The sequence below is a fragment of the Lactuca virosa genome, chromosome 2 (assembly GCF_052849685.1).
Source record: "Lactuca virosa cultivar CGN04683 chromosome 2, Lactuca_virosa_CGN04683_v6, whole genome shotgun sequence".
NCBI lineage: Eukaryota > Viridiplantae > Streptophyta > Magnoliopsida > Asterales > Asteraceae > Lactuca > Lactuca virosa.
The window spans coordinates 299,828,955-299,901,043 of record NC_136427.1 but is presented as its reverse complement, the minus strand read 5'-3'; the positions used below and the strand labels follow the sequence as shown (position 1 = coordinate 299,901,043).

Below are 72,089 nucleotides of genomic sequence, written 5' to 3'. Positions count from 1 at the left end.
ATGAACTAAGAACCACAAAACACGAAAAGGATGAAGTGGCCAAGGGTTTATGGCCGTAAACTCTAGGGATTACGACCGTAAACTCCCAAGGAGTGGTCCAAGGACCGTAAACTCCAAGGGAGTGCCATTTCGAACCCTAACCACTTCCTAAGCCTTTGATTCAACCCTAGGACACTTCTTTGTGAAACATGAGACCTTGAAACACCCAAATGCACCATTCCCATGAGTTTACGGCCGTAAACTCATGGGGGGAATGGTCCATCAACCGTAAACACATATAGGGTGATCATTTGAAGTGTAAACTCCATTGTGAGGTCATACACCCCTTAGAAGCAAACCTTAGCACTCCTAGCACTTGAAACAAAGTGTTTTCATGCATTAGAGTGTCTTTACTTACTTAATTAGTGATTAATTAACTAATTAGATACACTTATGTATCACTACATATTACATAGGATCCGTGTGTGTGTTCAAGTCCTCACTTGACACCTAGCATCCTACCCGGCACTTCCATCCAAACTACTCACTGCAGGTGAGTTCATGCCCCTTAATTAACCTTTTAAATGTTTTTAAATGCTTTTATGGGGGGGGGGGGGGAATACAAGTTGAATCAAACAAGTTATAGTATCAATCACATGTGATTTATAACTTGCAACCAAAAGGATTTTCTATACTTTCAACTGCTTTGCCAACAAAACTGCTTCAAATGTTTATCAAACTCATTTTCGTATTAAATTGTTATAAAACTATTTCCAAACTCTTTTAAACTTCTTTTATTCCCAAACCATATCTACAGCAATATATATATATATATATATATATATATATATATATATATATATATATATATATATATATATAAGTAAGACTTGAAGGACTTAGGACTAATAGCTCACCTTACTTCCTGTTCTTGTTTGATTGTGGGCTTAGGGTATTTTGTTATTTGTCCGACTGTCGTTGAATTCTTAGTTATATATCATCTATACTTGTGTTAGATATAAAAGTCTTCATTTCAATTCAGTGCCCTTGTGTATCAAAGGCATGCAACCAACATTACTATTTAACTATAATAGGTATAGTTAAGGATTACTACTCATTACTACTATGGCAATGACATCTACCCGAGTCAGTACAGCTATGAGTCAATACATGATAAATACTATACAAAGGGAATACTATATGCTATCCAAGAGAACACTCTATACATTATACCAGAAAAATACATTATACAATATACAAGAGAATATACTAAAACAGAATGTGACATACTACTTCTTGATACGACACTTCATTGTGCTATCACCGTGTAACCAGAGTCTCCTGGAGGGAGAGCGGGCATTATGTGTATAGATCTATACGGGACAGACACTCCCACATCCCGACTGCTAGCTACAGTCCGAGCCGACTAGGCCCAGGGGTGACAAAATGTCACCGTACTACGTGTGACCTGGAGGGTCATCAGTTATTCGATCGTCAAATAGCATGGTTACATACGAGTTCACATTCAGACCTTTAATTAACACTTTAAGAATTAAAGGCAAAACAGACTCCCCGAGGTGTATTGTACATTTAATACCACCTGGAGTCTGCATTTTCATTACATTCAGCCGGCAGTGACACTGCTGGGGTAAAACATTATTTTCCCATTTCTTTACATTAATGAGGTCAAAAACTATATTTTCATAATAATAGTTTCATTTGGAAAATCTCCACATTTATGAAAGAACAAATATACAAACAATTGAGTCTTGGTAGAAGGCTACTTTTTACTGGAAAACATAGGGTTTTCTAGGGAGTATACTATTTTCAAACATTGAAACCAGATATTATACCACCTTGTTGTAAACATTTTTATACAAGCAATGACACTAAATACTTATGAACTCACCAGCTTTATGCTGATACTCGCTTTCAAAATAACTTGTATTCTCAGGTTATCAGTAGACAGGCACAGATGCAGCTTTTGAGAAGATGGAGCATATACCAGACTCCTATTTATTTTGATTATACTTTTGGTGTCTAACAAACTGTACAGAACACGCTTGTATTACAATTATTATATTAATGCAATGGATGTTGTTGTTTGTCTTTACTATTATGCATTGTTATGATACTGTACATGACATCCTCCACCGCAGAACGTATTCCGCCGTTCTCGGTTTTGGGGTGTGACAAAATCGGCTGATTTTCACCCTGTGTGCGATGCCACGTGTCAGCACCAGGCGAAACCTTGGAGCCTATGCAACACCACGACGTGGTGAGAGGCACCACGACGTGGTGACGCCCCAGGCAGCGTATAAATAGAGGTGTCGGGTTCCCTTCGTTCTTCACACCATCCATCTTCACTTTCTCTCTCTACTTTCTCTCTCTAAGCCCCAACCCCCCCCCCCCCCAAAAAAAAGCCTAGGGTAACTCCCTAGCACGAGGCGGAAGCCCCGGAGCGCCCGACGGCTCCGAAAAGAAGAGCCTTCGGCTCAGAAACTCTGCTTCGGCGGAGCCCGATTTTGAAAAAAAAACTCGCTGTAAGTGAGCTATGCCTACCCTATCTTTAGTATAGCTTATGCTTTAATATAGTAACATTATTAGGACCTTAAAATAATTATTTGGGCTATTATTATGAGTTATATAAGAGTATTGCTTAACGCTTATATAATAGTAATAATAGCTAGACTATTAATTAGTCGCGGTTAACGTTAGACTAAACTCCAGTGGTAATGATATTAGGTTTTGTCCGAGGGAAATTGTTTTAAGATTAACGAAGCGCTGTCCGAGTACAGAGTCACCACCTTATGTGACAACCCGATATTCCAAGTCAATGTAACGTTCAAAAAGTCAAATAATATTAAACTATTTTCGATGTAATAAAATGGCGTCAAAAACGAAGTGTTCTAAAGTCTCATTTGGGTTGCGTAAAATGTTAGATATATTGTCAAGGTTTCCAAATATATAAAGAACACCCAAATCGGAGTCATAACGAATAAGTTATGACCAACCGAAAATCCGCGACACCACCGGTAAAACACCGTTAAGCGTAAAAAGTGAAACTTCAATAAAATACTTTTTAGCCTTAGGTATCTAAACGAAAGTCGTAGATTATGTTAAACCATGAGCATACATAAAAAGAACGCCTAAATCTGACTTCGTATGAGGAAGTTATGATTTTTCTAAGGTTTCAGTACAGTAGTAGACAGCTAAAAAACTCGAAATAAAAATTGAGCGATTTTTAGCCGACGCAACCTAAACGAGAATTGAAGGTCTCGATAATAGTAGTACAACGGTAAAAAGACAGACGAAAACGGACATCGGATGAAGAAGTTATGGATTTTTAACGGAATTATCCTGTCCCGACCTATTTAAAATATAATATTAAAAATTAAATTCAAAATTAGCCGACGGAGTCTAAATGAAAGTTGTAGAGTATATTCTCACCTACGCTTGGATATAAAGAACGTCGAAATCGGAGCTCGTATACGAGAGATATGAATTTCGGAAGATCGAGGCACGCACACCAACCTTACCCGAAACTCACTACGTGAGTAAGAGAGACTCACGACGTGAGTCTATGACTGATGTGTGCCAGAACTAGACCACCGGGCGTCGTGTCTACAGACCAGACTCACGACGTGAGCCATCCCATGTTCACGACGTGAATCCTGAGAATTCACCTTATAAATAGCATGCGAGGGTCCCGACTCTCATTGCTCATTTCCCTTTTCTCTCTCAGTTCTACTCCACATTTAGCACCCCCAAGACGAACCCGACACCCCGGTGACATATCCAAGCCCTGACGAAGGTCCGAAGCGCCGAGAATCTCGAGAATTACACCACTTTCCGGTCGAAGTGCCGCTCGAGAAAAACTCGTTTCCTTCAAATCACCACACTTTCCAGGTGAGTTCATACCCCTACATTTTCACGTCTTTTTCATGTTTTAGGGGGGGGGGGGAATACAAGTGAAACACGAGATAAACTCATACTCAAAATGCACGTCGTTAGAAATGTTTTCAAATACTTTATCTAGATTTTTGTTATGGATGATAAACAACATTAATACTAATGTTACAGTTCACATGCAAAGTTGATATTACACCAAGTTTATATCATCAAATGGAACACGCTTTCGAATAACTATAATGGGTATAGTTTGCGAATTATTCATTACATCTTTACATAAACACTGTAACAATGAAATACTTTCATCCACATGAAATATAGACTTTTCTTTTCGTAAATCTTTTGATACTATGTTTTGTGAGACACTCATCTTCAACGTACTTTCGAGTATGCATTTCAAGTCCTGTATTATAAACCATAATCTCTTGGAGAGAGAGCGTGATACTTGTGTATAGATCTATACGGGATTGACAATCCCGCATCTAAACTGTTAGCTACAGTTAGACCGGCAGGTCTGGGGTGACAAATGTCATAACACTACAACGCCTGAAGAACGTTGTTACAGGCAGTCTGGGTCAATAGCATGGTTATAAAACTCACACGGAAGTATTAAAATAAGGTTGATTTTCGAGACTCTTGAATGCATTCAGTAAATACATTATTTGAGTATAAATACAATTTCACCATTTTGAGCACGAAAGATACTATTGCACTCCAACCTTTGGAACTCTTTCAAACTATATGTAGAAAATATTGGATTTTCTGGAAAACACGTTCAGTTATTTTTACTAAAGGACATACAAATTTCAGTACAAAAACGCTTATGAACTTACCAACTTAATTGTTGACACTTTTTCAAAACTACTTGTATTTCTCAGGGAATCAGTAATACAGGTAACCATCAGCTTTTGGAGAAGGAACGCTAAGGCGTCTATTATCAAAACATTTTAAATCATCATATTTGTAATATTCTTTTGAAACTTGTATTACACGCAACAATGTAAGTTTTTATTATATTTATGGTGGTTGTGTTTACTGTCTTTACAATATTCAACTGTTATGATACTACGTGAAGTCATCCGCCCCCGAATGTTTCCGTCATTTTGGTTTGGGGGTGTGACAGATTGGTATCAGAGCATTGTTTATTGTGAACTAAGTATATCGAACCACATAAGATATACAAACTATTAATGCAAAGGGACCAAAAACCCTCTGACAAAACGTTTTCATAAACGATACTTTTAATAAATTTAATTGATATATTTTTTTTTATTTATTAAAAGTATAAATACACGCATGCATCAGTCTCGTATCATAGCAAAGATTTTATAAAAGTATTAAGGCAAGTTGCGACACTACGACTAGGCCTCGGGGTATGTAATCAAATCGAGAATAAATATAGCCTGATCAACTATATTTATCTTGGATGTGACCAACGTATGTCGAGGAATGGCCGTAGTGAGCAACAAGTCGAAAACTTACCAAAGAAAATACTTGAATCAAACTTACAAATTTGAAATACTATAGGAGTATTTTATAAAACCATAAGAGCTATAGTAATCGTGCAAACCTCGATATTTAGTTAAATTTAGGAAACCATCAAATAAATAAAAAAATTATTTATCAAAAATTTCCTTTTTTACTCCCGAGCTTTTATAAAAATTCTCTTGCCTCTATTTCTCGACTAGACAAAATGGCAGGATTTCACATTCCCGGGGATCCCTACTACCCTAACCAGGGTAATTCAAGCTGGATTGAAGAGGACCCAGAGGAAGATCCCGAAGACATTCCCGAGGAGGAGCCAGAAGAGGATTCCGAAGAGGATCCTAAGGAAGACCCAAACGAAGAGTCAGAAGAGGAAGGAGATGGTGGGAGCACTGACTCGGAACCCGAGATCTACAATCCTCCCCGAGGAGCAGCAAATCCCCAAAGGAACTTTCAGGGCCCGGCGCCCCGCTGGGCTGTGGATCTGAAGCGATGGAGCAGGGAACAAGGGCAACGCCCGCCCTACGGCATGGCACGAGGCTTTTATAACCTCAGCAACGGGGGTTCGGCTGACAGGGCACTCCCTGTCATGGTTCGACGCATTGCCAACCAAGGCGAGCAAGCAAGAGCAAATGCCAGCCAACTCTTGGACATTGGGGCCACCGCTGCTGTCACTGCAGTATGTCTTCGTCGTCTGGACGAAGAACATGAGCGGACAATAGAGCACACCTTTTCCCTACAAAAGGACATCACTGCTACAAGAGCCGAGGTAAGGGAGTTCTGTAGAAGCCAAGCCGCATTGGAAAGGTGCGTCATCGAGGCTGAACGTCAAGTAGCCCGAGCTAAGGCATCCACAACCACATACCATGGTCCGCAGCGTGCTACCCGCTCGGAGTAGAGCGCATACTACTGGCGCTATATTTATACCTATCGGCTAAGTGTTGGTGTTACCTTTTCTTGTATAAATGTAAACCCAACGGATTGTGAGTACACAATTCGGAGGCCGGAATGCTGTCAAAATTTCCCATCTTCATTGATGTACCCTAGACCTATAAAAAGGTCAAAATTTTCCTGATCGTTGTATCATATACTAATATCAATGAAATTGACACGCATTTATTATTTCCTCGAGTATTCCATTTAATTCTTAAAAGAATCATACACTTATTTTTTTTTGAAAGTTTCCATTAACATGCAAAAACCAGAAATGTTCAGAACCAAAACTTATAATACTAAAACCTTCCATAATCATTTCTAATGACTTATCAAGGATTCGTCTCTTAACTTGTGGTAGAATCATGCCACCAAGAAGAAATCCTCGACACTTCAATAATACAGGAACACCAACACCACCTCCACCACCCCCTCCGTCGATGGATGCTGCTACCTTTCAGGCTGCTGTAACAGCTGCCGTAACCGCAGCAATGGCGCAAATGAGTAACAACGGATCAGGAGGAGGAATAAACAACTCTACAAATGGCCAAAACCAGAGTCGTTTCGGGGAATGTACTTACAAAGACTTCTCCAACAGCAAACCCATCCCCTTTAATGGAACTGGGGGAGTGATGGCTCTATCCCAATGGATAGAGAAAACAGAAGCCGTGTTCGAGATATGCTCATGCCCCGAAGAGAGCAAAGTAAAATTTGTCGCCTGTACCTTCTCCGAACGAGCCCTAACGTGGTGGAATGGCCACGTCAAGTCACTAACCCTGGTGGTGGCAAACTTCATGGGTTGGGAGAACCTGAAGCAAATGCTATTACGAGAGTACTGCCCAAGGGGCGAGATCCAGAAACTTGAACAGGAACTTTGGGAATTGACTATGGTAGGCTCGGACATCACAACCTATACGAATAGGTTCAGTGATTTGACAATACTTTTCCCAGGGATGATGGCCCTAGAAAGCAAGAAGGTGGAAAGGTATATCTGGAGGCTGTCACCCCAGCTTCGAGGAAGTGTGCTAGCTTCCAAACCCACGACGTTCGACAGTGCCAAACAACTGGCACAGTCCCTCGTCGATCATGGGGTCTGCCAAGGTGTCACGACCATCGTCCCGGAACCAACCAAAGGAAGCAACAACAATAACAACAATACCAACAACAACAACAAGAAGAAGTTTTGGAACAAAAGGAAAGGTCAAACTTCGCAAGAACCTTCAAAGAAACAAATAGTGGCGGTCCATGCTGCTATTGCCCCCACTGCTGTCCCTGTTACCCCTACGCGGGTAAAACAATATGCTGGGAACCTACCAAAGTGCAACAAATGTAATTACCATCACAACGGGAATTGCCGGGAGATGCACTGTAAAAACTGCGATAGGAAAGGGCAGACTGCCCGTTTCTGTAGGGCACCAGCGCGACCAATCACCCAAGTTCCTGGTGCTGGAGTGAGCCAGACATGTTATGGGTGTGGGGAAACTGGGCACTACAAGAGGGATTGCCCTAAGGCAAAGAATGCTGGCGGTGTAGGAAGAGTGTTGGCAATAGGGCAGAACGAGGCGATAGCCAATCCCACAGTGGTTACGGGTACGTTTCTCCTCAACAACATTTATGCATGCATACTCTTTGACTGTGGTGCGGAGAGAAGTTTCGTGAGTCATAAATTCAAACACTTACTTAATCAAAAACCCCAAGCACTCAATAAAATATTCACAGTAGAAATGGCAAACGGTAAAACGGAAAGCGCAAACGATATGTACATAGGCTGTACGTTAAATTTAAATGAACACTCGTTCCAAATCGATCTTATGCCAATTACTATAAGAAGTTTTGATGTCATCATCGGTATGGACTGGTTAAGCGTTCACCATGCCGATATACTTTGTCACGAAAGGGCCGTTCGCCTCAATCTGCCAAGCGGCAAAACTCTTATCATTTATGGGGACAAACCCAGTACCAAGTTACAAATCATCTCTTGTGTCAAAGCCCGAAAATACCTTCGCAAGGAATATCATGCCTTTCTAGCCCACGTGGTAGACAAGAAACGAGAAGTAAAAGACATTAAAGACATTCCGGAAGTCTGCAATTTCCCATATGTGTTCCCAGAAGATCTTCCAGGAGTCCCACCAGAACGTCAAGTCGAGTTCAGGATCGACTTGATTCCCGAAGCTACCCCAGTAGCAAAATCGATGTACCGTCTAGCACCGGCTGAAATGCAGGAGTTATCCAGCCATCTGAACGAACTTCTAAGCAAGGGATTCATCAGACCGAGCTTCTCACCGTGGGGAGCGCCAGTCCTGTTCGTAAAGAAGAAGGACGGATCTTTTCTCATGTGCATCGATTACCGAGAGCTGAACAAACTCACGATCAAGAACCGATATCCCTTACCGCGCATAGACGATCTATTCGACCAACTACAAGGAGTGAGCTACTTCTCAAAGATCGATTTAAGATCTGGGTACCACCAGCTGCGAGTCCTGGAAGGAGATACTCCCAAAACGGCATTCCGGACTCGCTGTGGTCACTACGAGTTTGTAGTGATGCCCTTTGGGTTGACAAACGCACCGGCAGTGTTCATGGATTTGATGAACCGAGTATGTCGTCCTTTCCTGGACAAATGTGTGATTGTATTCATAGATGATATACTCATCTATTCAAGGAGCAAGGAGGAACATAGCCAACACCTCCGACAGGTCTTGGAAACATTAAGGACAGAGAAGCTTTACGCAAAATTCTCAAAGTGCGAATTTTGGATTCAGAAAGTAGATTTCCTAGGTCACGTGGTCAGCAAGGAGGGGATACACATGGACCCTTCCAAAATCAATGCAATCGAGAACTGGACAACTCCAAGGACTCCAACGGAAATCTGACAATTCTTGGGCCTTGTTGGGTATTACCGAAGGTTCATACAAAACTTTTCGAAGATTCCTAAGCCACTTACCACCCTGACTCAGAAGGGTGTAACCTTCAGCTGGGGAGGGAAACAAGACGTTGCATTCCAAACCCTAAAGCGAGCCCTATGCAGCGCACCTATATTATCCTTTCCAGAAGGAACAGAAGACTTCGTGGTCTATTATGATGCGTCAAACCAGGGACATGGATGTGTCCTGATGCAACGAGGGAAGGTCATCGCATACGCCTCGAGACAACTCAAGACGCACGAGGTCAATTATACCACGCACGATCTCGAACTAGGAGCAGTCGTCTTCGCTCTAAAGATCTGGAGGCACTATCTCTACGGCACGAAATGTACGATCTTTACCGACCATAAAAGCCTTCAACACATCCTCAGTCAAAAGGAACTCAACATGAGACAAAGACGGTGGGTAGAACTACTAAACGATTACGAATGCGAAATTCGTTATCATCCCGGGAAAGCTAATGTAGTAGCCGATGCACTCAGCCGAAAGGAATACTCGGGCCGCCGAGTGAAATCCTTAACAATGACCATCCACTCACACCTGTCCGCACAAATCAAAGAAGCACAGGAAGAAGCCTTGAGGCCAGAGAACGTGGCAGGTGAAGCATTGAGAGGAATGGACAAAAACCTTGAAGTCAGGGATGACGGAGTTCGTTGTCTCATGAACCGGATCTGGATACCAAAATTTGGTGGATTCAGGGATGTTGTCATGAACGAAGCTCATAAAACTCGCTACTCCGTACATCCCGGCTCAGACAAGATGTACTTAGACCTCAAGAGGTTGTATTGGTGGCCGAACATGAAAGCCGAAATAGCTACCTATGTAGGCAAATGTTTGACTTGCGCCAAGGTCAAGGTGAAATACAAAAAGCCCTCGGGATTGTTGCAACAACCGGAAATACCGGAGTGGAAGTGGGAGCGGATAACCATGGACTTCATAACCAAGTTACCCAAGACGGCAAGCGGACTCGACACCATCTGGGTGATCGTCGACAGGTTAACCAAATCCGCGCACTTCATACCAATCAAAGAAACGGATAAACTGGAAAAGCTAACCAGAACATACATCAGAGAGGTTGTACGACTGCATGGTGTACCAATATCCATTATCTCAGACCGAGATAGTAGATTCACCTCGAGGTTCTGGCAGTCACTACAAAAATCTCTAGGAATGAGGTTAGACATGAGTACCGCTTATCACCCACAGACCGACGGCCAGAGTGAGAGAACCATACAAACCTTAGAAGATATGCTAAGAGCTTGTGTGATCGATTTTGGTAAGGCGTGGGACACCCATTTACCATTGGTCGAATTTTCGTACAACAATAGCTATCACACTAGCATCAAGGTTGCCCCATTCGAAGCCCTCTACGGTCACCTCTGTGTTGGGCTGAAGTGGGTGACACACAACTAGCAAGAGGACAAGCAACCGACAGCACTCTCACTGGACCAGAAATCATAAGGGAAACTACGGAGAAGATTGTTCAAATCCGGGAGCGACTGAAGGCTTCAAGAGACAGACAAAAGAGTTATGCGGATAAAAGACGGAAACCCTTGGAATTCCAGGTTGGGGACCGGGTACTACTAAAAGTCTCACCCTGGAAGGGATTAATACGTTTCAGAAAGCGTGGGAAACTAAACCCAAGGTATATCGGACCATTCGAGATCCTTGACAGGATCGGCCCGGTGGCATACAAACTTCAATTACCGCAGGAACTCAATAACATACACCCTACCTTTCACGTGTCGAACTTAAAGAAGTGCTTGTCCGATGAGACCCTCGTTATCCCTCTGGACGAAATTGAAATCAACGAGAATCTCCAATTCATAGAAGAGCCAGTAGAGATCATGGATCGGGAAATTAAAAGAACTAAACAAAGTCACATACCCATTGTAAAGGTCCATTGGAATGCCAAGCGAGGACCTGAATACACCTGGGAGAGCGAGGATCAGATGAAACAAAAGTACCCACATCTTTTTCCTACTCCATAAACTCTGTCTTAGATTAAATTTCGGGACGAAATTCCCTCTAACGGGGGGATGATGTGACAACCCGATATTCCAAGTCAATGTAACGTTCAAAAAGTCAAATAATATTAAACTATTTTTGATGTAATAAAATTGCGTCAAAAATGAAGTGTTCTAAAGTCTCATTTGGGTTGCATAAAATGTTAGATATATTGTCAAGGTTTCCAAATATATAAAGAACACCCAAATCCGAGTCATAACGAAGAAGTTATGACCAATCGAAAATCCGTGACACAACCGGTAAAACACCGTTAAGCGTAAAAAGTGAAACTTTAATAAAATACTTTTTAGCCTTAGGTATCTAAACGAAAGTCGTAGATTATGTTAAACCATGAGCATACATAAAAAGAACGCCTAAATCTGACTTCGTATGAGGAAGTTATGATTTTTCTAAGGTTTCAGTACAGCAGTAGACAGCTAAAAAACTCGAAATAAAAATCGAGCGATTTTTAGCCGACGCAACCCAAATGAGAATTGAAGGTCTCGACAATAGTAGTACAACGGTAAAAAGACAGACGAAAACGGACATCGGATGAAGAAGTTATGGATTTTTAACGGAATTATCCTGTCCCGGCCTATTTAAAATATAATATTAAAAATTAAATTCAAAATTAGCCGACGGAGTCTAAATGAAAGTTGTAGAGTATATTCTCACCTACGCGTGGATATAAATAACGTCGAAATTGGAGCTCGTATGCGAGAGATATGAATTTCGGAAGATCGAGGCACGCACACCAACCTTATCCGAAACTCACGACGTGAGTAAGAGAGACTCACGACGTGAGTCTATGACTGATGTGTGCCAGAACTAGACCATCGGGCGTCGCGTCTACAGACCAGACTCACAACGTGAACCATCCCATGTTCACAACGTGAATCCTGAGAATTCACCCTATAAATAGCATGCGAGGGTCCCGACTCTCATTGCTCATTTCCCTTTTCTCTCTCAGTTCTACTCCACATTTAGCACCCCGAGACGACCCCGACACCCCGGTTACATATCCAAGCCCCGACGAAGGTCCGAAGCGCCGAGAATCTCGAGAATTACACCACTTTCCGGTCGAAGTGCCGCCCGAGAAAAAACTCGTTTCCTTCAAATCACCAAACTTTCCAGGTGAGTTCGTACCCCTACATTCTCACGTCTTTTACATGTTTTAGGGGGGGGATACAAGTGAAACATGAGATAAACTCATACTCAAAATGCACGTTGTTAGAAATGTTTTCAAATACTTTATCTAGATTTTTGTTATGGATGATAAACAACATTAATACTAATGTTACACTTCACATGCAAAGTTGATATTACACCAAGTTTATGTCATCAAATGGAACACGCTTTCGAATAACTATAATGGGTATAGTTTACGAATTATTCATTACATCTTTACATAAACACTGTAACAATGAAATACTTTCATCCACATGAAATATAGACTTTTCTTTTCGTAAATCTTTTGATACTATGTTTTGTGAGACACTCATCTTCAACGTACTTTCGAGTATGCATTTCAAGTCCTGTATTATAAACCATAATCTCTTGGAGAGAGAGCGTGATACTTGTGTATAGATCTATACGGGATTGACAATCCCGCACCTAAACTGTTAGCTACAGTTAGACCGGCAGGTCTGGGGTGACAAATGTCATAACACTACAACGCCTGAAGAACGTTGTTACAGGCAGTCTGGGTCAATAGCATGGTTATAAAACTCACATGGAAGTATTAAAATAAGTTTAATTTTCGAGACTCTTGAATGCATTCAGTAAATACATTATTTGAGTATAAATACAATTTCACCATTTTGAGCACGAAAGATACTATTGCACTCCAACCTTTGGAACTTTTTCAAACTATATGTAGAAAATATTGGATTTTCTGGAAAACACGTTCAGTTATTTTTACTAAAGGACATACAAATTTCAGTACAAAAACGCTTATGAACTCACCAACTTAATTGTTGACACTTTTTCAAAACTACTTGTATTTCTCAGGGAATCAGTAATACAGGTAACCATCAGCTTTTGGAGAAGGAACGCTAAGGCGTCTATTATCAAAACATTTTAAATCATCATATTTGTAATATTCTTTTGAAACTTGTATTACACGCAACAATGTAAGTTTTTATTATATTTATGGTGGTTGTGTTTACTTTCTTTACAATATTCAACTGTTATGATACTACGTGAAGTCATCCGCCCCCGAATGTTTCCGCCATTCTGGTTTGGGGGTGTGACACCTTATCAGGTGAGTGCATAGTTACTTTCATCTTACACATAGATATGAAGTATTTTATATAAATTACGTGCTATGTGTGCATACTATCTGAATACTTGCTGTCCATGCTGGAAGAATGATTTTATACATGTTTTAAAATGATTTAAACTGTATATGTATTTTATATCTACAAATATGTTGGGTATGACATGGGTAGATGAATAATGAGAGATCAAATATGATGTGAGTAAACATTGGCAGCTATAGATTTAGTGCCTAATAAATAACATCGGCAGCTATGGACTTAGTGTCTTTTGGACAAACACTGGTAGCTATGGACTTGGTACCTATTAGGTAAACACGGGTGGCTATGAACTTAGTACCTGTTAGGTGTTGGTAGCTATGGACTTAGTACCTGGTAGCTATGGACTTAGTGCCTGTTAGATAAACGTTGGTAGCTATGGACTTAGTACCTACACTGGTAGCTATGGATTTAGTACCTGATGAATGAACTTTAGCAGCTATGGATTTAGTGCATTGGCAGCTATGGAATTAGTGCCTGTCTTATAAACCCTGGAAGCAAGGGACTTCGAAATGAACGAATGTAGGATAGATGACTCTTAGGGTAGACCCTTAAGAGTAAGGAAGATAATGGGGACGGGTAATTGGGTTGATTGTTTGATGTTTTAACATAATAATTATATTATTGTGGGTTGAAAACCCTATGTACTCACCAGGTTTCCCAACCTGACCCACTCAAGCTTATTTGTATCACAGGTGTCGATATGAAGCTACTTTACACTGAGAGATTTAAAAGAGATGTAGATCACTAGTGTAAATAAATGTAAGTTCTGTTTATGCTTATGTTTCTGTATTGACGATGACATCCCAATGTTTTGAAAATGAACAAAAATACATTTCTTCGAAAATGCTTTGATAACCTATTTATCATGTTATCTGGGAACAAATTCCGCAACATTTTTATTAAAAGAGGTACTCTGATTTTATAAAGCATAAACAAAATCGGTCTTTTCTGGCCATGAAAATGGGGATGTCACATAAACCCATTAAGAAGGACTAAGAGCGAGTAAAGTTGGAAACTTTACCCTTAAAAGTGTATTCCCAGTGTGTAGGTGAAGTATGGAGTTTAGATCTGAAGGGTAGGAGCTTAATCTATTGAGATTGCTCAATCAGACAGAGGAACTCGGCGAGTCCATAGAGGAACTCGACGAGTTGAGTTAGTTTGTCTCGTTTTAGCTTCAGGTAGAACTCACCGAGTCGGTGAAGGGACTCGACGAGTTAAATCGGTAGATCGCGACTGTGAGTAGCCTGGGAACTCGACGAGTCAGGGGGAGACTCGACGAGTTAGATCGCGATTTCAGGTTCTAGGACTCGACGAGTTGATGGAGCAACTCGACGAGTTGGGTCAACCAAAAGGTTGACTTTGACCCAAGCGTTGACTTTGACCTGGTGTAAAATTGTCATTTTACCCTAAAAATGATTATCAGATTTTGATTAAGTGTTATTATGAAATTGATAGTCGGGGAGTCGTCGGAGCAGCAGTCAGAGATTCCTCACACGAGATTTCACAGCTAGCATACGAGGTGAGTTTTCTTTAGTAGGAACGGGTCTACGACACCAAGGTCGGACCGTAGTATGATTATGTTGGTAGCTGAGTGTGGGCGAGGCCCATATCTCCCAGTTAACCGAGTGTGGGCGGGGCCCGTATCTCATAGCTTAGTTTGATTATGGATATATGTCTGATTGATAGAATTAGTTATACTTGTTGTCTGTGTGATTCTTGTATGTATGTTTAGTAGCTGAGGGTGTGCGGGGCCCGTATCTCATAGTAGCTGAGTGTGGGTGGGGCCCGTATCTCATAGTAGCTGAGTGTGGGCCGGGCCCGTATCTCCCAGTTATCGGAGTGTGGGCGGGGCCCGTATCTCCATGAGTGTGGGCGGGCCCGTATCTCCTAGTTGCATGTTATGTGTATGGTATGTGGTAGTTTGGGGAGACTCACTAAGCTTCGTGCTTACAGTTTTTAATTTTGGTTTCAGGTACTTCCGGTAGCAAGGGGAAGGGCTCGGGATGATTGCAGTGCACACACCATTTGTTCAGCCTGGGATGTTTATACTCTGATATTTGGATATAAATTGATATGATGTTTGAGATATTATGACATGTGTTTTGGATTACTATGGTTTTATTAATAATTAAAAACAAAATTTTTGGTTTGTATTTTTGGGATGTTTCATCATCCCCGTAAATAGATCAATCAGTATAATGACTTGGAATCACTAATAAATCTTATTTATAGGTTCATAATAATGACTATGACTATAAATATAAGTTACACTGAAAGCGATACGAGTGTAGCTTAACTTACAAAGATTTCTTGGGCAAAAGTCCGGAAATTGCACTAGAAGAGCTTCTACTTGCTAGCTATTACTACTTCAAGGATCGCAGGGCTTTTCCACAGACTAAAACTAAGGGAAAATGGGCTGAAAGTTGAAGGAAATTGAGAGAGGAAGTTGTGGAGATGTGTCTGGAAGGAAAGGAGCACAAATGAGGAATTTTTAGCCAAATTTGGGGTGCATGGCGTGCAAAAGGGGTGCACGTTGCGCATTTTAGGGCTACGTCTCCCCAGCCACTTTGTTCCACGTGTCAGGCTCTCTGTGGTTTGCGTTTTCTCCTTCTAGAAACGCGTGTCATGCACCTTGCGCACACATGGCGCGTATTGCACGGGGCGCAAATCGTAAATTTTGTAAATTCCATAACTTCTTCATATAGACTCGGTTTTTGACAATCTTTTTTTTCCACGCTTAGCTCTGAACGAGTACTACAACTTTCCCTTAGACTCCATCGTCTAATTTTGACTTTATTTTTAGCCCTTATTTTTATACGATTTAATGATTTTGCAAAAAATCATGACTCTCTCGTACGGACTCCGATTTTGATGTTCCTTTTACCAAAATTCCTATATTAAAGAGTACTACCACTTTCATTTTGGTGACTTTACCCAAATTTCAACCATTATCTTCGTACATTTTAACGTCACACATTCCTTATGAGCGGCTGACTTTTGTATCTTTATGAATAACATATCTAATTCATACGGAGTCGGATTCCTACGAAATTTATACTTTCGGGATCGGGATGACATGTACTTTCTATATATATATATATATATATATATATATATATATATATATATATATATATATATATATGCTTTGGCGCACTTATTTTTACGACTTACAGACGATTCGACTGATTTTTTCTATTTTTCCTTAATACGAAACTTGTATTATATAGTCTGCATCGCGCACGACTATAGATTATCCTAATCAAGGATTTAATTTTAATAATTATTACTTATTATGTGTAGCCTAAATTTGCGGGTGTTACATACATAGCATATCAATCGCACATACTCTACCCCTAACATCAGGATACAATCAACACATAACCATACATGCAAGTCTATGAACAAATCATAAACAAGCATACGCTAACTCAGGACACGTCGGCTAATGTTGATCCGCTTTCAATACATCGAGCCCTTTGATATTGCTCAGTTCGTCGAGCCAATATCACACATGTATTACTCAGTACATCGAGCCAATAGCATGAACCCATAAGACACCAAATAGCCTAGCACTACCCACATACATCCTACAATCATACACAAGATAAAGCAAATGATGTACAATATCTATAACATGTGGTGACAAAGTCAACTCAAACCGCAACGTAAAATTCAAGAGACGCCCCGAGAATCCAATGAGATCAACACACTTCACAACCCTCTTATAATAACATTTTAAAGTGTATTAATACTAACCCAAAACAACAGTCTGTTCAATATCACTTTAACCCCACTAAAACCCGTCAATACTGCAATATTAATCCATATTCTAAAAGTGTTGTCACTTTGCTTTCTAGGGACTATTTACACAAGTCCACGCGATTTTTATACTATTTGTTATGAATTTTACAATACATCATGTCATAATAGCTCAAACTAGACAGGTCAGTGAAAATCACACTAACTAGAGTCATTTCCAGGCTTCGGTTAAAACTAATGAAATTTACTAGACTCAAATTTTGGACGTTGGGCACTGGTTTTAGGTTCAATCGATATTCTAGAGTTGGTTATGATTTTTACAAAACAATGACTTTTACATAAAATGATAACTTGTATTTGGGTTAATTTAACATCTTAACCTATTAAGACCTTATGAAAACGACTTAACCCCTAGAGAATAAGGACTTTTCACAACATGGATTAAGTGGCTAGACTAAGGCTTTCAATGAAGGGCAAATTATGAGGTCAAACCTAATGACCTCATGGGATTTGGTCCACAATTTAGGTTTTTCCCCTTATAATTTCCAAAATGACAAAATCTACCCCGAAACTCAAAATTTTAACATACAAGTTTCAAATTTGTTCGATTTAAGTCCATCCTCTTCATATTAAAATACATAAAGGAATTAAAAATGATTCGAATAATTAAAATACAGAAAAATACTAACATACTGAAAAACGGGGTGTTACAAATATATTGTATAATTAGGTTTTAAGTTTATTTAATAAATTTAATATTATGTGACAACCGAGAGGATTCCGTCATTGATCACCGTTAGGAAAGAGTAGGAAAAATAGGTGTAATAGCTTAATATTGTAATATTTGATTTTGAGATAATAAACCGCGTAATTAAAATTAATTACGTCAAAATGGTACTTAGAGATAGGTAGAGTTTTGACTAAAAGTGCAAAAAGGAGATTCGTAGTACTCTTTAAGATAAAAACTTTAGGACAAAGAGTGCCGAAAACGGGATCCGTATGAGAGAGATATGATTTTTGTAAAATCATTTATTTTTACCCCCTTTAGGCACAAAAGTGAAAGTCAAAACTTGTTAAAGCAACCTAAAGGAGAGTTGTAGTACCCCTTGAGATCATCCCATAGATATAAAAGGGGCTTAGATCGGAGCTCGCACGAAGAAGTTATGATTTTTACAAAATCTTTTCGTGTGCGCGAGGTGCGCACCTATGCTCGTCGCGCACCTGACACTTGATTCGAGTAGATTGCGAGTGACGTGGCCAATTGGGGAAGTGACACGTGGCCTTCTCTGGATGGAGCCACGATGATCACGTGCAACGCGCCCAGATACTTGCGTCATGCGCACCCCAAATACATGCCTATAAATAAAAGGCAATGTAGATCACTTCTTCACACCTTCCATTCCCTCGCTCTCTCTGCATCTCTCGAAGTTTCTGCCCTTGGAGTGGTCCCCGGAATCCCGAGCCTGATTCAACCCTACACGGATACACCAACGGTCTCACGCAACTAGGGTGAGTTCACGACCTCATTTTACTATTTTAAAAGTTTTACCGAGGGTGGGGGGGGGGGGAATACATGTTTATCAAATTGCTTTATTAAAATATATTTATATCTATAAATATGAATCGTTTTATAAAGCATTAAACCTTAGGATAATGTAACTATAAATACTATACCTAGTTGTAAGCTATGATATTATGCCTAAGAGATATGATGCCCGATAGTCTAGGAAGAGATATTGCTTAGGTGTTATAATAACTAATTTCCTAGGATAGCGTAGTACCTAGAAGTAATGCTGGTCAAATATAGGGATATGCATTGTACTCAATTGTTACTCTGTCCAAATATCATGTTTCCAAATAACCATAATTTGGGTATATATATATCGCAAAATAAAATATATATACACATATATATACAAAATAATTATGAGATCCAAAAGATATAATTATCAAATATTAAATTAAATGAGTTTATATGGGAAATCACTCAATAACAAAGATAAAAGATAAAATACCTAAGGTTAATGCGTTAGTGAGCTGTTAATAATCATCCAATAGCCTTGATTAAATTCGGTTACCCCGAACCTATAATCGTTAATCTTGTGAGAGCTAGAAAGATATGTATAGCTCTATACGGGGATTGATACCCTCACATGTGATTGCTAGCTACAATCTCAGCAGGATACTTTCTTATTAATCACTATTCAACGTCCAATGAAGCGTCGTGGCGGGGAAATAACTAGTCAATCAGCGTCGATTATGGGGGCTCATGATAATACATTACAAACACCTTAGAGATTCGACTACCAAGAGTAACGCTTTAGAGTGGTGGATAAAATACGTTCGGATTAATAAAATATCCTAAAAGATAGTAAATTAGGATCGGTAATATCCTAAAAGATAATAAGATAGGATCGGTAAAAATTTTACAAAGATAATAAATTAGGATTGATAAAGTATCCTAAAAAGATAGTAAGCTAGGGTTAATAAAATATCTTAAGAAAGTTTTTTTTTTTCCTAAAAGAAAAAAGATTCTTGATTTAATACAACAAAATAAAGCAGAAAATTATAAAAACATGTGAACTCACCAACATTATGTTGACGTTTTCAAAATACATATATTCTCATGGAGATGAGCGTGGAAGATAGTCGTACCAAGGATGAGATCTTCAAGGAAGCTTGCTGAAGTTTATTTCCGTCTGTTTGTTATTCCTAGTTATGTCCAAAACGTGTGCTTGATCTATTAAACAATGTAATCTCAAATAAATTATAATAAATAAAAGTATCGTTTGTGTTATACTTCTGTGTTATGTTCTATATATGTATGTCTCGATTCAATTATCCCTACGTCGCACAGCCTGGCGTTTCCGCCACCGGCCGAGGGTGTGACAGATTATCAGTGTGTTATAAACTTTATATAATTTGTGAAAAATAGATAGATAAGTACTCTTCATTTTTTTATCATACAATTATTTCAATATAGTTGGATATTTAAATCCTGATTTGATCTAATGATCATGCTCTTATGAAAAGTGAAAAACGATCATAGGTAAGTTCTCAACCGTCACAACCTTTGTTAATGAGACAAATTTTGTAATTTTGTCTCATCCAAGGTGGAACAAGGTAAGAAGGGACTTGCTCTCGATCTTTCATCTATGCAAAATACATAATGTCTGCTCATCCTCAATATTGAATATAGCAATAGAAAGCTTATAAAGTCTCACCTATTCAGCTGTCTTCCGTGGATTTCCATTGGAACTAAAGATCAGAAGGGTTCCATTGTTTTTATATTATTATTAATTGCAGCACTAGAAGCTTAAAACAGTTGCAATTTGCAGCATTATGCACTAAACATTTGGCATTATTATGGGACAGAAATATGCACTAAACATTTGACATTATATGGAATTTGCAGCATTATATTAGTTCTAGTAACAAGTGTATTGTTAATTGCATATTAGAATATATTATATAATCAAACAATAACAACCACCAAATAATGGTTTTCATTTATTTATTTTCTCCACCGCTCATCGCAGAGACAGTTTGGCCCATTCAACTTATCAACCATCTTTTGCCAGCTAAACAATTAAAGAAAATGAACTGGAATTGCTCTTTGAGTGTGAAGTGTGTGATAGAGATATAGATTATAATAAATGGAATGCTTGATTTGTCATATCTAACAGTTGTATACCGAATCTACAAAACAATTTAATCCCTTTGAATATTCTCAATAATTCACACAAATCGACGTTTGCTTTTCTTGGTGAACGAATAACAGCACCTCCACCCAACAAGAGGGGTCAACCACCAATAAAGGCTCTGACTTTGACCTTTCCAAGAACACGTTTGACCCATTCCAATTAAGATGTGTTTGGTCATCATCATCATAATGCATCTTAGTACAACTCCCAAAGCACCACCACCAATATTGGTTAGCCACATTTCAACCTTCAACATGTCAAAACTTTACTATATATGTCAAAAAAAAATTATCTTCAAGATTTTGCTCCAATTTCTTCGAGCTTCTTACATATCTGCTTACTGTCGGGCCTTTCAGTAGGCCCAACAGAACAGCAGACCAATGCCAGATCAACAAATTTGATAATAACATCTTCGTTAACACGACTTAATCCTTTAAGACATATATCTGACATCCTTCGATCCATCATTGCATTCCTTATCGAGTTTGGCAAATAAAAATCTTGATCGGGGTTTGCTTTTCCATTAATCGGTTCCTTTCCCGTTACTAATTCAAGTAAAATCACCCCAAGGTTATGAATGTCACTTTGTGTACTTGAATCTTTCATTTTAGTCAATTCGGGTGCTTTATAACCCTCAACAGCAGCATCTTCAAGCATTTCTTGTGATGCGGTTGGATTCAAGAGGAGATGAATCCCAAAATCGGATATGAATGGGTGATGATTTTTGCCCAATAATATGTTTTTTGATTTGAGATTTCCATGGATGATTGGTTTCTGAAATCCCGTGTGGAGATAATCCAAACCTCTAGCAATGCCGATTGATATTTTTAAAATGACTTCCCATTTGTGAGATTCATCATTCTCATCTGCTAAATTAAAATTAAATTGAGGTTAAAGTGAGAAAAGTTAACACGTTTAACACTTTAAAAAGCCAAATTTTGTCAACAAATTGATATGATGCGTTATTATATTACTGGGCGGCATGCGAAGGAGATTAAATATACGAAGATAATCTGATAAAGACAAGGATCTAAAATAGATGACTAAAATGACCAGGCAAACCCTACTCACATGCTGTTATTTCCAATCAAATATAAAATAATTTCACTATATAAGTAATGATTAACCCCTACAGACAAATTTTGACTTTTTATGGTCAGAAAAGTTATCTTAGATTATAAAATTAGTCTGCAATTAGGATTCAGAAAGAACAATGGTCCTGTTTTATACAATTAGTCTGCAGTTATAATCTTCCAATGTATTAAAAAAAATCTTGTTGATTTGACACAAAATAATAAGTCATGTTGACTACTATTTGAAGTGTGCAATAACACAGCCTTGACCCAATTCAAACAAACATATGATAGAAAACAAATATGAATATCAAAAGCAAAAGCAAAAAGGTGAAAGAAACAGATGATGCAAGAAATCCATAAAGTTTGAATCTTTACCAAAGCAAGGCCATGTACAACAACAATACACGCACATAATAGTTGTACAGTACAACCATTTAACTCATTTCCATGCATACACTGCTACTTGCAGCTTTTGCTCTCATGAATTTTTAATTTTCTTCTCCTTTTTTGTCAAGATTATCATTACCAAAAGGCGCATCATTCATTCAAAATTTTAAAGAAACCCCAAAAGAAAAAAATCGAATCTTTTTTTTTTAATCATGCACAAGAAACTAAAAGATAACATAAACGAAATTTTGTGTAAAGAAATTCAGAAATCACCTCTGATAAACTGAGCCAAATTTCCTCTTCTGTAAAAGGGATGAACGAAGAGCTTTTCACCTCGAGGCCCAGAATAAAACCCAGAAAGAGGCACCAAATTTGGATGCCGAATCGACCCCAAAACTTGTACCACATGCATCACATCTTGTACCTTCCCAGTACAACAAGCTGGTCTCAAGAATCTCAACAACAAAACTGAATCACTCAACAAATTAGCTCTATACAAAGTCCCATAACTTGATTTCCCAATCACTTCACCAGGAGCATCTAAAATATCAAAACAAGTGAGATCTTCACCACCTTCGAACCGAATCAAATCCCCTTTCATTTCCACTTCTTCAACATCAATTTCTTTACATTCAGGGTTCGCTTCTTTATCCCATGATTCATCTCTTGCAGACCCTTTTCTTCTACACAACCAAATCAAGAAAATGAGAACAAATAACAGAAAAGAAGAGGATAGTGTGACAACCAGTATGAGTATGTTTTTCTTCTCCATTTGGGTCTGAAGAAAAATAACTAAAGATTGTTGTGGAAGAAGATGAAATCGGATCTGGGTCGGGTTGTAACGTTTAAGTTTCACCCATTTTGGTGATAAATATTAGAGAAGATCTGGATGGAGGTGGAAGTTGGTGTTTGATGTTTTCTGAAAGATGAACAGAAGTAAGAAGGACAGAATGAATGGGAAAAGAAGCTTTTCTTTCCTTCCTTTTTTGAAGAGCAGACAGAGAAGAGAAGAAGATGTGGGACATAGTCAATGGAATCATATCATTTTTCTAGGTACATTAAACAACCCTCTAAATATTAAATATTTACATTGTCGAAACACTAAATACTTTTTTATAAATTGGGATATTAATTTCTCATCAACTAAACTACGATGTTTTTAGTTAACTTTCAAAAAATTAATAAAAAAAAAGGAAATAGAATTATTAAGGTAATTAATTTTTCTATTTGTTTATATCTGGATAACTATCTTTTTTTTTATACACATCTAGATAACGAATTTTTTAAAAATGTTTACATATGACCATTATGATCGGTTGTAGCAGGTTACATCCGGTCATAATGATCATATGTGGACACTTCCAAAAAGTTCGTTACCTACATGTGTATAAAAAAAGATAGTTACCTAAATGTTAACAAACCGAAAATGTAAGAGTAAATTACACGAATGGTCCCTGTGGTTTGGGTAATTTGTCTCTAACTTATTTTTTTAACTCGGATGATCCCTATTGTTTATTTTTGTTGTGTGTTTGGTCATTGTTTTACCTCAAAAGACTAATGTGCCCTTTTAAATTTATTTTTTAATTAATTTTTCTTTTTATGTATTTATTTTTTATATATTTAAAAAAATTAATAGACTCCACATATCTATATCTACTCACCCACAACCCACTGTCTCTTCATTGAATTTTCCACCACCACAACCCAATAGAAGGGTTGTGGTGTTGGTGCGCCGGAGTTGAATGACCGAAAAAAGAAGGGATTATGAAGACATCGATGTCACTAAAGATGGAAATGAAATAAAAGTTGAGGAGGATGAGAGATGGGATGGTGACTGGTGGGACCCAGCTTAAATTTCTCAAATGTGGTTTTAGATTTAGGGTGAGGAGATACAGATATGTGGGGTCTATTAATTTTTAAATATATAAAAAATAAATAAATAAATAAATAAGAAAATTAGTTAAAAAATAAATTAAAAAGGGCACAATAGTCTTTTGAGGTAAGACATGGACCAAACACACAACAAAAATAAGCAATAGGGATCCTCCGAGTTAAAAAATAAGTTAGGGACCAAACACACAAATTACCCAAACCACATGGACCATTCGTGTAATTTACTCTTACATTTTCGGTTTGTTCACATCTGGGTAACTATCTTTTTTTTGTACACATCTAGGTAACGAACTTTTTGGAAGTGTTCACATATGACCATTATGATCGGTTATGACCGGATGTAACCTGCTACAACCGGTCATAATGGTCATATGTAAACACTTCCAAAAAGTTCGTTACCTAGATGTGTACAAAAAAAATATAGTTACCCAGATGTGAACAAACCGAAAAGTTAACTACCTTAATAAGTCTATTTCCCATAAAAAAATAGTTTTTGAAAAATGATTAATTCCTTTGAAATATCACATCCAAAATAGATGAGAACGGGTCAAAGCTTATTTCTTTGGTCCAATCCTATATAACATGGTCCAATTGGTATATCGAAATGTCATTATGAAAAATCTAAAAAAAAAAAAAAGAAAGAATTGAAACTCAAAGTCTAAAGTTTTAATTCTATGAACCATGTTAGTTTCGTATATGTAACTACTTAGATTTTATGTCTATCTATATTAAGTTGCAGTCCGAAATGCGAAGAGAATCTCCAAAATACGGAGAACATGTCCGGAACGTATATCCTGATTAGGTCTGAATTTCAAATTTCTAGTAGTTTTTATTTTTGTTAAATTTGTCAATAATCTTGTTGTTAACTTGTGTGTATCCCAAATACCTTTACAAATACACCATAGAATACCACAAAATGCCTGAAATGATATGGTATTCTACGAAATGTGAAGATTTTTTCTGAAATTAGATGTTTTGTTCCGGGATGCCAAAAAAAGGTGATTTGTGGTTGCAGCTCACAGGTAGTAATCGTCAATTTCTAACCCATGTCGCAAATTTTAATGTTGTTTTCGGCTCATAGCAAATTGTTGTTTTGTTGGGTGGTTTGATCCCCCAATGTGCCCTAGGGCATGTGTTGTTATTCCAGGGCCGATAAAGTCAAAGTACATGTTGGAGAAGTCGATTCAAGATGCCAAGAAATACAAAATCATGTTATGTGCTTCCTGGTATTTTTCATCTTTATGTTATTTTTAAAAATTTGTGTAACGTCCCAAAAATACTAAGTAAAATTTTTTCTTTAAGTCAACCCAAAACAATCAATCATTCGATCCAAAATCCCATCAAAGTATAAAAACATGTCATATTGTTATCAGAGTACAAATCAAATCATAAAATGCGGAACACCGGTGGTTGCTTCATGCAATGCAACCGTATCGACCTCTTCCCTTTGGAACCAGAAGTACCTGAAACAATAAACATGAACCGTAAGCACAAAGCTTAGTGAGTTCCCCCAAAATACCACATACAACATACATATAAACAGGCCCCACCCAAGCTGCATAACAGCCCCTGCCCAAAATGATATATAACGGGCCCCGCCTAAATAATCGGGCACCACCTATATAATCGGGACCCGCCCATATAAAACACACAAACACATGCAAGAGTCACAAAGATAGCTAGCATCCTACAAACATAATCCAGTGGGCTGACATTGGTGTCTTCGACCCACGAGTACCGTGAAGAGACTCACCTCGATCGGTAAATGAATAAATCTCACACACGAGCCGTTGTTGCTAAAGTCTCTGCCACTAAAAATATCCAAAAATCAAACCCTAATTAGCAATTAAGGTAAATGCCTCAACTCAGCAAGTCCAAATACCAAGGCTAATCTGCATTTGGGCAAAAGATCAATTTGCCCTTCTAGGTCCTCAACCCCTCACAGTTGACCAAAGGTCAAACAACTCAAAAAGTCAACGCTCAACCTTCCATTGACTTACGCACGACGTACACCTAGCTCTACGCAGGGTGTAGAGCTTTAACCAAAATACGGGTTAAAACCAGGCTACGCTGGGCGTAGCCCAGATTACGCCCCGCGAACGGTGTCTTTTGCCAAACTTCACATTGAGCACTTAATACATTAAGACCTTTCACTCAAAAGCTCAAATCTGACCCTAATGAACATTCTAAATTATAACCTCTCCAACTTTATGCCTTTGCATCGCTAAAGAGAGCTCAAATCCAAAACCTTAACTATTTACACATCCGTATCTTCCATATCTTATGTATGGATGGAAGGAAGGGATCAAGATTGCATTTCTGTGACTTAATACACCCCAAAACATCTGGAAATGCTACTCACAAGGTCTGGAGTAGTTCATACCCAGATGAACCAAAATTATGGGACAAAAAGAACATAAACTCATAAACTAGCAAGATCTAGCAAAAAATTCATCAAGGTTTGAACTTTATAACTTTTAAGGATGGACAAAGGGATGAAAGATCTGGATCCACAAGCTTGAGTGCACCATAGATTCAACTATGGCCTTCATTTGCTATCAAGATACACCAAAAATCACTTAAAAGCTCCAAAACTCCCTCCAAGGGATTAGGGTTTCGAGACGGGACAAAAAGAACATAAACTCATAAACTAGCAAGATCTAGCAAAAAAATTCATCAAGGTTTGAACTTTATACCTTTTAAGGATGGACAAAGGGATGAAAGATCTGGATCTACAAGCTTGAGTGCACCATAGATTCAACTATGGCCTTCATTCGCTATCAAGATACACCAAAAATCACTTACAAGCTCCAAAACTCCCTCCAAGGGATTAGGGTTTCGAGATGGGGGCTGGAGGGGATGGAGGGTGGTTATAAGAAGGTCCTCCAAGAGTTTAAGTATTTACATAGGGCTCAAAACCCACCAATTAGGGTTTGCACCCTACGCGGTTTATTGACTCTGCATGAGAGCATGTGGGTTCCATATTGGGGTGGTGAGCGTCATGTTTTGATGGAGGAGGCGTACAAGTCGAGTTTCTCTATTCATCCCGGAGCGAAGAAAATGTATAGAGATCTCCGACCTGATTATTGGTGTCCCTGCATGAAGCGAGATATAGCCTGGTATGTGGAGAGGTGCTTGGCTTGCATGAAAGTCAAGGCCGAGCACCAACGACTTCATGACAAAATGGAGTCGTTAGGTATTCCCGTTTGGAAATAGGAAGAAATCACGATGGACTTCATTACGAAGTTACTACAGACGGAGCGTGGAGTGGATTCGACATGGGTAATCATGGATCGATTGACCAAGAGCACACACTTTATTCCGATCTGGGAGAGTATAACGGATGAGAAGCTGGCCGACATCTACATTTGGGAGGTTGTGGCACGACACGGGGTGCCGGTTTCGGTGGTTTCTGATAGGGATGTTCAATTTTCTTCCAGGTTCTGGAAGAGATTTCATGAGGAGTTGGATACTCGTTTGCATTTCAGCACGACTTTCCACCCGCAGACTGATGGTTAGAGTGAGCGGACTATCCAGACCTTGGAGGAAATGCTTCGGGCATGTGTACTGGATTTAATGGGAGTTGGGACACGTATCTTCCCTTCGCAGAGTTCTCATATAACAAAAGTAATCACGCCAGCATTGATCAACCTCCTTTTGAAATGCTCTTTGGGAGGAAGTGTGGGACCCTGATATGTTCGGTTGAGATCGGTCAACGGATTATGGGTAGTATGGAAGGTGGTACTCCGGCGACTGAGTTGATTCAGTAGGTTCGTGGCCGACTTCAGACAACACAGAGTCGACAGAAGAGCTACGCAGACAGACGTCGTTCAGACTTAGAATTCCAGGTTGGGAACATGTTTCTCCTGAAGGTGTCACCTTAGAAAGGTGTCATCCGATTCAGGAAATGGGGTAAGCTGGGCCTCAGATATATTGGTCCTTTCAGGGTATTAGCCCGAGTGGGCAGGGTTGTGTATCGTTTGGATCTTCCAGAGGAGCTCAGTTAGATCCATAACACTTTCCATGTTTCTCAACTGCGAAAATGTGTGGTTGATGATTATGCAGTGGTTCCATTAGAGTACATTCAGGTGGATGACCGCTTGAATTATATAGAGAGACTAGTAGCAATCCTCGATAGAAAGACGAAGACTCTGCGAAATAAGGTGGTGGACTTGGTAAAGGTGCAGTGGTAGCACCGAAAGGGTTCAGAGTGGACGTGCGAGCCTAAGGATGAGATGAGGAAGCACTATCCAGATTTATTTCCAGCAGGGGACTTCGATGACGAAGTCTGATTCAAGTGGGGGAGAATTTTAACGATCGAGTTTCAGGTACACTTTAACATTGGAATTGATTTTAGATTTTTTTTTTTTTGCATTTTTGGTCCCTAAGTACGTTGGGGGTACCATGGGTTACGCTAGGCGTACTTCCTTAAGTGGGTCGCATGTGTTGAAGGCGTACGTTGGGCGTACCCATACGTACGTTCGGCATACGTAAGCAGACCACAATCCCTGATTTTTAGGGTTTGGCCCTTATTTAAATGCCATTATGGACCTTGAGGCTGCCCCCTCATCAACATCTTTCCCTCTAAAGACCCCCACGAAACCCTATCCTTTCCTTGTGTGTTCTTGAGCCTTGGAAGTAACCTTTTGGTGGTTTTTATGCATTGTGAAGAAGTAGGAGCTTGGTGATCAAGAACTGGTTGGAGTGGAGCTTGAAGATCCAGAATCTTGATCATCTTGGCAAGTCCCAGAAGGTATAAAGTTGCAACATTGTTAATTTATCTTTTAGATCTAGATAGTTTGGAGTTTTTTGGCATATTTTGGTCCCTTGAGTTGTTCTTGTGAGTTTAAGCTACTCTAGAAGCTTAGGATGTTAGATCTTAGTGTTTCTGAGGACCTTTGTGCATAAAAATGGTAGCTTTATGGGTTTAACTTAACCATGCAAGGGTTGATGTTCATTTCATATTAAGCTATGCATAAGCTTAAAGCTTCCAACTTTATGGATTAAGATATTTTTTTAGAGTAGATCTGAAGTTTGGACGAAAAGGCCCAAGTTGGTCAAGGGTGAGTAAGCGGGGCGTACGAGCTGGGTACGCTCAGCGTACTCGCCACTGTAGGCTTAGAGGGTTTTGGGCTATTTTGGGCTTCGGTTGCTTTTGGGTTGGGTCTCGGTTTTTGGCCGATTAAGGGAAATGGTAAAATAGTCTTTTTACCCTAAGGAGTTGGGTTTAATGAATTAGATTCCCGGTTATGGTTTATGACCTAATTATTAATTAGGAAATTATTTGATTGATTAGTGCGGGGATTCTCCGGGTTAGCAGCCGGAACATCTATTTGTTTATCAGCAGATCGAGGTTAGTTTGCTCACTATACTGTAGGATACTAGGGTAGTATATGCTTGTTATCTTTGTGACTCTTGTTGTATGCGTGTATGCCTGTTTGCTATATGTATGTGGGGTAAAATAGACCCGATGGTGAAATAGACCCAGTATAGCCTTGAGCTGTCATTTGATTTGAAATAGATTCAGGGGTGAAATAGACACGGGGGTGAAAATAGACCTGATACAACCTTAAGCTATCATATGGGTTGAAATAGACTCGAGGGTAAAATAGACCCGGGGGTAAAACAGACCCGGTTCAGCCTTAACCTGACATTTATGTATGGTATGTGGTATTTTGAAGAACTCCCTAAGATTTGTGCTTATGGTTTTCAGTTTATGTTTCAGGTACTTGGGATGATCGCATTGCACACACCATGATTTTCCATTTATTATGAGTCTTATGTACTTTTGGATGATTATTGACATACTCTAATTTCCCTTATGATTTTTATAAACATGTTTGGTTAACGGTATTATTAAAACAAAAATGAAATTTTTTGCCATGAATTTTTGGGACGTTACACCACTTGATAAGCTTTGAACGTTCCACATTGTATGTTGAAACATCTTGAGTGCTTAATTTTCATGTTTGAAGTATGCAACCTTTTAAGTTTTGAATGAACACATGTAGAGATGAAGAGGATCTTGAGTGCTTAATTTTCATGTTTGAAGTATGCAATCTTTTAAGTTTTGAATGAACATATGTAGAGATGAAGAGGATTAGAAGATGAATGAAGTTTTTTCTTGGGAAAAAAATATTAGTTGTAGATTAGAGAGTTCTTGTGTGAATCTTAGGCATAATTGGAACATAATGGTTGTAAGTCGTTAGAAAGGAAAGAGAAAGTGAAATGAAAAATTTAGGTGTTGTTTGTTTTTTAAGATGTAAAATGTCTGCAGTCTGCGGACCACATCTGCAGATATCTGTAGAAGAAGATGTGGGCCAAACGTCTGCAGTCTGCAAGAAGAAGAGTGTTTGTTTTTTAAGATATGCAGACTTTTAAAAAAATAAAATTAAAATAAATTGATTTTTTAAACTTAAAAAAGTTTTTTTTATCATCGAAATTAAATAATTCTTATCCTAGTTCATTTAATATATAATCATATAATCAGATTTCAATATTAATAAATCACATCTAAAATTATCTAATAAAAATATATCAATGGCTTTGCAAGATAAACAAAAATAAGATCCTAAAAATGTATCATACATGCAACACATCTTTTTTATTCAACCTGGTTTAAATTTATAAGTAATAACATCAACAAAGTCATATACACATTACATATAAATGTTACAATCATAACCATCTTCAGTAATAAAATTATATCAAATAAAAAAGAAAATGAAATCCTAGACTTGTCCTAGCTTAGCTTGCTGATTCATAACCTAAGGTGAATTCTTGAACAACAAAGCCACATACACATAACTTGAGGTGAACTCTTGAACAACAAAGCCACACACACACTGCAACAATTGCCACCATTGAGAGCATTGTCGGCTTATTCAAATTTCCATGCTTCTCGACATACTTGGTGTCGTTTTCCTGCAAAGGTTGTAAATTTGAGTCTTCATTGTGTTAAATGAACTATAAACAATAAAGTAATCTCTTCCAAGATGCAATGCCCTTATCAGACATTTGATCAAACACTTGGTGGGCACTGTGATTTTAGAAACCCAAAATGATTTCAACAAAAAAAAACATCTAAAACAATAACATAATCTGATTCAAGAAATCATTTAAGCAAACCCAACATCAGAACCACAAACCAAAACCGATATATGATTCAATGACTTGCACATCCAAATCAAATAAGAAAAAAGATGGGATACGATTATAGAGAGAAAGTTAGACGAAATAAATACCAAGTCTGTCCCACGAAGACCTCGCGCAAATGTTTTTATGTCTGCAGACTTCGGAAAAACAAACGCACTGCGAAACCTTGTGTCTGCGCGTGGTCTGCGAGGTGCAGACAAAAGAGGTCACGCAGACCTGCAGACAAAAAACAAACAACCTCTTACTCTCATGTGGGGGACACATGAGGGTCTTTAATGATGAATTTTAGACCGAGTTAGCCTCAAGGACCACCAGTACGATTTTTTAAACCCATCGAAATTAACCAGTCAAAAAATCAAAAGTTAGATAAAAATTACAGTTATTTAATAATATCTAGATAGTTATTTAATAATAACTGGATTTCCATTTAAAACAAAATTCTTTCATCTTGGAAAATGGTAATTTTACGAAATTAAAACATTTTATATTAATAAATATATTTAAGTTTTAATTACGTTCTAATTTGTATTATTAAATGATACAAAAGACAAATATTTTATATTGAAAATGTATATTGTGGCCCACATAGAGAGACCGGAAGTAAATGATGATTGGTTTATTGTGCAGGAGTGGCCCATTTAAAAGCACTACCGCTGGCCCACTTGTTTTAATATCCCTCTATCCCCACTCGGCCACTCCCCCGCTCTTTCATTTTCTATTTCCTAAGTGATAGTGATTGGTGGATTGTAATCGTTGCAAGTTATAACTACACAAAATTTTGTTTTATGTTATTAGAAAGTTACAAAATATATAATCCTTATTTTTATTTTTATTTTATTTTGTTTTGGTATTTGATAATTATTTACATTTTTTCTAGATTATGTGCCAATTTTCCTATTTGGATGAAGGATATGATCATACATATTAAAAACAATGTCAATATGATAGCATTCATGTGACCAAAGCATTCGGTCAGTATAAATCATGTTTTGGGCCATTCAGTCTTTTTAAAAGTATTAGTATGTATATCAAGTTGAAACCTAGTAGTGCCACAACTACTTCTTGTTGTGGATCATTTCAATATTTTTTTTTATAAAAAGCTGCCCACTTCAAATTAACGGTAAACTTAATCGACTAAAAAAAAAAAATACAAATTACTAGTTAATACATACAAGACAATAAATAAATCAAGAAGGGAGGTATTTTTTAGCCGAAACTAAAATTGCATTTAGAAGATTTTTAAAGATATTCAAAATAATGTACAAATATAGGATGTGAGATACCTCTACAAGTTAATTTGAGATTGCACATATGAGAATGCAACTAACTTAATGGCTTCCTAACTGAAAATTTGTCCATGAAAGTTAAAGAAACACCTAATATCAAAGGTCTTTCTGCTTCAAGTAGTTTTTTAGAGCTTTTAACTTTTACCTTTTATCTCATTTTACACATTTCAAAAACTTATAATTATTTTTCTCGAATATTTCTATACAAATAAATGATACAACTTTCGGCTATTAGACAATTCTAACAACATAAACTTAGTTGTACCGTCCAAGTGTGTTTGTCTTTGCATAATGAAATGAGAATCCATAAGTAAGGTGGTTTTGTTTCATATTTATGGATGAGCATGAGTTAGTAGGTAAAGCCGTAAAGGTACTTGTATATATTGACCATGAGACTTATTGATTCAATGCCATTTCCAATGTTATCCATGAGGTCTTGATCGACAAGAGAGGTTAAAGGACGCTAGACATGGAATTATGGAAATGGAACTATTCAAGTACCTGATGGTCCAATTTTAATGTAGTGTCTATGGGCCTGGCTCTACTTATTGTCCTAGCAACTTGTCTTAGTACACCACTACACGTCTACACCTTAACTAATACTTGTCTCACTTTCAGCCAAATAAAACAACACTAATACTCAAAAACCTAGAAATTGATATAAATCCAACATCTATTCAAATGAGAGAGAAATGTGAGTTTTTCTTCCTCATTAGATATTGGATATGTAAAGTGCTCTATGAATAAATAAATAAACGGAGCACTGCTACAATGGGATAGAAAAGGGAAACACAAGAAAAACATAGGAAAATAACTACAAAAATAACAAAACAAACACCAATATCGATTGTCTTCTACTATTGAGAAATATTGTCTTGCTAAAAAAACAAACAACAAAAAGAAGAAAAAGCTACATTACGTTCGTTGGAGATGGACCAAGCTTGCCCTCCTATCGTCAGTTGACAGTTCATAATATTGTTTAGGGCTATATATAATTAAGTGTTTTATAAATAGAGATATTTTTTTTGTACCGAATATACCGTTTGAATATGAAAAGTTGCAATTTTACTCATTTTGTCAAAAAAAAAAAAAAAAACAATACTAAATAATAATCGATTGTTTATTAAGAATTGTTATAAATTGAAATTGCAAATGACCACGATAAAACTTCTAAACAAAGTAAATGAATAACTATATGATTAATAATATGTAACAATCAGTGTTGTAAAACTCGTCGAATTGGCCGATTACTCCTCCGAGTACTCGCTACTCGGCCCCTTACCGAGGCGAGTTACAGAATCCCGAGTACTCCCCGATCGACCCCTTACTGAACTGAGCAGTGTTGTAAAACTCGGTCAACTCGGTGATTAATATGTATAATATACTTAATGATTTATTATTTAACACACACACCTGCGATTATTACTACATAATCATATATCTTAAATTTTCAGTAATTATTCACGAAGTGAGACCATTATGTGTTTTTTTAGTTTTTGAGCATTCACGTGTATCTAATTTTGTTATATATTTCAATCAACTTATGATTTTAACTTATGATTTTGACATATATAATTTCCCTAAAAATATTTCTACATGAATTACCAAATCCGAGTACTCCCCGAGTACTCCCGAGTACTCGCTACTCGGTAGTCGGCCGAATGGGTACCGAGTAACGAGTTTCTACAACCTTGGTAACAATATATTATTGTTCTCTAAAAAAATGACATTTTAAAAAATCATTGATATCGTATATGTTTTTTTTCACATCATTTTTCTACTAAATCTATCAAAGAAAATGCTATTAATTTACATCATATTTAATTGAGAAATTAAATATTCTCCTACATTTTCTTCCTATTCATCCCCTACCATATTAAATGTTGACACGTGTCACATTTAATGACACATTTAATAAAATTAATAGTATTTTAATCCACTTGTCAATTCAATATTTGATACGGTAGGAGGATGAATAGGAAGAAAGTAGGAAGAAAATATAAAAGGATATTTAATTTCTATTTAATTAATAACCACTTTCAAAAACTTTTACGACAGATCACCTATTTCTAAACATTAATCTCATTTCACATTTGGCACACATATTTTAAGAACGGGACAATTATTAGAATGACTATTTTCTATAAACATTTTTTAACTGACCCACAATTTTTTTTTTTTCAAAATTCCTTCGTATTTCAAAGGAAAATGTGTGATAGCCAGCAAAAAGAAAAACAAAGAAGAGAAACATTATAACAAAAATTGCTAACAATGCATCAGATAGAGTTTCCAACAAGAACAGACCAAGATGCTTAGCAACTCATCAATCAGTAATAAAGAAATTACAATCACAAAAACGTACCTATCAATGGATGCATCAAAAGCTGTAGAGAGACTCCTTGAATTGAAAAACATTCTGCAATCCACTGTATACACAATAGGGTTTGTAATAGCGAGATATTGGAAAATCATGGAGCTTGTGGAAAGTCTTTGTTATCAGGTTTAATCTTAGAGCTTTCCCAACTATTTCAAGGACCAAGAACCAATCATCTTCCTTTTCTCCCAACACAAGATCCATTACAAACAACTCAAATTTGATTGCAAGCCGAGGTTGCATGATCTCAGGGTAACACACACCAACTTCCTCAAGATCAACATGGTATTTTACAATTTACAGTCCACGCTGAATAATCTCTCTTCAATTCATGAACTTTGAACTTTAAAAGGACCATTGATTTCAACAAGAAGCAACTGATCCCGGGACTCATATATACGATTCCAATATGAATGCACATCCAGACCAGTGCCAAGAAGTCTAAGAGTAAGAGGAGTCTGTATTTCATGAATACTCTCTTCATCCAAATTGAAATACAAACATATCCCTCCCTTTGAATCCAATGAACAGCATTGTTCTAGGTACGGTTTGTTGATTCGAACTGGTACAAACAGGCCCAAAGGAGGATCGAGGAGTTTGAAACTAGGGTTTGTAATTATAGAGTACCAGTGTTTGGATACAGACTTAAAACGAAGTAAGGATCTTACTGGTAACCGGGAGAGGATTCCCGTCAGAAGGTCGTCAATGGAAACAACTTTATCAGCCGGAGATGAAGATGAAAGTGAAGATTGAGCGGGCAACATCTCTGCCATAACGGAAGAAATGCATTGGTTTATTCAGCTACTTTTGATGTTTTATGTTGTCATGTCATCGCATATGAATAGCCTGCGAACGGAACTTGCAGTTTCTTTGCCTAAACGCCTGACTTAGGACTTTGTAGTAGTAACTATACGCCGGACCTGACAAAATAAAGAATGGAATGGACAATTCCATTCCTCTTCAAAAGAATTGTTTGGGTAAAGGAATGTCAGGTTACACAGGGAATGCCGTTTCTGTTTTTCTTTGTTCCTCGTTCCTTTCTCTATAAGAGAAAAATTGACCAATCTACCCATCGTTACTTCTTCCTCCATTGGTGAAGAATCATTGTCATCGTCTTACTCAAACTTTCATGCTCTTGTAAAAACGTCATCACCAAATTAATTTGAGAGTATTTGTTGGCTTTTTTCTTCAATTGCATTTATCAGTTTATGATTTACATTTCTTTCGATATGCTTCTAGTGCTAAAAGGGTGTATTTAAATTGTAAAACTGGTACGAAGTATTAACAAGAGTAAAAGAAAAAAAAATTCTAGACAACCAACTTTGTTAATATGTTTTCCTTTTTTCTTTTTTTTTTTGTTAGATATGTTTTTCTTTGAATATTGGACTAATATTATAAAAACCTTAAATTTTTAACGCGTAATTGGAAAAAACCATAATATTTTTTTTATTATTGCTATAGCCACAACTTTCTCGTAGAATTATCGCTCTAGCCCACTTAACGGGATTCATGTTTAACTTGGTTAACTTTTTTGCAAAATCATTCATAAAAAGTTCAAATTTGGTCCCTAAGGTTTGCAAAAAATTACACCACATGGTTTTTTAACTTTATTTTTCGTTTTTTGTATACTTTATTTATTTTCGGTTTTTTTTATAAATATATATACATTTTTTATTTTCTTTTTTATATACTTTATTTATTTTCATTTTTTAACTTCATTTTCAATAATTTAATTTTTTTTTTACATTTTTACCTTTTGTTTTCTATTTTTTTTCTATTTTAGTTATTTATGATTTTTCTAATGTTTTTATTTAATTTAATTTAAGTAAACGAACTTGAATTTAATATAAATTACTATAACAAGTTTTTTTTTTATAGAGAACGACTACTATTTTTTTTTGTTCTTTCTTTTAGTCTATTATCAAATTGAAAAATGTTATCTTGAATTTAAACTATTGATATCACATATAGAAATATGATTTAATTTACAAGTTATATAATACACTGAAACACTAATTCTCAATAAACAAGCTAGTTTTTTTTTAATTTTCGTTTTTTTCGTAACATAAATATAATAACACTAAAAAAAAACAAAAAGAAAATAAATTGGACCGAAATTACATATATAAACATAACTATTTTATTTACTTGAATAAAAATAAAAAAATTAAAAAACTATAAAATTATCAAAATTGTAATATACTATAATATCCTAATACATTTAATTTTTTTTTGAAAAAGTTCAATAAAAAGTTAAAAATACAAAAGAAATAAAAAAAATAATTGGAAAACAAATAAGAAAAAAAATAAAAAGATGAAAAAATTGAAATATAATACGAAAAAATATGAAAAAAACTAAAAAAACTCTAATATACTCTATATATACACTAAAAAATAAAAAAACAAAAGGTAAATAGGTAAAAAAAATTAAATTGTTGAAAAATAAAGTTAAAAAATGAAAATAAATAAAGTATATATATAAAAAGAAAATAAAAAATGTATATATATTTATAAAAAAACCGAAAATAAATAAAGTATTCCAAAACGAAAAATAAAGTTTAAAAAACAATGTGGTGTAAATTTTTGCAAACCTAAGGGACCAAATTTAAACATTTTAGGACTGATTTTGCAAAAAAGTTAACCAAATTAACCATGAAACTCGTTAAGTTGGCTAGAGTGATAATTCTGCGAGAAAGTTGTGGCCATAACAATAAAAAAAAATATTAGGGTTTTTTTCCAAATACGCGTTAAAATTTTAGGGCTTTTATAATATTACTCCTTGAATATTTTGTTAGGGTTTCAAGATTCTCTTTGAAAATTCTACACAACTCATTTAGGTGCTGTTTGTTTTTTTAAAAAAACTTTTTCAAATCATTTTTTGCTGCGCAGCGCAGCACACGCGCAACACTTGCCCTCTCGGAGCAGTTTGTTTTTTTTGCAAGACTTCAGACTACAAAACCTCTTCACGTGTTCTGCACGACACAACACTTGACTTACCTCTTCAAATGTCTTTAGCTTTCATTCTTTCCAAATGGTTTTTTTTAGAATTTTGGTATAACTTATTATTATTATTATTTTAACTTTGATTTACGGATTTGATACAATTTCTTTTTATAGTTTCCATAATTTTTTATAACTTGAATCTTTGATTTTTTTTTACAGGTTCTGTTAATAATATGTTCAGTTTCAGTTGTATCTTTTTTAACGTGTGTAATTTTTTACGAACTTTGTAGACATCGTTTGCAATGCTTTCTTAATTTTTTTTATTATTCTCTTTTTTTATATTTTTTAAAATTAGTTTTTTTTTTAAAATAAAACTGATAGCTTTTTTTAGATTTTTTTTAGAAGTTTTATATATTTGTTTTTTTTACATGTTCTGTTTAGTACTTTTTCAATGTTTTAAGACTATAATTATTAAAATTTCAGTGTTGAGCTATTTTCAGTTTATAAAATTAGCTTATTTAAGTTTCAAACAGTCTGCAGATGTTAAAACATGCTTCTTATTATACGCTGCAGCCGTTTGTTCCACCTCTTCTACTGCAGAGGGTTGCAGAGGTGGTCTGCAGACTTCATGAATTTTCGCTTCGAAAAAACAAACAACACCTTAGTTAAACATGTGAAACTGGTTGACCCGTTTGATTAAACACGTTGAAAATCTCAGTCGAACCCTTTAGTTACTAGGTTGTATTCGTATTGGGTCATTTTTTTCGAACTCTAAGATTCTTATTTAACCTCATATGTGTTAATTCAAACATTTTTTTCATAAGGTCTAACTCCAAACTTATGTTATTATTAATATGCAAAATCATTATAAAGGATTCATAAGTATTATTTGTTCTATAAATTTCATAAGTATAGTTTAACAAAAAGATAGATTTTATATTTAGAATACAACTTTTAAGTAAAAAAACACAATCATTAAAACTATTCCTCAATTTAATTGTTGCATTTTTATGTAATTTTAAATAACCACACTACTAAAATTTAGCAATATGGTCGAAATCAAATACCAAACTCTATATATAGATCCAAATATAATTATAAACATTATTACACAATCAATAAAGACAAAATTGCAAAAATGGTACCTGTGGTATGTCAAAACTAGCAAGTTTGGTTCAAACAAGTTGTTTGGACTCGCAACGGTGGTTCAAAAGTTTCATTTTGTTGAAAGTTTGGTCCATCTTGTTTTGATTTTTTATAAATGACGATTTTAGCCTTGGTATTTTCTTTTTTCAGTTTTTTTATTACAAAAATCTAAAAAAAGAAAAAAGAACATACTCATCTCTCTCTCTCGTTTTGACCTCCGGTGAAGGAAGGGAAGGAGGAACTGACGATTTCACAAATTCTCAACCTCCTCCTATCGAAGCACCACCCAAACACCCTCAACTGCTGCTATTCCCGATCCTCCCCCCCCCCCCCCCCCCCCCCCCTCTTTCTCTCTCATTCATAATTAAACCATTATTTTGGATAAATCCATATAAATTTGGATGAACACATGAAAAAACCTAAAACTTAAACAAACAACAAAAATTCTACATATGAGCAAACCCAGAAATTGAAGATAATCTTGAACAACTATGTATCAATCCGTATGAACACATTAATAAAACCATAAATTGAATTAGGGCAGTAAATAACAAGAAAAAACTAATCCATCTCATCACTTTCTTCTCCAGCATCAGAGAATAAGGAGAAGCAACGGAGGTTCAATGGTGGTGGATGAGAAGGAAAACAGTCATCAGAGATGCGATCAAAGATAAAGATGTAGCGATCTGAGGGATTTCTAGTGAAGTTTATCTTTCCAGCAACTGTAGCGATATGAAAGAGATCGAAAATCGATGCACATTCACTTGAATTCGTACCCTAGAATATGGTTGTTCATGTTTCCTGTAACTGTGGCAATCGATTCTTATGAGGTTTTCCGACGACAGAGCGATAAACCAGTAGATGGTTTCCAGTTGCTAGGGTTTGCAGCGGCAGATCGAAGTCGATCTGTAGTTGAGAGGAAAGGGGGCGGAGTCATCTTTCTTGTGTTAGCTTGCAAACCCTCGTTTCGGAGTTGGAACAACATCGCCGGAGAAGGAGAGAGACGGGCGGCTAAAACCCTAAACGGCGGTGGATAATCATTTGTTTAAGATTGCAAATCCTCGTTTGAGAGAGCTGGAACATCAGTTGTTTGACAAGATTAAATGAGCATCTTTTAAAATCCCAAGACCACAGAGATATTAAAGGCTGATAAATGGAGGGATGGATGAATAGTAGAAGATTGATCAAAGAAAACAAAAAAGTAAAAAAAAGGGAAATACTAAGGATAAATCCGTCAATTTAAAAAGTTTCAAAATTTTTGGACCAAACTCGTAACAAAATGAAACTTTTAGACCGTCCTTACGAGTCCAAACTTGTTTGGACCAAACTTGCTATATTTGATATACTACAGGGACCATTCTTGCAATTTTGTCATCAATAAACCTCTCTTGTTTGCTTATGGATGTAACCCGATTATGAAAACATTAATACATAATCAATAAACTTCTCTAGTTTGCTTATGGACGTAATCCGATTACCTTAATCCTGTGAATACTTAAAAAATCTGTGCTCTATATTCTTTTGCGTTTTATAATTGTGTGTTTGTTGTTCGCAACCCTAACAACCTATGGTCTCTTCTTCTATTTATATGATTTCGTCACTAAGAATAACTTAACATGATGTGAATTTAGCTCATAACCTAGAGATGATGTTCACAGACAAATGTTTCTGTACAAAAAAACATTACTCATTAAAAAAATTTACACATATACAATGACAAATGGTTATGACGATAAACTATGTATAACAAATTAAGGTATATGATACATAGGGTTAGAAAGCTTAAATGATCTACTAGCCACTGAAGTACCCATCAAATCGCTCCATTGGTCACCAGAGTTTCCGATAATTCGATATCCCTCCTCTATTATCTCTTTCCTTTTTTTCGACTTGAATTCAACTGCCGATTTTCCTTGGTCGTCGTCACCTCTGTGTATTTTCAATTATTAACAAGAATCCATTTCTATCTTAATTATCAGAACAAAAAAAAAAGTTAAATGTACTTGGAACTATTAAAACCATGAGAAAGTTTTAATAGTTACCTCAAAATGAGTTTGTCCCAATTTTGATATCCGGCATTGATTAGATTTGTAACGGTAACGTTTCTTTTGTCCTCGCTACGCCCTGTCAACAAGATAATCTTGAACCCAAGCCATGAAACCTCCTCGTATAGCTTCAAACTGGGTTCGATCACGGATGCCTCTCCTTCAACAACCCATCTGTCGAATTGGACGCAATCGAAAACTTCCAACCTAATTAATTAATCAAACTTCTCTCATCATTTATCATTTTTATCGAGTTCTTTTCATCTTGTTTCAAAATCATTGGAAAAAATAGCCACATTTGGTTCTTGATATCAAGAATTTTTTTAATCGAAATCTTGATGACCCGAATCAAGATTTCTGAATCAAAAAGTTGTAACAAAAATAATTATAAAATTATACCCGAAACCGTGGTCAGAATAATATGGAAGATTCGAGAGCAAGGTTTCATCGATGTCGAAAATCCACGCATCCATTCCATCATCACCTATTTCTAGGCTCTTGGCATAAACTCGAGCCTCTTTTGAAACCGTTTCAAGATCAAAGTTATAAGCCTGACCCGACATATATTCTTCAACATAATCTGCACATTCCATTGGAATCGTTTTCCACGGATTCAAATTGTTTGATTCCACCGCGACTCTCCAGCTCGTGCATTGCATTGTAAGCTCTTCGGTCATGTTCTTGAGTCGGGTTTCCGGGTATTCAATGATCAAAGGTCTTGGAAGGAGGTCGAGCTCTAAATCCATGCTTTCTTGACATGAGAAAGCTATGGAAACAAGACACAAGAACATGGTGTATGTAAGGAACGTCATGTTTATAAGATCAAAACGACAAAAATCAAGAGGTTTGAAATCTCTGGATTGTCGTTTTGATCTTTTTCCCGATTCCAAGAACTTGGAAGAATGGATGAATGCGGCTCCTAAATCACATCGGCTTAGTAGTCCGTGGGATTCCGGTCTGGTTAGCCGGTTGGCGAGATGTGGAATGGGGTTATCGGTGACGGATTTAATGTTAGATTTAAATAGTCTTGTATTGATGAATTTTGACCAATGCTAATTTTGGCCAACTAGCTATGCCATAATCATCGACAGTACGTAATCTCTGCATTAAGATGTTGTACTCTCTGCTTCATAATTAAGTTCTTGAAATTGTTGGTTGGATCATCCTTCTGCGTCCTCCCAATGGTCTTTTTTAGCCAACTATAGAAAAATATATAATGTATATATGTTTTCTTATTCATTTCGGCAAAATGTGCAAGCTCTCAGTGCTTGCATGATTTTCATTTTTTTATTTGTTATGCTATTTCATTCATATTCATTTTATAGGTCTAATCCTCTTCCTCATCTGTTTTTCATCGAAAACTCAAATTCCACAATCACCCGATTCATGGAGATCATATGTGTTAGTGGCCGTTTATATGTTGTATTTAGATAGTCCAATTGGATTTAGGCCTTTATGTATTTCAACCCATTTGTAATATGTATACAATACTAGACGAAATCCCCAAAAATTAAAAAACCAGCCTGGGTGATTTAGGGTTAGTTTGTTCCATCGTTTGTTTCGCTTCCCTTTCTCGCGTTTTTCGCCTGGTGCTCTCTTCCCTAGTCCTCAAGCTCTCTCAACTCATCCATTCTTCTTCCGATGGATTTATTCACCAAACCACCAACTCCCGCCGCTACACCACCACCGGCTCCGGATAACCCTACCACCGACATGGATTCCTCGCCATGAATTGCTACCAAAATCACCACTTCTCGCTTCTCAGTCCCTATATGAAGTAATCAGTCAACCTTCATTTTCATCGATCCATAGAAGAAGAACAAAGCTCGAAAATGGCAGTAGTTCGAAGAGTCAAACTGGGTTCACAGGGTTTAGAGGTATCAGCTCAGGGTTTAGAGCCCTAAAACATGAACCTATCATGATCAAGCTCATCCACCACGCCATTAACGTCGACGTTACCTTCCTCGACACCTACGACATCTACGACCCTAAAACCAATGAAATCCTTCTATGCAAGGTAACATTCTTCTACTAATTAGATCGATCTTTGGTTACTTGTCGCTACCAATTAGTTAGTAGAGCAGGAAGGGTCTTTAAATTTTCGATCCAGTGAATTTAGGGTTTGATTACATTTTTTTTGTTTGTTTGTAATTGCAGGCTTTGAAGGGTGGAAATAAGGAGAAGGTGGAGTTGGCTACCATGGATAATATTTAGGTTAACAAACTTTAGGGGAAATGCCAAAAATCCAATTAGGTGCGCTTACTATAAGGACTCATGGAACTAAAGTGGCAAGGGCTCACATGCATGATTGGTTTGTTTTCATATTTCTTGTGATCATGGAAATCATTCTAAATGTGATAGAACCATTCCACTGGTTTGTTGGAGCCGAAATGATATAAGACCTAAAATACCCTTTACAAGACAACACTATTCCCATTTGGGTTGTTCGAGTAAGCAATCTTTGATGTGTTATGCAACACTAAATTCTCACTTTGACACTTTAAAATTTTTACACACCGAGTTGATTTTGGTTTTTCATTGAACAGATTATTGCAATAGTATTGCCACTTGTGGTCATACTCATATATTACTTTATCAGAAAGGATGTTTATGATCTTCATCAAGAAGTGCTAGGTAAATATTATATGTAAGATTAAGATATATTTGATTTGTAAAAATGGAGAAATTAAATGAGAAATGACTTAATTTTTTTTTGTCATATGTTGTTAGGCCCTCTGTTCTCAGTACTTGTTACAAGAGTTTTGACTGATGCAATCAAATATGCAGTTGAGAGACCTCGTCCTGACTTTTCTGGTGTTGCTTTCCTAATGACGTTGATGAGGGGATATTGCGGAGATCCGACTTACGGAAGAGTTGCATGTTCATAGAAATCACAACTAATTTTTTCTTCCTTATTCGATCCTTTATTTAAACCTTCTGTTCATCACTCTACTTCATATACATCTCCTCAAATGGTCTAATTTTTTTGTTAGATAGAGCACTGGTGCTTTGGAAGGCTGTAACTAGTTAGAAAAGAGAAGGTTTGATTTTCATTGTAAAATTTTGATATATGTTAGGATTTAGAGATGGTCATTTCAATGTTTTAGTAGCCATTGATATTGTTGCTCGTGGTCTTGGGGACAGTTTATAATCTAGATTATGACAAATTATAATTAATATGTACATGAAGCTTAAAAGTTGGGTTTAGTTGAATCCACAAGGCTAGAAATTTTCAGTGATCTGGGAAATGCAACTTCATCTGACACATTAGTCCAAAAAATTGATCTCTAAAAGAATTTGCAACCCTTGTAAGTCATTTTTTCTAAACTAATATTTCTACTTACAATGTTTTTGGTTCTTTCCATGGATTTACATTTATAATTACCACTTTTGATGATGTTTCTTGATTGTTCTCTTGTGATGCTTGTCTAAGGATAGTCAACTCAACAATTATAGTTTGACTAGTCCAATCTTAATACAGCTAACTAACATCATATCTTTGCAAGTTCTGTAAGTATTCTTACCCTACTACGTGTCACTTAATTGCTTTTAAGACCAAATGCTGGAAATAGCAATGTACTTATCTATTTCTTGCAATTAAGCTTCTTTTACTATATATAAGTTGAAGCAAGTTGCTATTTCATGCATTTAGGTCTTTTTTGGTTAAAACGTAAGAAATAGCAGCATACTTTAATTGATTTGACTTGAAAAAAAAACATATTTTACTCTTTTTACTACACAGGTCATTTTATGTCCCCAAGTGCAGGAAATAGTAATGTACTTTGATGTTTCTTGCATTTAAACTTCTTTTACCACAAATAAGTTGAAGTAAGTTGCTATTTCATGTATTTAGGTATTTTTTGGTTAAAATGAAAGAAATAGCAACATACTTTAGTTGATTTGACTTGAAAAAAAAAACACAATTTAATCTGTTTACTACATAAGTCATTTTATGTCCCCGAGTACAGGAAATAACAATGTACTTTGCTATTTGTTGCATTTAAGCTTCTTTTACCACAAATAAGTTGAATTAAGATGTTATTTCATGCATTTAGGTATTTTTTGGTTAAAATGAAAGAAATAGCAGCATACTATAGTTGATTTGCTATATCTTTCATTTAAGCTTCTTTTACTACAAATAAGTTGAAGTAAGTTGTTATTTTGTGCATTTAGATCTTTTTTGGTTAAAATGATAGTAGCATACTTAATTGATTCGACTTGAAAAAAAACATAATTTACTCTTTTTACCACATAAGTCATTTTATATCCCTAAGTGTTGGAAACTTGTTGAAAAAGAGTCAACCCTGGTTGAGTTGATGCATCTTCAAGTGGTGAAGTTGCAAGGCCTAAAGCTGCCATGAAGACTACCAAAGGAGAACTTACTAATGAGTTCCTTTTAATGTTGTGTTTTGTTTTTCTATAATAAATATTTTGTAACATTAACAATTTATTACATTTAGTTACTATTGGAATGATTATTTATGTTTGACATATGATATTTGCAATGAATTATCTTTCCTGTGTATGGTGTTTTATTTTGTATTATGAGACTTTAAATGTGTTATTTAATTTGAAAATTTGTAAATCTATCAAAAATTTATATTTTTCAAAACATTTAAATTATGACATGCAAAAATGTGTGTTGTCTTTCTTTATGACTGGAGCTTTAATGATACACAATTTGTGTCATAAACGTGTGTCATAAATGCATGTCATAAGCTTATGACACACAAATGCGTGTCGTCTTCCTTAATGACAGGGGCTTCAATGACACGCATTTGCATGTCATGTGTACCCTTTTATGACACACATTGCATGTCATGAAAGGCAGTTTTTCTAGTAGTGATATATTCTCATATAAATGAAATGTTACATTTATAGGAAAATATCAGATTTCATGGTATCAAAGTAGTAAGATATTTCTCCCCTCTTAACCCTAGCCATTCCCTAGTTTCATGCCATTTTCATCGATCATCTGTTTGATCGATCATCATCATGTTTAATCATACTCTCACAAAAAAACCCTACTCTATATAGACATCAAGCATGCAGTTCCTATTGTTGTCGATCTTGCTCAGATGAACTATGACATCTGGCATGAGTTACTTGAGATTCACTGCATTGGTTATGGGGTGGCTGACCATCTTGCACCACCATTTATGCATTCATCTTCGTTTGCCAAGAAAGCTCCTAATAACACTCTCCCTATCACGAAAATAGCCACATGGAAACACAACGATTTCATTGTCAAGTCTTGGCTTTATGGTACAATTTCTCTTTCTCTAATTCATCTTATCTTCAAAAAACAAACTCATACCCATGAAGTTTGGGAGACTATTGAAAAATTATTCTGTGATAATAAGAACAACAAGGTGATCCAACTAGATAGTGAGCTCCGCAATATCTCTATTGGTGATTCTTCTTTGGTTGATTATTGCAACCATGTCAAATCTCTATCTGATCTTCTTGAGAACGTGGATGCAAGAGTTTCGAAAATTAATCTTGTCTCTTATATGTTGAATGGGCTATCCATAATATATTGTCACATTGCTACCACTATCCAACATCAATGACATGTCCCATTATTTTAGGATAATCGATCAATGTTGGTACTCGAAGATCAATAACTTGTTCAAGAAGAAAATTGCACCGCTCTATCTCTTATACTAATTACGCATCGTCTCCCATTGTTCTCACTCCAAACTCCACACAACAAAACAAAAATTGTGGTGGATTTTGTGGAGAGCAGGGTGGTCGGAATTATAGGGGTGGTCGTAGCGGAGGAAGGCATGGTGGTCGTCAATCCTATGGAGGGTTGCAACAAGAGCCGTCACACAACAACATACCACCCACAACTTCATCTGGTTAGGCCTTTGGGTGGTATCAGGTCTCTTCTCAGCCGAGCCTTTTTCCTGTTCCTCTATGTGACATCCCCATTTTCATGGCCAGAAAAGACCGATTTGTTTATGCTTTATTTAAAAATCAGAGTATCCTTTTGAAGAAAAGTGTTGCGGAATTTGTTCGCAGAAAACATGATAAATACGTTATCAAAGCATTTCCGAAGAAATGTATTTTTATTCATTTTAAAACATTGGGATGTCATCGTCAATAAAGAAACATAAGCATAAACAGAACTTACATTCATTATCACTAGTGATTTATATCTCCTTAATCTCTCAGTGTAATGTAACTTCATATCGACACCTGTGATACAAATAAACTGAGTGGGTCAGGTTGGGAAACCTGGTGAGTACATAGGGATTTCAATCCCACAATGTTATACCATATATATATAATTTAGAACTCACGATATATACAATTCCACATCATATAAGCAATTTCATCCCACCCCGACGATCCTTAAAACGATACGATCTATACTCTCGGATCTAAAAATTACCGTATTTCCTAATCCATACTCTTGGATCTAAAATTAACCTCTTTACCTTATCCATACTCTTGGATCTAAAATTAACCTTTTTACCTAATCCATACTCCTGGATCTAAAATTAAACTTTTTACCTGATCCATACTCTCGGATCTAAAATTAACCTCCTTACCTAATCCATACTCCCGGATCGGGTATGTCTGATCTATACTCCCGGATCAATAATTATGCCCATTCCATACTCTCGGACTAGGGACAATTGACTATGTCTAATCAATGATGTCGGATCAATGACAAATTTAAAGTTCGACTCTCTGTGTATATCTCACTCGCTCTCATAAAGAGATACTACCCAATATTCCTCTTAATTAATTTAGGTTTACTCTGTATCCTAAATTATCGTATATTATCAGATATGCTCTTAACACGTATTTCAGGCAATATCAAATATTTTACACACCAACATACATTTAATACATTATTCAATACTTGTATTAAAATCATGTTCATGAAAGGGACTATGCACTCACTTGTTAAAGTGATGATTCCAAACTCGGGCAGCGCTTCGCTTCTAACGATTCTATTTTCCTTTGACGAAACCTAGCATTATTATCGCTAAGTTTTAGTCTAATATTTATTGCGACTAGTTATTAGTCTAGATTCATCATTAACTCAAAGTCTACTTCATGATCTATCAAGTAAGGATCAACTAGGCAGGACAGTTGGGAGGCAGGACCATTTCAGCATATAGCTTTTCTGAAATCCAACAATCAAACCCAACGTGACCATTCTAGACATCTCTCCCGTAAGTAGTTCAATCAGTATAACGAATTTGAATCACTGATAAATCTTATTTATAGATTCATAATAACGATATTATATTTATATATAAGCTATATTTAAAGTATGGTAGGCGTACCTCACTTACTGCAGTTTTTTATTAAAAAACGGGCTTCGCTGGAGCAGCGTTTCCAAGCTAAAAAGCTCTTTTTCTCGGAGCCGTCGGGCGCCACGGAGCTTCCTTCTAGTGCTAGGGGTACCCTAGGCTTTGGGGAGGGGGTGGGGGGGGGGGGTTGGGATAGTCTAGAGAGAGTAGAGAGAGAAAGTAGAAGTGGGAGGTGTGAAAAATGGAGGCTGCCTTGCAACCTATTTATAGGCGCGAGGCCTCGCACTAAGCTGGGCGTAGTTCCTAAGTAAGTTGCGCGTAGTGAGCAATCGTATAACACGCGTCCGAAGTTTGGTGAGGCTACGTGGCTGCTTGTGGACCGAGGAAGGCGAGATCGTTGGGTGTACCGGGATCGTACGCGGGGCGTACTCGTATGCTGGGCGTCTGATGCAAACGCTGGGCGTCTGAAGCGATACGTGTCAGCATCTCGTGCGAGATCGTGGGGAGCAAGCAGTGGGCATGATTCGGCCACGTCATCAACCTCGCAAATCTGAATCCCGATTTCAAAAATTCATAACTCTCGCATACGAACTCTGTTTTCAACGTTCTTTATATCCTCGCGTAGGCGGGATCGTACTCTACAACTTTCGTTTAGACTCCGTCGGCTAACTTTATTTTTAAAGTTATATATTTAACAGGACGGGACAGGAATAGTCCATTAAAAATTCATAACTTCTTCATCTGACGTCCGTTTTTGTCTGTCTTTTTATCGTTACGCTACTATTAACGAGATCTTCGATTCTTGTTTAGGTTGTGGCAGATAAACAACGCTCGATCTAATATTCGAACTCCGGGTTGTGTACTGCTAAGCCGAAACTTAGAAAAATCATAACTTCCTCATACGAAGTCAGATTTGGGCGTTCTTTTTATGCACGATCTCGGTTTAACATATTCTACGACTTTCATTTAAATCGCTAAGGCTAAAAAGCACTCTATCGTAAATTCACTATTTACGTCACGCAGTGTTGTGCCGGTTTGCCGCGAAACTTCGACGAGTCATAACTTCTTCGTCATAACTCGGATTTCGGTGTTCTTTATATGTACGGAACCCTTGTCACATATGCTACGACTTTTATTAAGATTATTCATTCTAAATAACCTTCTATCAAAAAGTCGTTTTCGACACTTATTGTCTCTAAATTGACTAGCCCGAATGTGCGGGTGTTACACTCTAGCCCAATTTGCAGCTTCCCAACAGTCCGTTGGACCAAGGCAGTCTCCAACCCAATAGAACTCGCACCGGTTCTTTTTGGTTCTCCATCACAAAGATCATTCACTCAGTAGGCCTTTAGTACAGTCCAACAGCCTCCACAAGCCTTAAATGTAGCCCATTAGACTTCGGTATCCTCTGAGCAGCCCACTACGCTCCTGCAAATGCTCAATATTATGTCGCTAAATGACCCTAGGCATGCAAATTGGTACATGGACACCGGAGCCACTTCTCATCTTCACTCAAATATGGGTTTACTCTCGTATGTTTTAGATAAAAGCAAAAATTTATCTTCATCGATTTTAGTTGGAGACAGATCCTTGATTCATGTGACCGATCAAGGTCACACCACTCTTTTACTACCTAATCCATATCATACTTTGACTCTTAAAAATGTCTTAATTACTCCACAAATCATAAAAAATCTTATTTATGTTCGTCGATTTACTTGTGACAATATGGCTTCTTTTGAATTTGGTCATTCTGGTTTTTTTGTGAAGTATTTTCAGACTAATGCATTCTCATGTGATGTGACAGCTCCAGTGACCTTTACCCTGTCACAAAGTCGACTCCTCAAGCATTCATTTCCATTGCTCCTTCTTTTTGGCACCAACACCTTAAACATCAAAATGTAATCTTATTACATCATGTATTAAGAATCTAGAATAGGAACTTAAAAGAGTTAGTTAATGGATTTTACCTGAAGTAGAGCCATGCATCTTGACTCTCCCATTTCTTAGATTTCTCAGGTAGTTAGGGCAGCTTCGTCTCCAATGTCCCTTCTCTTGGCAATAAAATCAAATGGACTCCTTTGGCACAGCACATCGGACAATCATAAACTTAGTTCTTTCTAGACTTCCGATGTTGCCAGTGCCCATTACAGTTTGGGAGTTTGACTCACCAGACAAATTTGCTTGACCAGCACGCCAAATCATTGCTGATTCAACAGCTATAAGCAAATAGGTGAGATCAATGAGGGTCACGTTGTGATGCATCATATAGTACTCTCTAACGAACTCACTACATGATTCAGGAAGTGACTAAAGGACCCAGTCAACAGCCAGCTCCTCACAGACAACCGATCCCAACATTCTTAACTTATCAATGTGTGACTTCATCTCTAGGACGTGTGCACACACTGATTTTCCTTCTTCATGTTTACTTGCCAAAAGGACTTGAGTGAGTTTGAACTTTTCAATCTTTTGAACTTGTGGGTTAGGGAGAATAATAGGAGGAGGTGGAGGAAGTGAAGCATGATCTCTTGTTCCCCGATCGAATCATGGAATATCATTTTCATGTGAAAAGCTTGTTCCACGGGATTTGGGAAGACCATAGTTGTCATACTTTGACATCTACAAAACGGGAGAAAAATTCAAGTTAGTTGATTGATTGAATCCTTAATAAATCACCCAAATGAGATATTAAGGCTAGGACCCAACACAATGCTCTACAATTTGGGAGAGGGATGCCGTAACCCAAATTGCAGAACATTTGAAGGTAAGTGAATGACGATTCACTAATTTCCACCATGAAAAACGAAAAAGAAATTTAGTTTTAAATCTATTGAAAATTCCTAGATCTTTTGAGATTCATTGAACTTTTCAATGGCATGTTTAAATCTCGATATGCCCCTCGATTTGTGACTGGGATGCCGAGGATCACAAAACAGGGTGTGAATAACCATGCAAACTTACATGGTGCCCCCAATGTTACAATCACCTATTCGATGTGCCGGTTAACCACACACGCTCCACCGAACTATGACAAACAATGAGTCATCCTTTGCTACCTTTGCTTAGAACCATTTAGTGTGCCGGTTAACCACACGCGCTCCACTAACGTCTTCGCAAGGGCACAAAGTGTAATTTCATGGGATTGCATCAATTCACTTTTGCCTAAAGTAACTAAGATTGGGAATTTTGTAAAAACATTTAGTTACTTTATACTTCATTATACTTTTAATGGAAAGGGTTTGCCCTATCCTACCCGTTCGGCTAACGACCCTCCACCAATCAAGGAAGCGGTGGGTGAGAGTGGACACCCATTAAACGGCCATTTTATAGGCCATAACCTTATACCCCCCTTATAGATCGGCTTTGTGAATGAGGCCTACTAACGGTAAGACTAGCATTTTAGTTATACATATATAATATTAGACTTTCAATGTTATATATATAGTATAAGGGTGTATTTTACACTTTTAAAATACTAGGTGGTTTAATTTTATAAATTACACTTTTAATTTAATTAAATATAAACCATATCATTATGGATTTATTAACTCTCTTTTAGTTATACACTTAACTAATTTAATAAAACCATAAGGGTGTAATATGAACTTTTCAAAATTAGGGTTTTAGAATTTAGACTTTTTCAAAATTAAACCTTTTAATCAAACAATTTAAATTCCAAAACTTGATGGCAAGTTTTGAAACTTTTCAAAACAATTAGGTTTTAATTTCACTTTAAAATTTTCGAAATTTAATACTATTTAAATTAAAATTTTAAATATTAAAACTCTTGATTTAATAATTATCTTGAATTAAACTATTAATTTAAATTATTAAATCATAAGGGATTATCTAAATCATGAAGGATAATTACCAATTAAACAATTAATTTATCCTAATCCTTTTAATCCCTCTAAAATTCGAAAATCATGGGATAGGATAATTCAAAATCTTTAATTATCATATATAACAATTAAAGGATAATTACAAGATATGAGATAATCCAAATCCCTAAAATTTAGGATCTTATCTTGGGGAGGAGGCCAATTTCGAAAATCAAGGGATTAAGACAAACCCTAGATTTCGAAATTTAAAGGTTTAAGGAAAGGGTTTGAAAATCTTATTCAAACTTTTGCAAATTAGGGTTTGCAAACCCTAATCTCGAAAATCCTAGCCTCCTAGGGTTTATTGGCAATAAACCCTAATATGTCAAGTTCATACAATTGAATAATACTAATTGAAAACAAGTTAACCAAAGGCTCTGATACCACTGATGGGTTTTGTACAAACAATCCTATGTGTGCATGCAACCCTAGAATTGGATCTATGTTTTCACTATTAGATATATAACATTATGAACACTTGAAGAACCCTAAAAGGCTTCTAGGAATTTCGAAATACACAAGGAAAGATGAAATACATACCTCTTGTTGTTATATTGTAATAACAACTTAAATCTTCAAAACCCTAAGTCTTGAAAGCAAGCACCACAAGTGTAGTGCCTCTAATGGCTCACAAACACCACAAGCAATTGGAGATGATATAGAGAGAGAGGAGAGGTATAAAATTCGTCCCTAAGAAGCCTTGGGAAGGTATATATGAATTCATGAGCTTTAGGGGTCTTTATATAGGTGTAGAGATTAAGGTTTCAGTCCTTATCCTTATCTAGTTGCTTGCCCACCAAGCAATCATAAGATAAGCCTTGAAATCCCTTATCCTTTATCCTTTGGACTATTTCAAGGATATCTTATCCCTTGAATTCGTCCAACCCATATCAAGGATAATCATTACCCTATTTTGTAACTATCACATAATTACAATTCAGCCCCTCTAGTTTAATTAATTACATTTGATCACAAAATTAATTCTTAATTAATTATTGACCAATATTAATTAAACAAATATGATTTCTCCTTTAATATGTTATTCTTATAACATATTAATAAATCATAATAACCTCTTTCTCTATTATTTCTCCAGTCAAGTTGCTTTGGTGAAGGCAACCCAAAAGGACCATGCACAATCGGGTCAAGTACTTGACAAATATGGTTACGGGCTTAGACACTAATCCAACAGTCTCCCACTTGGATAATTCTAGTAACTATAATAGTAAGTACTACCCGATTAGCAATCGTAGCTCTCAAAGACGCTGTCGAACTCTGATCTTATCAGTAACCTGTCCTTTAGATAAGGGATCATATATTCCTCCATTCTAGATATCGTATAGACACGAGACATGGATTGAAATCATTCTCTCAGTCTATGTGTTGTTTCCCGATTTCCGATTTACGACGACTGACTAATTGAACAAATCAAATTAGCCTTAGCCCGGCCGAGCATTTACGTTTGTCATCACTAAATCATCGAGGGGCCCATAGATATCGCTTTTATCCCACTTTGGGTAAAAGGAACGGATAAACTTCGACTCAATGTTTGCTTGCACTCACTCACCAAATCACACACAACAATAAGTTTTATAACACCAAGTTACTAGTGCGTTTACATATTATCAATGTGTAACCGATTCGCAAGATACAACTCACACATCTCGGTTTCAAGAATACAAGATATTATCGTCTCACCAATCGCTCGTGATAAAATCCATGAAGCGATCCAAGTGAGCGTGGGTTTAATCCAATGCTCAAAATCATATTCATAAGCACTCATGAACGTTGCAGCAAACCTTTGCTATGTCTAATACACTTTAGACAATCTACAAACCAATTCATGACAGTCTTCATTCATACCTACTTCCAACATATGAACGACTGCGGACCGTTTGAATAATTCGATTATTCTTAATAAACTCAATTATTCTGGAAGTCAAAACATGCAAAGAGAAACACAAGAATAATACTAATCCTATATGGTCTCAAACCTTTTAGTATAAATAAAACACCTTTTATTTATCACCATATCGATTACTCATTATCCATTGTTTAATGTTTCAGATAATCAACTTTATAACTCGAATCATAACCACAATTGTCCCATGCTCAAAGCATGTACACTTTGGTTTCCTATGGTCCATACTTTGTGAAAAACTTTTCAAATGCAACTCATTTCACAATCCCTAATCCTTATAATTAGTGTAAGAATACCAAATTCTTGCCACCTTTTAGAATATGTCAAATTCTAATATTTTATGCAATGATCCTCTTGTGAAGTCACGTCACAAAAATCACAAAGACTCGGCCAACGAAATCACAAGGTACTCTATCAAAATTGTTACAGAACAATTCTATAGATGTGATGTCTCTCACTCAAAGTACATTCCTTTGAACATCCTTTTGCATAAAATTTTCTAATCATGTAAATTCTTAATTTCCAACTTCCAATTATGGAAACATTTCCATATTTACCATATGATAACTCATTCTTAATAGAATCTTATCTATTCATAATAATGTCGATATGATCCATTCAATACCATACTTCCAACTACTCACAAGCGACCAATCCTCAGCGAACTTTTGGGTCGTCCTTTGATAGTTGTTTAATTATCTTAGTCAATACCAATTCTTGTCCTTTTCCCTTCTTAATGCGCTAGACATTTGGAAAATTTTAGAATGGTCAAATATTATAGCAATTTCAATCGATCCTTTACCCGAAGCGTATGGGACACGATGCATAATGTCTTACATAAAGATACGATACTCTATCAATCTTCTGCCATAATATTTTATGTGTCACGTTCTTACAATTCGAACTATGAAGAGGGATACTGTAATCATAATCGAAGTTTAAGAAGACACTATGTATCCTTTGACTAAATTTATTAAAATTTCTCAATCTAAGCTTTAGATTTGAAATGAAGCACAATATTCTCTCCCTTAATTATAGCAAAACAACTTTTCAACCCTTACAACTTTGCAAAGTATAACTCTTGTTTTCTATAATTAATATTGCTAACTGGCAATACTTACCATAATAATCATGCTCCCACTTACATGATGATTATTTCTTTACCAGCATAACACTTATGCTCCCACTAGCTTCGACATGTATTCAAAAATTAGCTGAACTTCTAGAAAACAATTTCTTAAGTTCATATTTCTAATACTAGATGCTTTGATAAGACTTTATCTAAGCTTCTCAAACTCATACACTTTTTCCTTGGACAACTCATATGTATATGTCTAAACGATTCTAGGACTCATATCAACAAGTCTAAAATGTTCAGACCCATTTGCCATTTCCCACAATTTGAACTATGAAGAGGAATGCCATAATCATAGTTGAATTTGAGAAACCCAAATTACATAATACTATCTTCAAAATCTCTCTTAGTGAAAGCGTTTCCTTACAATCATTCTTATGAATGAAAGAAACCTTATGACACTTAGATTTTGTGATGTATTCGTTCTTATCCATGTGAATTTGTCATAACCATAATCACAAGATAATGTTAGTGACAAATCCAAACTCTTATGGATAGAACTTGTTCTTCTTAATTTCTTGCCATCAATGGTCCACCATTACTTCCAAGTTATTGAGCAGCTCACCCCTTCGTTTCAATGTACTTTCCATTGAACAAGGTGTCTTGCCCCTATACAATCCATTGAGAACTCGTAGAACTCACATGCATAATTAACTCGATTGGAATGGCACAAAAATAAAATTAGTGTCAACACGATAGGTTGTAAACCTCAAGTCGTGTGCTAGTGATGAATGATAAGGTTTATTCTTGATTTGTTCTTGAAACCTTTCAAGACCATTAAGACTCCCACCGACTCCTTGACATATAAGATTCTCTTGTCAATAAGCATTTCTCGACAAACAAATATTCAAGAGTTAGTGTAGCTTTTATCAAGACAAAACACTTCATAAAATTGGTCCTAGTTGGTCTTTGTCTTATCCAAGACATCACAACTTTCCACATTTGATGAATGTTATAAACCTTCTTAAGACTTGTCACTCAATGTCACAATCTTAACTCTAAGACTTGTTTTTGGAACGAAGTATGATTGACTTCTTGATTTAACCATTTCTTCAATTCTTGATTCCTCTTCTCAGACATACAATTGCACTAAGACTCACTTAGAGGATTAATTGAGATATGGTTCTTCATCATTAAGACCTATCATAAAACATAATAAAAGGTACTCTCCCTTCTTCTTAGAATAGAGAAACTTTTATCTTTCTGCTTACTTGATTCTTCTTATTCGTTCTGCTATTGATTGAAGCTCTTTCAATCAACTCAGAATTACACTTAATCTTATGAGTATAATCATATTTACTTAACCTTAGTAAATCATGACGAATATCTTTGTTACTCTTGTGGTGGATTTGATCAACACACAACTTTGTGTACTCGATCTCCTAGTCCTACACTTGACACTTTGTCAAAGAATTTGTCTAAATTTCCAAATATGAAATTTCTCATTCATCATGCAATCAAGTTGTATGATTCCAAGTTTCTATCCAATTGAAACTTGGGCGATGAGAAACTTTCCCTATTTGGTAAATTCTTGACCTTTCCACAAATAATACAATTAAGAATCAAATCCATTATTGCTAATAATAGAAACTTACAAACATCAATTTTTTCATACACGCCATTGCAAGGACAAATAAATAATATAAAATCAAAATTTATTTTATTGCGGAAAAATTTGTCCTTACAATGCAATTTAATTGAAAAAATATGTTAATACATATTTCATAGCAATCTATTCTAACTCCAAGTAGTAGCTCAAAATTCTAATCTTCAAGCAATGCGATCGAAATCCATTTCTTCACGATTAGATTCAGCTCACTTCTTCCCTTAAGCTTCCTCTCTTTTCTTCGATCCTATAAAACATCAAAATGTAATCTTATTACATCATGTATTAAGAATCTAGAATAGGAACTTAAAAGAGTTAGTTAATGGATTTTACCTGAAGTAGAGCCATGCATCTTGACTATCCCATTTCTTAGATTTCTCAGGTAGTTAGGGCAGTTTCGTCTCCAATGTCCCTTCTCTTGGCAATAAAATCAAATGGACTCCTTTGGCACAGCACATCGGACAATCATAGACTTAGTTCTTTCTAGACTTCCGATGTTGCTAGTGCCCATTACAGTTTGGGAGTTTGACTCACCAGACAAATTTGCTTGACCAGCACGCCAAATCATTGCTGATTCAACAGCTATAAGCAAATAGGTGAGATCAATGAGGGTCACGTTGTGATGCATCATATAGTACTCTCTAACGAACTCACTACATGATTCAGGAAGTGACTAAAGGACCCAGTCAACAGCCAGCTCCTCACAGACAACCGATCCCAACATTCTTAACTTATCAATGTGTGACTTCATCTCTAGGACGTGTGCACACACTGATTTTCCTTCTTCATGTTTACTTGCCAAAAGGACTTGAGTGAGTTTGAACTTTTCAATCTTTTGAACTTGTGGGTTAGGGAGAATAATAGGAGGAGGTGGAGGAAGTGAAGCATGATCTCTTGTTCCCCGATCGAATCATGGAATATCATTTTCATGTGAAAAGCTTGTTCCACGGGATTTGGGAAGACCATAGTTGTCATACTTTGACATCTACAAAACGGGAGAAAAATTCAAGTTAGTTGATTGATTGAATCCTTAATAAATCACCCAAATGAGATATTAAGGCTAGGACCCAACACAATGCTCTACAATTTGGGAGAGGGATGCCGTAACCCAAATTGCAGAACATTTGAAGGTAAGTGAATGACGATTCACTAATTTCCACCATGAAAAACGAAAAAGAAATTTAGTTTTAAATCTATTGAAAATTCCTAGATCTTTTGAGATTCATTGAACTTTTCAATGGCATGTTTAAATCTCGATATGCCCCTCGATTTGTGACTGGGATGCCGAGGATCACAAAACAGGGTGTGAATAACCATGCAAACTTACATGGTGCCCCCAATGTTACAATCACCTATTCGATGTGCCGGTTAACCACACACGCTCCACCGAACTATGACAAACAATGAGTCATCCTTTGCTACCTTTGCTTAGAACCATTTAGTGTGCCGGTTAACCACACGCGCTCCACTAACGTCTTCGCAAGGGCACAAAGTGTAATTTCATGGGATTGCATCAATTCACTTTTGCCTAAAGTAACTAAGATTGGGAATTTTGTAAAAACATTTAGTTACTTTATACTTCATTATACTTTTAATGGAAAGGGTTTGCCCTATCCTACCCGTTCGGCTAACGACCCTCCACCAATCAAGGAAGCGGTGGGTGAGAGTGGACACCCATTAAACGGCCATTTTATAGGCCATAACCTTATACCCCCCTTATAGATCGGCTTTGTGAATGAGGCCTACTAACGGTAAGACTAGCATTTTAGTTATACATATATAATATTAGACTTTCAATGTTATATATATAGTATAAGGGTGTATTTTACACTTTTAAAATACTAGGTGGTTTAATTTTATAAATTACACTTTTAATTTAATTAAATATAAACCATATCATTATGGATTTATTAACTCTCTTTTAGTTATACACTTAACTAATTTAATAAAACCATAAGGGTGTAATATGAACTTTTCAAAATTAGGGTTTTAGAATTTAGACTTTTTCAAAATTAAACCTTTTAATCAAACAATTTAAATTCCAAAACTTGATGGCAAGTTTTGAAACTTTTCAAAACAATTAGGTTTTAATTTCACTTTAAAATTTTCGAAATTTAATACTATTTAAATTAAAATTTTAAATATTAAAACTCTTGATTTAATAATTATCTTGAATTAAACTATTAATTTAAATTATTAAATCATAAGGGATTATCTAAATCATGAAGGATAATTACCAATTAAACAATTAATTTATCCTAATCCTTTTAATCCCTCTAAAATTCGAAAATCATGGGATAGGATAATTCAAAATCTTTAATTATCATATATAACAATTAAAGGATAATTACAAGATATGAGATAATCCAAATCCCTAAAATTTAGGATCTTATCTTGGGGAGGAGGCCAATTTCGAAAATCAAGGGATTAAGACAAACCCTAGATTTCGAAATTTAAAGGTTTAAGGAAAGGGTTTGAAAATCTTATTCAAACTTTTGCAAATTAGGGTTTGCAAACCCTAATCTCGAAAATCCTAGCCTCCTAGGGTTTATTGGCAATAAACCCTAATATGTCAAGTTCATACAATTGAATAATACTAATTGAAAACAAGTTAACCAAAGGCTCTGATACCACTGATGGGTTTTGTACAAACAATCCTATGTGTGCATGCAACCCTAGAATTGGATCTATGTTTTCACTATTAGATATATAACATTATGAACACTTGAAGAACCCTAAAAGGCTTCTAGGAATTTCGAAATACACAAGGAAAGATGAAATACATACCTCTTGTTGTTATATTGTAATAACAACTTAAATCTTCAAAACCCTAAGTCTTGAAAGCAAGCACCACAAGTGTAGTGCCTCTAATGGCTCACAAACACCACAAGCAATTGGAGATGATATAGAGAGAGAGGAGAGGTATAAAATTCGTCCCTAAGAAGCCTTGGGAAGGTATATATGAATTCATGAGCTTTAGGGGTCTTTATATAGGTGTAGAGATTAAGGTTTCAGTCCTTATCCTTATCTAGTTGCTTGCCCACCAAGCAATCATAAGATAAGCCTTGAAATCCCTTATCCTTTATCCTTTGGACTATTTCAAGGATATCTTATCCCTTGAATTCGTCCAACCCATATCAAGGATAATCATTACCCTATTTTGTAACTATCACATAATTACAATTCAGCCCCTCTAGTTTAATTAATTACATTTGATCACAAAATTAATTCTTAATTAATTATTGACCAATATTAATTAAACAAATATGATTTCTCCTTTAATATGTTATATGAGGAAGTTGTGATTTTTCGAAGTTTCAGCGCAGCAGTGCAAACATAGAAATCGAACTTTAGATCGGTTGATTGTTAGCTGAAACAATCTAAAACGAGAGTCGAAGATCTCCTCAATAGGAGTCCGTTGATATAAAGATAGTCGAGAACGGACATCGGATGAGAGAGTTATGGATTTTTAACGGACTTTACCAGTCTAAGCCTGTTAAAAATATAACTTTAAAAATAAAGTGATAATTGGATGAGGAGGTCTAAATCAAAGTTGTAGATCCCGTTGATAGCTACTCGTGGATATAAAGAACATCAAAAAGCGAAGCTCGTATGAAGAAGATATGATTTTTTAAAAAAAAATGAAAATACGCTCGTGCGCGGTACGTCCCGACAAGAGGTGCGGAGTGCTCTGACACTCCACTAGATTTCTGCTACATGTCACACTCTACATTGTTCTACATCACCCACCCAAAAAAGTGTACGGCACGCACAGAAAGGGTGCGCGACATGCCTCCCCAAAATTTGCCTATAACTAGTTTTCTCGTGCTAATTCGTTCTCCACACCACACACAAACTTCTCCAACGAGTTTCTCTTGATTTTAACCTATATCCCCTTAGTTTTTGGTACTCTGATGAAGCCATGCGACCCATGGGTGCTCGGAAAGTAGTAGCTATCAAGTAGAAGCTCTACCAGTACAATTTCCTCATTTTTGTCTAGGAAATCTCTGTAAGTTAAATTACACTCAACCTTATTTTAGTGTAATTTATATTTATATTCACAGTCGTTGTTATGAATCTATAAATAAGATTTATAAATTATTATATGTCGTTATACTGATTGATCTACTTACGGGAGAGGTGTCTAGAATGGTCACGTTGGCTTGGTTGTTGGATTTCAAAAAGGCTATACGCCAAAATAGTCCTGCCTCCCAAATTTCCTTCCTATATGATCCTTATTTGATAGAACTCTCAATATACATTGGGATTGTTGAAGAATCTAGACTATTAATTAGTCATAAGAAATAATAAACTAAGACTTAGTGATAATTGAACCTAGGTCACGTTAAAGGAAATGCTAAGTGCTAAAGCGAAGCGCTGCCCAATTTTCCAGTAATCCACTTTAACATGTAAGTTCATAGTTACTTTAAGCTTATACATAGATATAAAGTATCTAGATGATTAAATGCTATGTGTTCCTATTATCTGAATTACTTGATATATGTGTTAGATAAATTATATGATTTTTACTTGGTTTAATCATATATGTATTTTCTTATATATTTATATAAAATATATTGGGTAGTGATGGGTGATGAAAATGATGAGATGATGATGAGAATACTTGACTATTGATGAACCAATCATCTAGTAGAGTATAGATGAAGACCACAAACTATTATAGACAATCCAGTGGAAATGCTAGCAGGCTTGAAACCTGTAGGTGTTAATGAACTATCTATTAATTTGATGTACTCTATCCCTCCATGGTTTCCTTATTGACATGTATTGCTAAAGGAATCCCCAGAGCAGTATTGTCTACCCGTTGATGATGAAGATCCTTAGGATAGGTCCCTTGAGATATGTATTTTAGGATCAGTATGTGAGAATAACGGGAATGGGTAATTGGGTAAATTATTTTATGTGAAATATATAATTAAAGAACTTAATTATTGTGGGTTGAAAACACTATGTGCTCATGAGGCCCCTAAGCCTGACCTACTCAGTTTCTTTGTATCACATGTGGAGGTACAAAGACACTTGGATGATGAGTGATTTGAGGAGTTTGTAGTCCCTTAGTATAATAAGATGTTATAAGGCATATTAAGACTTGTTTATGCTTATGTATCTGTATTGATGATGACATCCCATGGTTTTTAATATAATAAAATACAATTTATTTGGAAATGCTTTGATAATTATATTATCTTGTTTTAGGAACAAATTCCACATTTATTTTTATACTCTGAAAAAATAAAGCATAAATAAAAAGTTTTAAATTGCCTTGAAAATGGGGATGTCACAGTTGATATCAGAGCATTAGTTAAAGCGAACTAGGAATATTTGAGGATTTATAGACTTAAGCTTAGAATGCTAAGCGATGAGCGTGAGGTGTGTGTCTTCCATATATAGGTAGTATGCCTGAATTGACACTAGAACTAGCTTATTTTAGGAATGATGCCTAAATTGCTTTTATGTGCTAAATGATTTATGTTAAAACATGCTATAACGATAAGATTCTTAAGATGCTTTAGCTTGCCTACCTAGGGTGCTATTATTTGAATAAATCGATGGTCTGTTGCCAACCTAGATTTAGAAATTTTATGTGTTCAGGATTATAAACGTTTAATTAGGGTATTAGAACTAGAATATAACCTTTCGGAGTAATAAGGAGAATTATACGTCTAAACCTTCCCTATCTAAATTCTCATCTCGATATAACGAACACTTGCTTTGGTGTATAGATCGACATGGTGAGAACTCGAAGTGGATTAGGAAAAGGTAACTACCAGCCTGAGCCTCGTGCAGTCGAGCATGCACCAGGGGCAATGCCCATGCAAGAACCAATCACGATGGCAGAAGTCCAGTCAATGATTTGGGCTATGGTGGCCGAGCAAAGGGAAGAGATGAGGCAACTAATCCATGAGAATGGAAGAGAACCCACGAAACTTGTTGAACAACCTGAGTTCAATGAGGAACCATCAAAAGAAGGAAACTTCAATAGGACAGTTACTCATTCTCAATCACCAATGGTCAGGAGGAATGACCCTGAGGAAGGGATTGAAAGAAATGGATGCAATTATAAGGATTTTATGGCAGCAAACCACCAAGCCTCTCTAGAAGCCCAACACCAGTAGAAGTAATGGATTGGATCTACGAGATGGAGATGGTGTTCAAAATTTGCGACTGCAGCGATAGGAAAAAGACGACCTTCGTTGCTGGACAACTTAAGCCCGGGGTGTTGAGTTGGTGGAAGTTGTTGGCAGATTCTATGGAAAAAGGAGAAGCAAAGAAGATGTCGTGGGAAGAATTTCTTGTGCAGTTAAAGAGGGAGTATTGCTCTGAGCAAGACCTTCAGGAAATCAACAACGAGTTCCAGAATCTAACGAAGGACAAAATGAGTGTTAGCGAGTACACTTTAACGCTCACTAAGAAGATGAAGTTGTTATGTTATTTGGTTCCTACTGAGTTCTCCAAGGTCAACAAGTTTGCTAATGGATTACCAGTGGATTTTGGTCCATTGGTAAAACAAGCAACCACCTTGAAAGCCGCAATCTGGGCAAGAAAGAATGTAGAGACCCAATTAAGAGAGAAGGATCTGGAGAGAGCAGAGGTAGGAGAGAAGATAAAGTTTGAACGATCATCAAAATCCAATAAGAAAATCCGATTTTCAAAGAGTGGCTCCAACAATAAGAAGTTTGGGGGAAGTGGTGAAAAAAAAATGGTGCGAGAAGTGCAAGAAGAATCACATTGGAAGATGAAACAATGAAATGGCATGTTTCAAGTGTAGGAGAATTGGTCACTACTCCAATGAATTCACATTCAACAAGAGGGTGTGCTACAACTGTGGAGATGAGGGGCATATTCAGAAGGATTTCCCGAAGAAGAAGGAGGCTCCAAAGCCAAATATGTCACCAAAGCCAAAGGTAAGAGCATTCGAGATGACTCTGGAAGCTGCAAAGGAAGAAGTGGATCTCGCTTCAGGTACTTTCCTATTAAATGATTTCCCTACCAATATATATTTTGATAAGGGAGCTAATTACTACTTTATTTCACACAAATTTGGTTGAAGACTAGCACTGTATCTGGATAGACTAGATAGTGCTCTAGTAGTAGAAGTTGCTAGTGGCAAGTTTGTACCTGTTAGCGAATGTATGAAGAACATCAGCATTGACTTGAATAGGAAAAAGTTCCACGGGGAGTTATTAACCATTGAGTTAAAAAGATTCGATACTGTATTAGGAATAGATTGGCTTAGTGCGAATGATGTCGAGATACTATGTAGAAAGAAGATAGTGAGAGTAAACCCGCCTGGAAGAGAATTATTTATGGTGTACGGGGACAAAGTAGAGTGAATTTGGAGTCATCTCCCTGGTGAAAGCCAAAAAATGTTTGTCCAAAGGATGTGCATCATTTCTCGTATCCGTGATCGATGCAAAGAAGGAGATGTAGAGAATACTCGTGGTGTGCGAATTTACAGAAGTCTTTCCTGATGATCTTCCCGGATTTCCTCCTAATAGACAAGTAGAGTTTTGAATAGACTTCTTACCAGGAACAACACCAATGGCGAAAGCACCATACTGATTAGCACAGACGGAGATGAAGGAGCTTATGCTGCAACTTCAGGAGTTGTTGGACAAAGGTTTCATAAGACCTAGTTCTTCACCATGGGGAGCTCCGATATTATTCGTAAAGAAGAAGGATGGGAGCATGAGGATGTGCATATATTACAGAGAGCCGAATAAAGTAAAAATGATGAATAAATAACATTTTCCTAGAATTAATGATATGTTTGATCAATTTCAAGGCACAAGCTACTTCTCGAAGATTGATCTCAGGTCAGGGTATCATCAGCTGAAGGTGCGAGAACGAGATATTGAGAATACAACCTTCAGAACAAGAGATGGACACTATGAGTTTTTGGTTACGTCGTTCGGACTAACCAATGCTCCTACAACATTTATGGATCTGATGAATAGGTTTTGTAAACCTTTCCTCGATAGATCTATAATAGTGTTCATCGAAAACATTCTGATTTGCTCGAAGAGCCAGCAGGAGCATGGCAGACACTTGCGCAAAGTGTTAGAAGTTTTGAAAAAGGAGAAGTTGTATGAAAAGTTCTCCAAATGTAATTTTTGGATCCGAGAGGTGAAATTCTTAGGTCATGTGGTTAACCAAGAAGGAATAATGGTTGATCCCACGCAGATTCATAGCTTTTTGGGAATAACTGGATATTATAAAAGGTTTATCTAAGGCTTTTCTTAAACAATTGCCATGTTGATAGCTTTGACCCATAAAGGAGGTACCTACACATGGAGTGAGAAGCAATTGTGTGAAGCACCAGTCATTGCTTTACTTGATCGAGTTAAAGATTTCGTAGTTTATAGCGATGCATCTAGAGTTGGGTTAGGTTCCCTTCTAACGCGGAGAGATAAAGTGATAGCATATGCATTCAGACAACTGAAGGATCACGAGAAGACCTACCCCGCTCATGATTTGGAGTTGGCAGGGTTGGTTTTTGAACTAAAGATATGGAGGCATTATATTTATGGCATGAAGTGTAAACTTTTCACCGTTCATAAGAGTCTCCAGCATCTCTTTAATCAGAAGGAGTTAAACATGAGACAAATACGACAGCTAGAGTTACTCAAAGATTATGATCGCAAGATACTTTACCACCCTGGTATAGCGAATTTCGTAGCAGACGCTTTGAGTAGAAAAAGAAAACTTGAAAAGAAAAGGCCAAGGGCGTTAAGAATTGTAATTTTCTTGATGATTGTGGAGAACATCAAGAAGGTATAGAATGAAGCATTAGAGGGAGATAACCGAAAAGAGGAATGTTTAGGCTAGATGTTAGTGCTTGGTACAAATAGTCAAGGATTGAAGGTATTCCAAAAATGAATTTGGGTGCCTAATATGGGAGGAATGAGGAATCTTCTTATGGAAGAAGCTCACAAGACCACATACTCTATTCATCCAGGCATCACCAAGATGTATAGGGATCTAAAACATTATTACTGGTGGCCGACGTTGAAGCTCGGTGTTGTTAAGTATGTGACTTGCGCAAGAGTTAAAGCGTAACATTAGAAACCATATGGGAATTTGGAACCTTTACGATTACCCATAGGTAAGTGGGAAGACATCACCATGGATTTTGTGACCAAATTGCTCAGAATGAAGGAAGGTCACAGTATGATTTGGGTAATAAAATATTGATTAACGATGAGTGTGCATTTCAAAGCAGCCAATGAGAGATGGTCTATGAATAAGATTGCAAACGTTTATGTAAAGGGGGTAATGAGAATTCATGATGTTCCATTGACAATTGTGTCAGACCGTGACATGCATTTCACTTCTAGGTTTTGGAAGAGCCTACAAGAAGAGATGGGTACAAATTTATGTTTGAGTATAACTTACCATCCACAGACTGATGGTCAAATCGAGATAACGATTCAAACATTGGAAGATATGTTGAGATCTTGTACCTTGGAGTTTATGGGTAACTGGGATGAGCGTCTACCATTGGTGGAATTTTCTTACAACAATAGTTACCATTCGAGCATTAAGATGGTACCTTACCAAGCAATGTACGTACAGAAGTGTTGTATGCCATCTTGTTGGCTTGAAGTTGGAGAGAAGCGGTTTATGGGTCCTGATATTGTTCATCAAACCATTGAGAAACTGAAAGTGATTAGAGAAAGGGTGCTAGCAGCTCAAAATCGTAAGAAGAGCTATGCAGATAAGAAGTGACAACCGATTACTTTCAAAACCGCAGAGCAAAATTTTGCTTAAAGTATCTCCATGGAAGGGGCTTATAAGATTTGGAAAACGAGGGAAACTGAGTCCAAGGTTCATTGGACCATTTAATGTTCTTTAGAGAATTAGGAACCGAGCTTACAATATAGAGTTACCAGAAGAACCTGAAGGAATTCATAACACCTTTCATGTGTGTTATTTGAGGAAATTCACAGGATAAATTCCCAATGTGATTCCACTTTTGAAGTTAAGGATCGATGAGAATAAGAGGTTGATTGAAGAGTCGGAAGCAGTTGTCGACCAAAAGATGAAGAAGTTATGACATAAGATGATCGAATTAGTGCTTGTACGATGGAAACATACATTTGGGTTGAACCACACCTAGGAGATAGAAAGCAAGATGAAGAGTCGTTATCCACGTCTATTTGTTGAAGCATGATTTAGAGGACGAAATCATCCTAAGAGGGAGAGAATTGTAACGCATGCGTTTCTTGCTAGGCATTAATAAAAAGAAGTAATTGTAAATGGCAACAACTGTAACCCTTATATGAAGTAAATAAAGAGAATTATTTGAGTATTATGTGTTTTATGCGTAGCTATATGTAGTATATGTGCTTAAAACGATATAATAAAATACGAATAAAATATGCATCTAGAATGGAATAATAATTACGCCGAATATCCTTGATGAAAGATGAAGTAGTCGTGATGAGGATTCCGAAGATATAAGGAACACTCCAACCTGACTTAGAATGAAGAAGGTGTAACCCGTTGAAGTTTCATGTCGACCCCATACGACAATGTATGTTGTAAAAAGTAAATTTTTTATAGGTTGCTTATTAGCCTAAGTAATCTAAACGAAAGTCGTAGTAATCGTAAAACCGAAAGCGTAGATAGAAAGAACATCCAAATCTGACTTCGTATGAGGAAGTTATGATTTTTCAAAGTTTCAGTGTAGCAGTGCGGACATAGAAATCGAATTTTAGATCGATTGTTTGTTAGCCGAAACAATATAAGCAAGAGTCGAAGATCTCATCAAGAGGAGTATGTTGATATAAAGACAATCGAGAATGGACATTAGATGAGAGAGTTATGATTTTTTAAAGGAATTTAACAGTCTAAGCTTGTTAAAAATATCACTTTACAAATAAAATGAGAATTAGCCAATAGAGTCCAAATGAAAGTTGTAGATCCCGTCAATACCTACATGTGGATATAAAAGAGCGTCAAAAATAGAGCTCATATGAAGAAATATATGATTTTAAAAAAGAATGAAAATATGCGTGTGTGCGGCGGCGCCCCCGACAAGAGGCGCGGAGCGCACTGACACTCAAGATTTCCGCCATGTGTCACGCTCTGCATGGTGCCACGTCACCCACGTGACAAAGTGCACGACACACACAGACAGGGTGCGCGACGCGCCTCTCCAGAATTTTCCATGTGTTACACTCAACCTTATTTTAGTGTAATTTATATTTATATTCATAGTCGCTGTTATGAATCTATAAATAAGATTTATCAGTAATTCCATGTCATTATAATGATTGATTTATGTAACACCCATTCCTTAGGTACATTTCTTTATGGTTTTAAAGTTTTTTTTTTGGGGGAATTAAGGTCTACGTGGGGGCGTAGATTGTGGATTATGCACGGCGTAATTCATTAAACCCTTGTGGGGGTTTTATGCCCTATGCAAGACGTAACATTTGTTATGCAGGGCGTAACTTTTGTTACGCGGGGCGTAACCACGCATGGTACAAACCCTAATTTTTGGGGTTTTGAGCCATATTTAAGGACTCTAATCCCTTATGGCTCTTTTTATCATCAGCCTCCACCCTCTTTGACACCCAACTCGAAACCCTAATTCTCTTGAGCTAAATTTGAGCTCTTGTGTGTTTTGTGGTGCATTTTTTAGAAGGAGAAGCCCATATATCAAGCATGATGAAGCTCAATCTTGTAGATCCTGAGTCTTCATTTCATTTGCCAACTCCAAAAGGTATAAAGTCTTCACCTGGATGGTTCATTGAGTTAGATCTTGGTAGCATCTTAGTTGCTAATCCAGACCTTAGGGTTGCTATTTTTTGTTGTTTATGAGGTTGTTATGACATAAAAATGGGATCTTGGTTGCTACCTTTCACCCATGCAAGAGTTTTTGGACATTACAAGGTGTTAGAAATCTAGGGCTTGGTTTTGAGGTCTATTTAGCCATGCAAAGGCTTAAAGTTTGGAACTTTATCACTCTAGGCGTTTATTGGGATCAGATGTGAGCATTTGATGATTGGTCTTTATGGATTAAGAGCTTGAAGTGAAAATGACTTAACAGCTATGTACGCATGGTGTAAAATAGGCTATGCCCATCGTAGCTAGGTGATTCCCCAATCCCTCTAATTTGAGGCTCTACTTAGTGTGTAGAGCATGGTGTACGCATGACGTAGCACCAAAAAGGGTAAATAGTCGAATTTATACTTTTGATCAAGATGAGCAGGGTCTAGTCTTGGAAGGGTAAAATGGTCTTTTACCCTAGTAGAGAGAAATGTAATTAGGACCCTTGAATATAGTTTACCACCTTAAATGTTAATTAAGGTTTGGTTTTGGATCTATTTAGTGGGAGGGACTTAGCACCGACAGCTCGTGTGTGTGAGATCTATTCGTTTACCGATCAAGCGAGTCTTTTCACTGTACTCGTGGGTCAAAGGCACCAATGCCGGCCCACTGGATATGTTTGTAGGATGCTAGTTGTCTTTGTGACTTATGCATATGTTTGTATGTTTTATATGGGCTAGGCCCGATTATGTATGTTATGGATTGGGCCCAATTATGTATGTTATGGGATGGTCCTATTTATATTGATGTGGGCCCTAGTGTCGAGGATTGGGTCCTTGCGTTTCTAGAGGCCCACGATCGTTTGACTAAAGGGGCTTCACAGAAATGGCCATAGCTTTGGCTACGAGACTCCGTTTTGGGCTGAAAAGCAGTTAAATCAAAGCTTGGAACGAGGAGCACGTCGTGATACGTACCCAAAGGGTACTTACCCATTTTTGAGTCCAAAAATGTCTTTCTAAATGGAGTTATTAACAATTTTGTTATTTTTTTCTTCATTTTTGGGTTTTGTTTTTGGGTTTGTATTTGGCCCATGGACCTTTAGGGTTCCATTTTAATTTATACTTCTTATTTAACTGTTTTTTATTTAATTTAGATGGTCGTTCATCAATTTTATGAGCTTCCATTTTCTCCTAAAATTCTGTGCGTGTTAACCCAGATTTTGAAGCCAAACCCACAGTATTCGTAGAATCAACGTGGGTTTGAAGAGATTGACCTGGTTATTCTTTTGGAATCAACAGGTTCACTCTTGTTTATTTTTGTTTGTTTTTGTGCGCTGCATCATTTGGTATTAAAGTTGAATTCATGGTTCAGAATGCCTCCAAGGAGAAACAGGACACCCACCAATGTTCATGAGCAAGAACTGGAAGAACGTATTATGGCACGAATTGAGGAGTAGATGGATCAAATGGTTGAACAATTGACTGATAGGATGGTCGAACTGATGAATTGAGGAGGACAAAGGTCTCGAACTCATTCACAGGTGGAAGATGGTGAGTTTGTGAACCCGTTCAGCGACAGTGACAGTTCATATTCTGAAAACGATCTAGAAAGGTGGCCAAGGCATGACCGTAGGGGTGACAATAGGCGTTGGGAGGTCGGAATGAGAAATAATATCCTAGAATTCAATGGGGTCAGTTTGAATCCGGAGGGGTTCATCGACTGGATGGCTACTATTCAGGAAGTTTTTGAGTTCAAATAAGTCCCTGAAAACAAAAGAGTGTCATTGATCGCTACCAGGCTACGTAGAAGGGCATCTGCATGGTGACAACAATTGAAACTGACACGAGACAGGATCGGAAATTCAAAGGTCGTGACTTGGACGAAGATGAAGAAGTGTTTACGGTCCAACTTCCAACCCCATAATTTTCAAAGGTTGATGTACCAACTCTTGCAAATCCTAAAGCAAGGTGCCAAGCCAGTTAACGATTACACAAATGAGTTCTACCAATTGATTGCCCAAAACGATATCCATGAGACAGAGGAACAAATTGTTTCTCGATATATTGGGGGTCTACGGGTCCAAATCATGGACTCTGTAAATATGTTTGACCCGGTATCTGTTTCTGAAGCGCACCGATGGGCGTTGACTTTTGAGAAACAAATCCATTGGGTGGGCATTTCATCTTCAACTTCCATTGTTGGAGGAAGTTTTGGGACGGGTGGTATGGTACCCCACGTTGTGCCTAATCAACAAAGACCTACATCTAATAGTGTTGGACCAACTCTTAGGACAACTGGTAGTAGTAGCTTCAAGTGTTTTAGTTGTGGGGAGATAGGTCACCGGCAATCAGAGTGCAAGAAGGTGGGAAAATGTCATTTGTTTATTGAGTAAGACGATTGGCAAAATGACGATGCTGGTGAAAATTACAAAAATGCCCCTGTGTTTGACGGACAGCCTCAATTCGAAGAGGAAGTTGTAACTGGAGATGTGGGAGTAAATTTGGTAGTAAGGCGCTCTTGTTTTACACCAAAAGTTGTTGGTGATGATTGTCTCAAACACAACATCTTTAAGTCGACATTTACTATTTTAGGAAAGGTTTTTACCTTTGTTATTTATTCAGGAAGTTGTGATAAACTTATATCTGAAGAAGCGATTCAAAAGTTGGCTTTGAAAACAGAAAATCACCATAAGCCTTACAAGCTACAGTGGCTTAAGAAGGGTGGTGAGGTAACTGTATATAAGCGAGCCCTTGTTTAATTTTCTGTTGGTAACACGTATAAAGATGATGTATGGTGTGATGTGGTTGCTATGGATGCTTGTCATTTTTTGTTGGGCGTACCTTAGGAGTATGATTGTAACATAGATCATAACGGGCGGACCAATACTTACAGTTTCTTGTTTGGTGGTGTGAAGATAACATTCATTCCCAGTAAGCCAAAGGAACCAGTTCCTAAACCTTCGGGTAATCTATTGATCCTTACTCAGTTTCAAGACAAGTTGGAGGCCAAAGGTAACATTTTTGTGTTTCTAGGGAAGTAAGTGGCTAAGGAGGTTGAAATCCCTAAGGCCATGGTTCCTCTACTCAAGGAATTCGATGATGTTTATCCTAATGAATTACCTGATGGCTTGCCACCTTTACG

General features: G+C 36.7%; 3 protein-coding genes and 2 long non-coding RNA genes across 6 annotated transcripts; 3 read left to right on the top strand and 2 right to left on the bottom strand.

The window, feature by feature from the left end:
• Positions 1-20,935: 20,935 nt before the first annotated feature.
• Positions 20,936-23,480, bottom strand: LOC145161508 (putative kinase-like protein TMKL1). 2 transcript variants are annotated; one of them, XM_079081049.1, is made up of 2 exons: positions 22,761-23,480; positions 20,936-21,893 (listed from the first exon to the last, which is right to left on the bottom strand). In XM_079081049.1, the coding sequence occupies exons 1-2, from the start codon at positions 23,257-23,259 to the stop codon at positions 21,319-21,321; spliced, it is 1,074 nt and encodes a 357-aa protein (XP_078937175.1). In that variant the 5' UTR covers positions 23,260-23,480; the 3' UTR covers positions 20,936-21,318. The 2 variants fall into 2 exon arrangements, with proteins under 2 accessions (XP_078937175.1, XP_078937176.1); XM_079081050.1 differs by having other exon boundaries at positions 20,936-21,890; positions 22,761-23,473.
• LOC145161509 (uncharacterized) lies at positions 23,460-30,197 on the top strand. Its single transcript, XR_013738516.1, has 3 exons — positions 23,460-23,540; positions 25,114-25,606; positions 30,106-30,197. It is a non-coding gene; the product is annotated as an uncharacterized LOC145161509 (long non-coding RNA).
• Positions 30,198-40,967: 10,770 nt separating this feature from the next.
• LOC145157146 (acid phosphatase 1-like) lies at positions 40,968-42,343 on the bottom strand. Its single transcript, XM_079076255.1, has 3 exons — positions 41,729-42,343; positions 41,327-41,536; positions 40,968-41,213 (listed from the first exon to the last, which is right to left on the bottom strand). Exons 1-3 carry the CDS (start codon positions 42,139-42,141, stop codon positions 41,036-41,038), a joined length of 801 nt encoding a protein of 266 aa, XP_078932381.1. The 5' UTR covers positions 42,142-42,343; the 3' UTR covers positions 40,968-41,035.
• Positions 42,344-42,615: 272 nt separating this feature from the next.
• LOC145161507 (uncharacterized) lies at positions 42,616-45,852 on the top strand. The gene is made up of 4 exons (XR_013738515.1): positions 42,616-43,346; positions 43,487-43,779; positions 43,876-43,963; positions 44,060-45,852. It is a non-coding gene; the product is annotated as an uncharacterized LOC145161507 (long non-coding RNA).
• Positions 45,853-63,919: 18,067 nt separating this feature from the next.
• Positions 63,920-64,504, top strand: LOC145158701 (uncharacterized). Its single transcript, XM_079077560.1, has 2 exons — positions 63,920-64,133; positions 64,227-64,504. The coding sequence occupies exons 1-2, from the start codon at positions 63,920-63,922 to the stop codon at positions 64,502-64,504; spliced, it is 492 nt and encodes a 163-aa protein (XP_078933686.1).
• The last annotated feature ends 7,585 nt before the right edge of the window (positions 64,505-72,089 follow it).

Excerpts from the sequence above, each read along its gene's own strand:
- LOC145161508 (XM_079081049.1), bottom strand. The coding sequence starts at position 23,259 with ATGGAGAAGAAAAACATACTCATACTGGTTGTCACACTATCCTCTTCT. Across the intron at positions 21,894-22,760 it reads TTTGGCTCAGTTTATCAGAG|CAGATGAGAATGATGAATCT; the intron begins GTGATTTCTGAA and ends ATTTTAATTTAG.
- LOC145158701 (XM_079077560.1), top strand. The coding sequence starts at position 63,920 with ATGGCATGTTTCAAGTGTAGGAGAATTGGTCACTACTCCAATGAATTC. Across the intron at positions 64,134-64,226 it reads AGAAGTGGATCTCGCTTCAG|CACTGTATCTGGATAGACTA; the intron begins GTACTTTCCTAT and ends GTTGAAGACTAG.
- LOC145157146 (XM_079076255.1), bottom strand. The coding sequence starts at position 42,141 with ATGACGTTCCTTACATACACCATGTTCTTGTGTCTTGTTTCCATAGCT. Across the intron at positions 41,537-41,728 it reads TATTCTGACCACGGTTTCGG|GTTGGAAGTTTTCGATTGCG; the intron begins GTATAATTTTAT and ends TTAATTAATTAG. Across the intron at positions 41,214-41,326 it reads TGGGACAAACTCATTTTGAG|AGGTGACGACGACCAAGGAA; the intron begins GTAACTATTAAA and ends GAAAATACACAG.